General features: G+C 35.4%; 3 protein-coding genes and 1 pseudogene across 3 annotated transcripts; all 4 read right to left on the bottom strand.

The window, feature by feature from the left end:
* Window positions 1-18562: 18562 nt before the first annotated feature.
* On the bottom strand, window positions 18563-33759 carry LOC128219656 (calcium-activated chloride channel regulator 1-like). The gene is made up of 17 exons (XM_052927553.1): window positions 33436-33759; window positions 28137-28283; window positions 27479-27605; window positions 26693-26810; window positions 26056-26227; window positions 25744-25882; window positions 25289-25401; window positions 24945-25071; window positions 24424-24533; window positions 23027-23320; window positions 22525-22734; window positions 21896-22121; window positions 21461-21604; window positions 20963-21169; window positions 20567-20815; window positions 20216-20425; window positions 18563-19732 (listed from the first exon to the last, which is right to left on the bottom strand). The coding sequence occupies exons 1-17, from the start codon at window positions 33571-33573 to the stop codon at window positions 19623-19625; spliced, it is 2841 nt and encodes a 946-aa protein (XP_052783513.1). The 5' UTR covers window positions 33574-33759; the 3' UTR covers window positions 18563-19622.
* Window positions 33760-37411: 3652 nt separating this feature from the next.
* Window positions 37412-40429, bottom strand: LOC128219184 (uncharacterized). Its single transcript, XM_052926998.1, has 4 exons — window positions 40266-40429; window positions 39268-39718; window positions 38084-38407; window positions 37412-37957 (listed from the first exon to the last, which is right to left on the bottom strand). Exons 1-4 carry the CDS (start codon window positions 40427-40429, stop codon window positions 37412-37414), a joined length of 1485 nt encoding a protein of 494 aa, XP_052782958.1.
* Window positions 40430-40915: 486 nt separating this feature from the next.
* LOC128219655 (calcium-activated chloride channel regulator 1-like) lies at window positions 40916-56630 on the bottom strand. Its single transcript, XM_052927552.1, has 17 exons — window positions 56175-56630; window positions 50994-51140; window positions 50422-50548; window positions 49592-49709; window positions 48559-48730; window positions 48247-48385; window positions 47758-47870; window positions 47386-47512; window positions 46700-46809; window positions 45477-45776; window positions 44883-45092; window positions 44259-44484; window positions 43807-43950; window positions 43339-43545; window positions 42962-43210; window positions 42611-42820; window positions 40916-42136 (listed from the first exon to the last, which is right to left on the bottom strand). The coding sequence occupies exons 1-17, from the start codon at window positions 56310-56312 to the stop codon at window positions 42024-42026; spliced, it is 2850 nt and encodes a 949-aa protein (XP_052783512.1). The 5' UTR covers window positions 56313-56630; the 3' UTR covers window positions 40916-42023.
* A 1026-nt stretch (window positions 56631-57656) lies between these two features.
* LOC128219185 (uncharacterized) lies at window positions 57657-60282 on the bottom strand (annotated as a pseudogene).
* Between the last annotated feature and the right edge of the window lie 666 nt (window positions 60283-60948).

The following is a 60948-nucleotide window of genomic DNA, read 5'->3' on the forward strand; positions in this document are numbered from 1 at the left end:
ACACAATGTTTTTACGTTGATTCTGATATGATAAAATCAGACTGATTCAATATTACAGATTGCGTGAAATCGTACAGCATGTTTGAAAACCTTAAAACTAAACACAGAAGGCGCACTTCACCTTTCTTGACGGATGCGCTGGAACTAAACCACACGATTCCGAGGTTCCGGCACAAATCTCCTCTTCATTCTCGATTATGTATTTTCCAGTCTCATGCAAGCGTACTATCCTCTTTGTATGTCCTGAAAAAAATGAACAAAAGGAAATACCCGTTTTAGCAGTGGCAACAAACAACACGAGTCTCAAATCGACTGACATTTAGCGTTTCATTCTTATATTATAGGTTAATTATGAAACTCAGTGTTTCTAAAATGGGACATACGCTGGAAAAGGGAACACCCTGAGAATAACCAACTTTCTAAAGACCGCAATATATTCATATACTCTTGCAAAAACGTTTAATCATTGATTCATTATATTGAACGTGTTTTAACATGTAGACGACATACATCATTCATACTACCAGATGTATCCAAGACAAAGACTATTTTGCTCTTTGATTCCTGTAAAATGTTGTATACTGGTGTAGTGTCAGTGTCGTTGGGGAGATTGCGACTGTGAACTACAATTAAACCACAGAATTATATGATCATTGCCCATGACTTTTCTACAGAGAAACGATGGAGTTCAAGAAGCATTAGCAACAATACTTTAGGACGACAATCGTATTATCGTTGATATACTCTTATATGACAGGCTCGACATTGATTGCCCAATTGTAACCGACGTTTTAAATATCGATCATGCAATATCTCAATCTTTAAAGCCGCAAAAAAACTCCTACCTAAAATATTGAAAATCAAATAGAATAGACAAGAAATCTAATGCGAGTTAGCGTGATTTATGGCATTTGTAATTTGGAGTAGGACATACACGTTCGTAAAAAATACCCCCTTCTCTCTGAAATTCAATCAGGACATGGAGATTACCTCCCATGAAATCAGAATGTTCCCTCATGACAGCTCAAACGCTCTTGTAATTACAATACAGGTTCTGTTTGTTCGTTGCAAATTTGTTGTGTCTTTGCAATGCAGGTGTGCCGACAGCGTCGTCACAAAACAGGTCAAGCTGTAAAAGAAGTGAATACCCTAAAACCAAACAAAACCCAAATAATAATCATATTGAAGTACTCGCTTTACATGTTATCCGACGAAAACAAGAACGAATGTTATGTTTGAAGGTCATGTTTTGAAAGGATATTTTCTTGCAATTATTCGCTTCTGAATAGTTCTAAAGCATACTTGGTCCACAAATTGGTTATCCATGATGGACGCCCCTGCTTCCGGTTGTGTAAGATCAGGACAGAATCGACATTAGGGATGGATACGATGTGTTATGTCATCTGTATCACACCATGGGCTAGGTTTACAGTCTATGCCGAACCCCATACGGCCTTTGACGTTCCCATTACAGCTAAAATGGCAATTTGTTAGTGTCAAAGCGCACCATGATATGAGTTTTATAAAGCAGAGATTTGCTATCCACCTTGTAAAAATGAGGGGGGGGGAATTTTATGTGGGCAACTTTGTCCTACATTTCCGATTACTGATAATCATTTCCTGATATGAATGTTTTGATAGTCAAAACACTAAATCATGAAGTTAATTTTTAAAGGGACTGTACACCAGATTGGCACCAAAAAGGTGGTTTTTGAAACGAATCTCAGGACAATTCTCTAATAGAATGTGTTACGCTTTGATATCATAATTGTAAAAAAGTATCAAAATGTAAAAAGATTCTGTCGGAGACCGGGTTCGAACACGTGTCGCCAAAATTGCATTCGTGCGTTGTATCCCCTGAGCTATGGAGGATTACTCTAATTGAGTGGTATATTTAAGCTATATACCTAACTTGGTAATATCACGTGATAACATCGACTAGCCAATCACGCATAAGGAATGAATTCTACTAGGTAGACATACCAAGTAAACTTTTTTTAATGGAAAAATACGAAATAACTGCTAAACTTAAATAATTTGTGAACTATGTGGTACTTCAGTTAGTAAGTTTCAATGCATTGTACACATTATTACCAAGTTTATGTCAGTTTTCGATAATTTTCTTTTTTTCTTGCAAATTGGTCATCTGGTGCACAGTTGCTTTAAGTCATAATGTAATTGGAAATCATTACCTGATGTAATTTGATAATCACAGTTATTCTGAAGTTTAATCATAAGTCATTCCACAATGACTTCCTTGTCAGTTTCAGTTTTTAGATCGATAAAATACTCTGGTTACCTTGTGGGTTTCCATTTCCCTTGAGCTTGGTAAAAATAACCTTTGGCTTCCTCATCGGTACCGTATTCCGAAAACACGCCCCACCGTAGCTGTGCCCATTCGTGAACGAGAACGTTCTCTAGAAAAAGTATGTTGAACATGCTTTAGCTAAAGATTCAATTGAATCTTTCGCTTATTAGAAAAGTTGCACGAATAAGGCTTAAAAACAGCCAACCAATTAAAAAATAAAATAATATTGGAACTCATATTTCCACTGGTAAATTTAAACGGATATACATGACTTATCGCTGTTGTGATCTGATTTACAGATTTGCATCCAAAAGTGTTTATGCGCAATGGAGCTTAAAATGATTAAATTGTTGATGGAAAAGTTTTACAGGACATTTGTAACGTATAATTGCCGCCATGGCAGATTGATTGCCCTGTCCTTCCTTCGTGTTTTTCGATCGCTTGTTTGTTTTTGTCATTTTACACGCGAAGGTACATACTCCTGTTTCTGCTATCTGTAAACGTTGTCGATCTCGACGCGGAAAGGCGACAATGCGAACGGCGTAAATGCAAAATAAATTTAATGTGAAGGCATATTAACGTCCTGGTAGACAAAGGCAAATGTATTCCGCTAACATGATTTTGAACGAAGGAGTCTTATCGATTAAAAGTCACTTGGAACATTTCAGCTCCATCTCCACTCCCAATCCCCGTCAATGTGTCTTACCATGTTTTCCAAAATCAGTCCTGGATGTGTTCTTGACGAATGACAAGGGGAGATAAGTGTACGTTCCTCCTAGTCCACAAATATCATTGCCAAATGTCCTCGGGGTTATCAGTTGTCCGTCTTCAATCTACAAGGAAACTAATTTAAAAATGCTGCAGATGTTATGCAAAACAAGATTCTTTTAAGTATGGTGATGGCAGTGACACCTAAGTCTGGTTATCTTATTTCAATGTGTAATTGATAATATTGTAGTTTGCCGAAGGTCATCGAGGTTATCATCTGCATGTCTCCAGGTGATGAAAAGGCAAGCCTTGTAGCCGGAAGGCGATATTGATAACACCAGTGATATTCATCATCATCATCATCATCATCATCATCATCATCATCATCATAATAATAATAATAATAATAATAATAATAATAATAATAATAATAATAATAATAATATTAATAATAATAATAATAATAATAATAATAATATTAATAATCATTGTTATAGTAACCGTCTTATATTTTATAAAGAAGTGTTGATAACACGAACCTACAAACTGCACTTGTTACACGTTCCTATTTTGCATGACAAAGGCTTGATTTGAAAAATAAATTAAAAAATTATAGATAGTTCTTGAAGGGCTTGTGCTTACCTTGAAATATCCACGCTCGGACTGTTGAACTGGCTGGGCGTCTCCCTGTGGTGAGCAGGATTTCGGAACGACGATGTTGATCTCACCGAAATACACACGCTCTCCGGTAGCTCTGAACAGCAGTCGCGATGCATCAGTGAAGATTTCCTAAAAAAAGGTACAAAACTCTACAATAGTTATTTCTCATTTTCTTAAATATTCGGATTTGAAAAGTTTGCTACGAACCAATATCATCTACAGTTTTTATAAATATCGATAGATGTAACCGTAAAACGAATATGTCCGATAAGGGAGAAGTTTTTTCGGTTTGCTATACAGACGAGGTTTGTTAACAAGCGAATCCTGTACGTATATGGTTGATAATATGAATTATTCATCATATTCACGTGACACTTATTGTCAGTTTTTTCATTTGCATAATCGGACCCAGTATTTACCGAGTAAATGGATAAATTGATTTCAACAGTTGATTAAAATTAATTTCACTTCCATGTAACAAAAAAAAAAAGTTTAAAAATGATTTTTTTCGTCTGTCGTCATTTCCTAGATACAAATCAATGCAACCATTAAACGATTGTATACAATAAAATATAAGAAACTGCATTTTGCAACGAGTTATCAAAGCACCCCGTAGAAGTTTGCAAATCCGCTTGATTTATATTCTTGTTAATGGGCAAAATTTCATAATATTTTGCATAATGTTAGTATATGTGTTTTATATATTGTGTTTTATATATAAGTATTTTGAAAACTTTATTAAAAGTATGAAAATATTAAGTTAAAAACGGTATCTCCAGTTGCCACCAATTGACTTTGATGCTCCAATTTGTGTTTGGAATATCAAATTGGATAATTTTCTGTTTGGTTAAAGTTTGGAGACAATTAGCAAATAAATCAATCTAATCATTTCATCAGTTAATTTGTTCTGTTATTTATTTAATACTATTGCGTGATCATGTGATACTAAAGCGAAAAGGTATTACGTTGGGAAATGTCCTACAGAACAGATTTCCACAAGAACATATTTTTGGAGCTCGTAGCAGTTCAAGAGATAATAAATTGGAGAATTCAGAAGTTCAAGGAAGCAATTTTTACTTTACATAAAAAATGTCATGATAATATATCGCAAACAGGGGTTTTTAATCTTCAATGTAGTTCGCTAACGAACAGCAAACTTTCAGATCAGCCCTAGTAACTTAAATAATTGTGGGTGCTGGCATCTATCTATCATCAGGGTGATTTACGCGGTATTTTGCGATCTATTTCTAAGCATTATTATATTTTAGGCTAGTGCATACGTCAGAACATGATGATTTCCAAGTGCTCCGTGAGTCTCTACATGGGTTTCTATAGTAACTGTTTTCTCCATAACTAAGAAAGAAGTCGACTAAAACAATCAGCCATAAAATGTCATGAATAAATAATTCATTGTGAAATACTTAAATTTTGGCGAATGATAGTTTGTAAATATCATTTGTTTTCGTATAATTATTGAAATCATATTTGTAAACTGAAAAGGCATACCATAATTTTAGCTGCTGTCGTTGAAGTAAGTTCGATAAGAAACCGAAGCAATACCAATAAATGAAGGCATGTTTTGTCATTTCAAAATGTCTAGTTTTTGTCATATTTTTTATCAGCTTTGTTAATTAATCTGATTAAAGTTGTCATTAAATGAGTTTGGCTTTTAATACCATATTTGAGATTTTATGGAAGGCTGCTTGGTCTCAATTTAAAGTTCAAACGGAAAAATCGATTTTTCAGCTCGAGAAACAGTTACAGTAGTTGCAGTAAGCGTGAAATCTGGATTTTTTTTCAGTTTTGCATAACCCTGCTCATTGTATTTTTTGTTCAATGAATAAAATATGCTACGAATATCTGACTGTGTAACCTTCATCTCGTAAGGGTTACAAAATTCGAAGCTCTCATTTTCTGGGCCGATTTTGATCCCTAATTGAACCAATCAAATCATTTCAAAAATAGACCGTGGTCAATTTATTTAGGTTGCTGCATTTTTATATCTACAAAATGCTTAAAATTTGTGTTAATATGAAGTATGGCATGCCTTTTGACATACTGCTTAACGATATAAATGTTGTGCAAAATATCAAGAAAATAGAAGATTATAAAAAAATGTTATTTATAATGTTTAGACTACACAGAGACACTTTTAAATCTGATACCCCCATAGAACCCCCTTAATTTACAAAGCTCCACCAAGAACTACCTTGGTTAAGTGAAACCTTCTACTTCGTAAACTAAACCAAACGCCGTGCAGTGTTACTTCCCTTTCAGTACAGTAATCCTTGCCACAATGCAAATCACTTGACCATAGTTAAATAGCACATGATACATAGTTAATGATTGTAATTTATCTTTGATTTTGATTTTTTTTCGTATTTCAACCTCAATTTACTTTGAATAACTGAAATGTTATGAATATACCGCAAGAAAGAGAATTTCAAAATATATATTGTAAAGCTGAATTCCAGCTTAACTCGCTCATGGTGACGGAGATCTAGTCTGCTCGTCAGGGAAGATTACTACGTAGGAGGTTGATACTGAGCATTGTATTATTGACAATAGATACAGTCAATATCTAGATTCATTGGAAAATGGTAATATTTTGACAGACCAGACCGGAGTTTTATTGGGGTTACTTGATACATATACGGGATACGACGACATCTAAGGCCTTCCTTATTCAATGAATTTTATTGAAAGAAGTATTTGTTGTATTTCACAGTTGTCATAATGCTCTAAATGTTTAATAGGCAAAAGCAGACGCACTTCATATATTTGATGAAAACAGATGTAACGTTTTTCAGACGTTCATTTAATTATCTAATACAATATATTATAGGTACATGTAAAGCAATGTAAATAGTATTTAAGAATTAGTATATAGACATCAATAAACAAAGTGTATGCATGGAAAATTACAAACACGATCAGCATTGTAACATATCAACTATTTTTATTTACAAAATGTAACATGCTGTACCTCCATGCGTTTACCATTGATATTGTCAATGAAATAAGATTTAATGCTTTATTTTGATGTTTATCCAACGTTCAAGGCTATAACTGGCTGTAGATATGAACGAGTGTACTTTACATATATATGAATGTACACACAATTGTACACCAAATCATTTCAGAAGATTCTTCTGATACGTATTCAAGTCAAATTACAGCCGTTATGCTATTCTTAAATATGAACTCTTACTCCCAATTACGATTTACCACAATTAATACAAATGTTTTAAAATATCTAGAAGGCTGAATAAATGTCAAAAACAATTGTTCTTATAAAGGATACCGAGTTGAATTTGAATGAACGGTACATTAACAACGGCATTTCTACCCTATGAAATGAAAGTTGATCACTGTTCATCTTTTAGCACTCATCAATTATTTAATATTTTCGCATTTACAGCTATTAAATACACGGATACAATCGTGTTATCAGTAATTAATATTTTCCATAAATGCATTTTTAAGAAAGTAGTTTATCACTCAACACTGTATGCTTGTCATTCATGTGTATGTATTGATTTTAAATAAGAAAAGTCACCACAATGCAGAAATTCATGCTGACTGAATAGTGACAATCATTTCATTCCTTAGTTCATGAAACCATTTCTAATCGTGTGACACTTTTAAGTAAAATACAAAGGATCTTTGGGCCAGATCAGATAAAACATTCCTTTGTAACTTTCAAAAGCTCATAAAACAGATTACAATTTCAAAAATACTTTTTAATTTGTATTTTTGTCCTTCAAACCCACTGTGGAAAAATTATGCTTCCTTATATAATGCATTGGTGATCATCTCAAATTCATTTTATGACAACTTAAATGAATTATAAAATTTCGTACACCATAAACCAGTTTTTCATAAAATGGTATCATGTTCATGAACAGAAAATCCTTCATGTTTAACAGTTCACAGAGTATTTAAACTTTGGGCTATAGTGAATCATCATTAAGGCATGGTATATCACACAGCATTACACTATTCTTTCATTGGTGATATTTTTCGTTTCTTTTCGGGACACGATAAACATAGCTTATTATATGTTTGATTATTATGTTCGGCTATTCTTAGCAATGACATGACCCCCCACATCCTGACGCACACTCTTTCTCTTGTTTGGCTTAAGATAACAGTTAGATGATGTATTTTAAGACTATGTTTAGTTGGCATAGTCTGTATTTAAACGAAGATAGATCAATCTTTGTTTGAGTACGTCTTTTTACATATAGATTTGTAATACACCGAAACGATCGCATGTTCCCTAAAATAATGAAATTTTATAGTTTTTAACTCTTGAAATTAACCTCACTATCATGGCGTTTTGATAGCCTACAAACAAGAAAATCAGATAACAAAAGGTCGGTCAAAACTCATAACCTAATGATAACTTCAGAACATAAGTACCAAAGTAACTTATAACACTTTTTGACTGTTTTGAACAACATTAAACAAAAATACAATTTGTTTGAATTTCGACTGGTTTGGGCTAAATACTACTGTATAATCAAACTGTATTCTTTGAAATCCAATTCCACTACGAAATGTTGACTTAGTCAAAATGCAAATATTTTGCCTCTAAAATAGACGAAATGCATACACTTAAATATTAATTTGTGCCAATGGTTTTTATTCAATAAACGTCAAGGTAGTCAGTTTTATTTACTTTCTTGTGATGATCTAATATTTAAACTGACCGTTAAACATATAGAAAAAGAGTGCATTTTTTGTTTGTTTTAACCACATGTTTCACATAATGATTGCAGGTGCAATATATTTACCTGTTTTCTAAAGATTAAGACACAATAATGGACTTTAGTCGTACTCCAATAAGCTTAAACCTGCTAAAACCTTTTTCCATCAACTTTGTGTTTAGTTCAGTGGCATGAGCATGCATAATTAAGTAATAGTTTGTGTTAAAAAACCTGATGTTGATAAACTATTATTACTAACGCATTACTTTAATATCTATATTTAATATTTCTTTTATTCGCTAAGTGATAACATGCTGCAGCTGCTCCGGATAACTTACTTTCGTGTTTCCCCAAAAATAATTGTAATTAGGAGCCAAGTATGTGTTTAGTTTAATCTTATTTATTTTACGACGATTGTAAATCAAGTTATTACAACGTTGCATTAATCACTCTCATTGGCACGATTATGTGTTTAAAATTCTGAATTACTGAAGTATCAGCTGATTTAAGTTCGGTACCAATCTTGTTGTTAATTGTATACGCATATGCGTCTCAAAGAACGAAAAAATAGCCAACCGTGAACAACGAATAGTTGAGTCCCACAAAGATATGGTAGAAAAAAATCCGTGCTTAGTTAAAGTGACACTGTTATTAAAAATCAATACATACACTTGTAAAACAGACATAAATTGTGAGTGATACACCTTTAACTACTTACTAAATAATGCATTTATGGTAAATATTAATTTGTGATAACAAGATTTTAACCGTTTTTCAATAGCTGAAAACGCAAAAATATCAAATGATAGGTGAGTGTTAAAAGATTAACTGTGATCTACTATCGTTTCATAAAGTAGAAATATCGTGTTTTCTACATCTTTCTTTCAAACTTGTTATCATTCAAAAGTACCATTGTCTTCGACATTTATTCATCCTTTTGATATATTTAAACAACTGTATTAATTGTGGTAAATCTTATTTGGGAGTAAGAGTGCATCTTTATGTACCGGTTGCCGAGAAATTTTCATAAAAGTTAAATATACTGTTGAGATAAATACACCGTATATGTCACTAGTCGTTACATAACACACTATTTCATTCAACGACTTCAGGAAGTTTATCCCTGTACATATTGAATAAAATGGGTGTATCATGACGAGTGTCAGATTATGTTTATGGATACAATGGGTGAGTATATGATGACGAGTGTCAGATTATGTTTATAGTGAAACTTACTTGCGCAAGTTTCATAGCATGCCCCATAGCAACATAAGATTTGTCTTGTAGAGCTATGGCTTATAAATTTTCAGTTTCAACCACCTGTTCATTAACTTCAATATGCTAAATAGCGAAACCGCTATAGTAGCATAGTTTCTACTCAAAACATTTAACAAATAAAGATAATAAACAAATGAGCATGCTCAGTTCATTTCTATATTAACGTGTTTCTTTTTAATATTGATAAAATAAGAACAGAGACAACACAGTGATATTCGTCTTCAACATTAATGAATTTGCAACACAAACAATGATTTATTGTTTGTTTTTAGCTGTGTTTAATCTGTCGTAAAAAAACAGGTAATAGTCTCGATAAGTCCGAACAAGAAAGTTTATTGAAACACAGTTGAGTGAGAATGGCATCTGTTCCATCCCTTATCTGTTTACTAAATACGAATTTGACATATTTCATTCACGACCAGCATACTTCCTGAAGTTTTACAACACAACGTCGAAAGAGTGTAAACTGCCATGGCAATATGATGGGAGTGACTCAAATACGATGTCATGACGATTTCTTTTTTAAAATGAGACAAGCGACTACTACGTTTCTGTATTTTCTGCTATTTCGGCGACAATGGCATCAATGGATAATCACAATGGCATCACGTATAAAAAATATAACTACTCGACAGTGTATTTACAATATAATGTCTAAGATACCATTTTAAGTACGAAGTGTATGTGACGACTAATTTGACAACTTAAACTTTTTCTCGCAGGCTAAGCAAGTTACACCAGTTACGGTAGATTACCAAAACTTAACAACAACTTACTGGCTCATTTAGATCAGGCCGACGATGTTGAATAGTCGCGAAAATGTGTAATAACTTGATTTATTAAGGTTTTATTTTGAATGTTTTTAATTTTTAGAAAAAGAAGAGAAAGCACCTAAATGTAAAAAGGTTAACGTTTATTTGTCAAATGCAACACATGTGACGTTTGGATATTCATTCATTTATCGTGATGGCATAGTTAGCTAGTTCGTAAGACCAAATCGGACCGCCATTTCGGAACACCATAATTTTTGGTTTTTATATCACTGGCTGCAAAAAACTACTCAGTAGAATTTAAGCGTTTTTGTAGGTTGTTTTTACTTGTATAAGCGTCACTGGTCACTTCATCGGCGAAACAGGAATGTGTATACATCATCAATCGCACTGTTAATTTGAAATCCGGGAGCAACCTTGGACTTTGTTATTAACGAATATAAAAAAAACATCTGAGAGCTATTACAGCACTTTTTCGTTCCTATTAACAAGCAAAGAAACGCGTTAGCCCATGTTTGACCTTAACAAATGAATTCAAGTTGATATACATGAGCTTAAATATTGACAGAATGTTGTTATTGTTATTGATATATTTTCGCACAAGACGGTTCCATAGGTTCTGGTGATTACAAAAGCCAAAAGCTTAAACAAGTCGATATAAAATGCATTAAGTCTACCCCTTATTTCGCAGAAATGTTTTGTATTGTAGCTCGCAAATTAAAGATATTGTCGACTGTAAAAGAATGGCGTCTGTGACTCGTCAATGACACTATGTTCATCACAGCGGCAGTTACGGGCTTGCTCAGTATATTTACAAATATTTGCTGATTTTATATAGCAATGCTATAGCTCTAAGGTTAATTGGGTATTCCGTTGGGCCTTTTATATGAATAGGCACGATAATGCTCTCACTACAAGATGGCGTAAATGTATCATTAACAAATGCTCCAATGAATGATGATTGAATAGTATTTTGGACCTTAACCACACCCCTAGAGATCTCTTTGCTTTTTGATCTGCTTTACATACTGGTACTGCTAGTTTGGCGTTTGCTGTAGGCGAGACACTGTTTTTGGATTAAATACAGTCAAAACCAAGCCCTCGCGATTCGGTTTGGTACATCCGACTCGTACGTCGAATTCACGGTCCTTCCCCTTTCACGGAAGTGGGCTAGCACATGATCCTTGTCCTTTATGTATACGAATCGTACACAAATTTTGATGGACTCCTCTTTGAGAATTAATTCCGAAATTGCATCAAAAGATTCAAACTGTTCTTAAAAATATTTTTAACTTTTAACTTAAAAAGTGGTCATCTTTGTCTCATTTTGATAATATTGAATGTAATGAGTTTTAAGTGTTCTTATTTGCTTGATGTTCAATCTTTTCTTGCCTCTGCTAGGTTTAAACAGTCGATTGCTCGACAAAGCTGATTGTACAAGTGTTTTTTTTTTCTTTCTGAAATCTGTTTTGTCTTGTTTTAATCTTTAAACAAAAGAGTGTCCGTATTTTTCCTTTTCTTCCAACTAATCCGATTCCTTCGTTTAGTCCATTGTTTAAAAAAGAAACCAACGTCGATATCTTCATAAATGCATTGAATACGTCCACGACGTGAACATGTCAGTTAGTTCACTTTCCGGAAATTACACGGAACTTAAATTAATTGCAGAAAAAAAACTTTATACCTATTGAAGAACTATGTTGTTCATAGAGATCTTAAACAGTTGACCGATTATTGTCATACATCACTTTTACATCAGGAGAATAATAGGCGGAACAGAGAAAGTTAAGAATGTAGAGGAGACAGAGGAAGGAAGAGGGAGGGTAAGCGAATGGTTAAGCCATGAGAGCCTTTAGAGTGAGGGTGAGAGAGAAGAGAAAATTATGGTGTAACCAATTAATTTAATTTTTCACACAATCTCACTTTGTATCATTTAATTGCGAGAAAATAATAAATCATTTAAAAATACTAACATTGGCTTGCACATCTTCAAAACTATTCTTCAATTGATTCAACACTCTTCGGTGATCGTTCGAATACGGTGACCCTTACATTTGTTATTAACAATATTGTGTTGCATGTAAAGTCCGTGTTGTTTTGTGACGTAATCTCACACATTTGGTATATGTTAAGTTTTTAACGTGTTCCTCTCTACAGGGTGATCGTTAACCTTGTGTCTCCCAACAGGGCCTTCGTTTACCTTTTGTCTAACAACAGGGTATTCTTTAACCTTGTGTCTCTCAACAAGGTCATCGTTAACCTTGTGACTCTCAACAGGTCATCGTAAACACCTTGCCTCTCAACAAAATCTTCGTTAACCTTGTGCCTCTCAACAGGGTCATTGTTAACCTTTTGTCTCACAACAGGTCTTCCTTAACCTTGTGCCACTCAAAAATGGTCTTCGTTAATATTTTACCTTTCAACACGATCTGCGTTAACCGTGTGCCTCACAACAAGGTCTCCTTTAACATTGTGCCTCTCAACAGGGTCATCGTTTACCTAAAGCCTAACAACGGTGTCATCATTGACCGTGTGTCTCTCCACAGGGTCATCGTTAACCTTGTGTCTCTCAACATGGTCCTCGTTAACATTGTGCCTCACAACAGGGTCATCATTAACCGTGTGTCTATCATTAGGGTCATCGTTAACCTTTTGTCTCTCAAGAGGGTCTTCGTTAACCCTTAGCTCTCAACAGTGTCCTCGTTAACCTTGGCCTTTCAAAAGGGTATGCGTTAACCATGTGCCTCTCAACAGTGTCCTCGTTAACCATGTGCCTCTCAACAGGGTCTTCGTTAACCTTGGGCGTTTCAAAAGGGTATGCATTAACCTTGTACCTCTCAACAGGGATCCTCGTTAACCATGTGCCTCTCAACAGTGTCCTCGTTAACCTTGGGCCTCTCAACAGTGTCCTCGTTAACTTAGTGTCCCTCAACAGGGTTTGCGTTAACCATGTGCCTCTCAACAGGGTCATCGTGAACCTTGTGCCTTTCAAAAGGGTCATCGTTAACCATGTGCATCTCAACAGGGTCATCGTTAACCTTGTGCCTCTCAACAGGGTCTGCGTTAACCATGTGCCTCTCAACAGGTTCCTCGTTAACCTTGGGCCTCTCAACAGTGTCCTCGTTAACCTTGGGCCTTTCAAAACGGTATGCGTTAACCATGTGCCTCTCAACAGGGTCCTCAATAACCTTGGGCCTTTCAAAAGGGAAAGCGTTAACCATGTGACTCTCAACAGTGTCCTCGTTAACCTTGGGCCTTTCAAAAGGGTATGCGTTAACCATGCGCCTCTCAACAGGGTCCTCGTTAACCTTGTGCCTCTCAACAGGGTCCTCGTTAACCATGTGCCTCTCAACAGTGTCCTCGTTAACCTTGGGCCTTTCAAAAGGGTATGCGTTAACCATCTGCCTCTCAACAGTGTCCTCGTTAACCTTGGGCCTTTCAAAAGGGTATGCGTTAACCATGTGCCTCTCAACAGGGTCCTCGTTAACCTTGGGCCTTTCAAAAGGGTATGCGTTAACCATGTGCCTCTCAACAGGGTCCTCGTTAACCATGTGCCCCTCAACAGGGTCCTCGTTAACCTTGGGCCTTTCAAAGGGTATGCATTAACCATGTGCCTCTCAACAGTGTCCTCGTTAACCTTGGGCCTTTCAAAAGGGTATGCATTAACCATGTGCCTCTCAACAGGGTCCTCGTTAACCATGTGCCTCTCAATAGTGTCCTCGTTAACCTTGGGCCTTTCAAAAGGGTATGCGTTAACCATATGCCTCTCAACAGGGTCCTCGTTAACCATGTGCTCTCAACAGTGTCCTCGTTAACCTTGGGTCTTTAAAAAGGGTATGCGTTAACCATGTGCCTCTCAGCAGTGTCCTCGTTAACCTTGGGCCTTTCAAAAGGGTATGCGTTAAGCATGTTCTCTCAACAGTGTCCTCGTTAATCTTGGGCCTTTCAAAAGGGTATGCGTTAACCATATGCCTCTCAACAGGGTCCTCTTTAACCATGTGCCCCTCAACAGTGTCCTCGTTAACCTTGGGCCTTTCAAAAGGGTATGCGTTAACCATGTGCCTCTCAACAGTGTCCTCGTTAACCTTGGGCCTTTCAAAGGGGTATGCGTTAACCATGTGCCTCCCAACAGGGTCCTCGTTAACCTTGGGCCTTTCAAAAGGGTATGCGTTAACCATGTGCCTCTCAACAGGGTCCTCGTTAACCATGTGCCCCTCAACAGGGTCCTCGTTAACCTTGGGCCTTTCAAAGGGTATGCGTTAACCATGTGCCTCTCAACAGGGTCCTCGTTAACCTTGGGCCTTTCAAAAGGGTATGCATTAACCATGTGCCTCTCAACAGGGTCCTCGTTAACCATATGCCTCTCAACAGTGTCCTCGTTAACCTTGGGCCTTTCAAAAGGGTATGCGTTAACCATATGCCTCTCAACAGGGTCCTCGTTAACCATGTGCTCTCAACAGTGTTCTCGTTAACCTTGGGCCTTTAAAAAGGGTATGCGTTAACCATGTGCCTCTCAGCAGTGTCCTCGTTAACCTTGGGCCTTTCAAAAGGGTATGCGTTAACCATGTTCTCTCAACAGTGTCCTCGTTAATCTTGGGCCTTTCAAAAGGGTATGCGTTAACCATGTGCCTCTCAACAGGGTCCTCGTTAACCATGTGCCTCTCAACAGTGTCCTCGTTAACCTTGGGCCTTTCAAAAGGGTATGCGTTAACCATGTGCCTCTCAACAGTGTCCTCGTTAACCTTGGGCCTTTCAAAAGGGTATGCGCTAACCATGTGCCTCCCAACAGGGTCCTCGTTAACCTTGGGCCTTTCAAAATGGTATGCGTTAACCATGTGCTTCTCAACAGGGTCCTCGTTAACCATGTGCCTCTCAACAGGGTCCTCGTTAACCTTGGGCCTTTCAAAGGGTATGCGTTAACCATGTGACTCTCAACAGGGTCATCGTTAACCATGTGCCTCTGAACAGTGTCCTCGTTAACCTTGGCCTTTCAAAAGGGTATGCGTTAACCATGTGCCTCTCAACAGGGTCATCGGTAACCATGTGCCCCTCAAGAGGGTCCTCGTTAACCTTGGGCCATTCAACAAAGTCATCAATGACCTTTTGTCTCTCAACAGTGTCTGCGTTAACCATGTGCCTCTCAACAAAGTCATCGTTAACCTTGTGCCTCTCAAGAGGGTCATCGTTAATCTTGTGCCTCTCAACAGGGTTTGCGTTAACCATGTGCCTCTCAACGTGGTCATCGTTAACCTTGTGCCTTTCAAAAGGGTCATCGTTAACCATGTGCCTCTCAACATGGTCATCATTAACCTTGTGCCTCTCAACAGTGTCTGCGTTAACCATAATGCATCTCAACAGGGTCATCGTTAGCCTTGTGCCTTTCAAAAGGGTCTGCGTTATCCATGTGCCTCTCAATAGGGTCATCATTAACCTTGTGCCTCTCAACAGGGTCAGCGTTGACCATATGCCTCTGTACAGGGTCATCGTTAACCTTGAGCCTTTCAACAAGGTCATCGTGAACATTGTGCCTTTCAACAGGGTTTGCGTTAACCATGTGTCTCTCAACAGGGTCATCGTTAACCTTGGGCCTCTCAACGAGGTCATCATTAACCTTGTGCCTCTCAACATGGTCATCGTTAATCTTTTGCCTCTTAACATGGTCATCGTTAACCTTGTGCCTCTCAACAGGGTCACCGTTAACCTTGTGTCTTAACATCTTTTTTGTTAATCTTGTGCCTCTCAACATGGTCATCGTTAACCTTGTGCCTCTTAACAGGGTCATCGTTAATCTTGTGCCTCCTAACAGGGTCTTTGTTAATCTTGTGCCTCACAACAGGGTCATCGTTAATCTTGTGCCTCTTAACATGGTCATCGTTAACCTTGTGCCTCTTAACAGGGTCATTGTTAACCTTGTGCCTCTTTATATGGTCATCGTTAACCTTGTGCCTCTTAACATGGTCATCGTGAATCTTGTGCCTCTTAACATGGTCATCGTTCATCTTGTGCCTCTTTACATGGTCTTCGTTAACCTTGTGCCTCTCAACAGGGTCATCGTTAACCCTGCGCCTCTTAACAGGGTCATCTTAATCTTGTGCCTCTCAACAGTGTCATCGTTAAACTTGTGCCTCTCTACTGGGTCTTTGTTAATCTTTTTCCTCTCAACAGGGTCATCGTTAACATTCTGCCTCTTAACAGAGTCTTTTTTAACATTGTGCCTCTTAACATGGTCATCGTTAATATTGTGCCTTTCAACAGGGTCATCGTTAACATTTTGCCTCTCAACAGGGTCTTTGTTAACCTTGTGCCTCTTAAGAAGGTTATCGTTAACCTTGTGCCTCTCAACAGGGTCTTTGTTAACCTTTTGCCTCTCAACAGGGTCATCGTTAACCTTGTGCCTCTTTACAGGGTCATCGTTAACCTTTTGCCTCTTAACAGGGTCATCGTTAACCTTGTGCCTCTGGGTCATCGTTAATCTTGTGCCTCTTAACAGGGTCATCGCTAATTTTGTGCCTCTTAACCATGTCTTTGCTAACCATGTGCCTTTTAACAGGGTCATCGTTAATCTTGTGCCTCTTAACAGGGTCTTTGTTAATCTTGGGCCTCTTAACAGGGTCATCGTTAACCTTGTGCCTCTTAACAGGGTCATTGTGAACCTTGTGTCTCTTAACTGGGTCATCGTTAACCTTGTGCTTCTTAACATGGTCATCGTTAACATTGTGCATCTTAACAGGGTCATCGTTAACCTTTTGCCTTTTAACAGGGTCATCGTTGACCTTGTGCCTCTTAACAGGGTCATCGTTAACCTTGTGCCTCTTAACAGGGTCATCGTTAACCTTGTGCCTCTCAATATGGTTATCGTTAACCTTGTGCCTCCCAACAATGTCATCGTTAACATTGTGCCTCTTGACAGGGTCATCGTTAACCTTGTGCTTCTCAACAGGGTCGTCGATAACATTGTGCGTCTCAACAGGGTCATCGTTAACCTTGTGTCTCTCAACAGAATCATCGATAACCTTGTGCCACTCAACAGAATCATCGTTAACCTTGTGCTTCTCAACAGGGTCATCGTAAGCATTTTGCCTCTCAACAACAAATCTCGATTTTTGAGGTTAATTTTTCTTCAATTCTGCAAAAATCTGCGGCAGTCCATTGTCACTATTGTTCAATGTTTAAAATATACAATGAATATTTTCCAGTAACCCGTGTAACCGTAATATTGTCAGGGTTACAAAACTCGAAGCTCTCATATTCTGGGCCGATTTTGGACGCTAATTCAATCAATCAAATCATTTAAAAAATAACGTGTGGTAAACTTATTTTGGTTTAAAGCAATTAGTTGCTGGATTTTTATATATACACAATGCTTAAAAATGTGTTAATATGAAGCATGACATGTCGTCTAAAAACCTGCTTAACCATAATGTTATGGTAAAGATCAAATATATAGAAGATTATAAAACATAAATGTTTAGACTACAGAGATTCTTTTAAATCTGGTACCAAATAGAACCCCCTTAGTTTACATAGCTCCACCCAGAACTGCTCTGGTTCAGTCTGACCTTCTACTTCGGATACTGAACAAAATGCCGTGCCTTGTAACTTCCCTTGCAGTACAGTAACCACTGTAACTGCAAATCACATGATCATGTATAAATATCACGTGATACATAAATAAAGATTGAAGTTGTTCATCTTTGATTTTGATTGATTTTTCTCGTATTCCAACCTTTATTCACCTTTAATAATTGAAATGTTATAAAATATCCCCAAAAAGAGAATTTGAAAGGATAACTTGTAAAGCTGAATTCCAGCTTTACTCGCTCATGGTGACGGAGATCTAGTCTGCTTGTCAGAGGAGATTACTACGTAGGAGGTTGATACTTGAGCATTGTAGTATTGAAAATAGTTAAGTCAATACTTCGATTCATTGGAAAATGGTAATGTTTTGACAGACCAGACCGGGTTTTTGGGGGGTTACTTAAATCAAATACGGGATATAACGCCTAAAGCCTTCCTTACTCAATAAATGGTATTGAAAAAGGTTGTATTTTACAGTTGTCTAACTGTTCTCAATAGTTAATAGGCAAAATAAAGAGGCACTACATATATTTAATGAATAATAGATGTAACGCTTTTTAGACCTACGTTTAATAATCCAATACAAAAAAATGGTTTACGTAAAGCAATGTAAAAAACTGGTATATAGACAGCAAAGTGAAAGCATGAAAAATCATATACACAATCAGCACTGTAACATATCAATCATTTTCATTTACAAAATGTAACATTCTGTATCAAATGCATTTGTGATATTGTCAATGAAATAAGATTAAAGACTTTTTTAATGCTTATCCAACGTTCGTTTACATCAATGAGTGTGCTTTACAAATGAATGAATGCACACATAACTGTACAACAGATCAATTTATTTTTTTGAGACGTATTCAAGTCAAATAAGGTTTGTCACAATTAATACAAATGTTTTAATATCTAAAAAGGATGAATAAATGTCGAAAATAATTGTTCTATTGAAGGATACATACAAATGTATGACAAACATCAGTTTTGAGTGATACATCTTTAACTACTTACTTGATAATACATTTAAGGATTTTTTTTACTGATAACAAGATTGTATTCTTGTTTGAATAGCTGAAAACGCAAATATATCAAATGATTGGTGAGTGCTAAAAGATTAACAGTGATTAACCATCGTCTCATATGGTAGAAATACCGTTGTTTCTGCACCTTTTCTTTCAAATTTAACTTGGTATCCTTCATAAGCACCATTTCTTTCGACATTTGTTCATCCTTTTTGGAATATTAAAACAATAGTATAATCAATAATAAAACAACGTACGCCCTCTACCGTCTTAGACCTTAATTTTGATATGCTAGTAGAAAAATGATAATTAACCCAAGATTACCTTTATTCTTCCGATTAAGATTTTATTCGACCACACTATTTTGAATGACTACGTATATCCCTTCATACGTATTGGCTTTTAATGTAACGCCAAAACAAATCCCTAAGAAACGAACAAGAACGAGCAGTACGCGCATGGTCAAGCGATGTTTAGCCCTAATTGAATGAACATCTTAAGGTGTCAACGTACAAATTGACAGTAACCTTTCGTAAACTGAAACCACAATGGTAATACTAAGTTTTCGACTATCCAAATGATTCTAATGAACCACCAGTTGACCATGACTTCTGTATCCCTTGTAGATTGGTGTTTGTTTTTTCTGGTCATTTGCCGGAGAGCTTTCTAGAAGCATCGGAATGTCACACGTATCTGAAAACAAGATAATATTCCATTACAATGCGTTCAAATAAACACAGTGCTTTAACGGCTAAAATCAATATATCAATATATAACTATGATAAAAACAAGATGATGGTAAAACAAAATATTCAAAATACACACAACCTTTACTTTGTACAATTTAATTCCATTTAATTTGGTATACCGTATAATTGGTCTTTAGAAATTCAATTGCAACACTATATGTTTTGACGAACATTCTGTCAAAGCGCAAAACATACGATTTTTAAATTGACATTAGGTATACATTTTCTTAAAACAAATACATTTTTCCGAGCTAAACTTTGGGTTAAGAAACCAAACGGATAAGAATTTTCTTGAACCTCTTTATATTTTACGTTTATGATGTATGTGACTGTGTCATTTTTACGTTACTGTTATTAAGTGTCTGTAAAATTTGAGCCTCTAAACAGGGTCTTTGTAAGCAAATTTGTAGATAGCTTGTGCGCAAACCTTCTTTTTGTGGATCTTCCGTGGATTGTGATTTCTCCTTCAGTTTACGCCGTCGTAAAATGATAACGACGATAACTGCAATAACGATGATAACAGGCACTGTTGTTCCAATCACAGCTCCAATAATTACCTCCACGTTGGTTTTCTTCTCCACAATACGGTGTGGACTGTATGTATGATTTGTTCGTCCGTTAAAGGACATCTTAGATCCTGTTACAGGGAAAAAGGCATTGAATATAACTATTGCACTTTCGAAACATAAATATCTTCTAATGTTAGTTTAGGTCAGTTTCTATAAGTTTCGTACATGAAATATGACTTAATTGTTCTAAACATTACAGACATGCTTACCATTTGCTATAACTATTGACACAATATTAGACATAGCGCCCTCATTTCCAACCTCATCTATTGCTCTGATGACCAAAAACGCCGTCTCAATAAAATCTTCTTCAGCTGTTACAGAAATATCGACAGTCTCATCTTCACCTGTTTCTCTAGGTTCAAGGTTTTGTTGACCAATGTCCAGATCGTGCGCATTTTCGAAATTATTCAACAAAGTGTCGAAGTCGGTTGCGTATCGGAGTTGATACTTTGTTGCTTCAATGGAAACAAATTTAACTCTTTATCTAAATGAATTGAAATTTGAATACTTGTTTTAAATTTCTCTAAATATTCGAAAAGAATATGTCAAGTATAAAATAATAACTGTGCCGTTTTCATCATCTAACAAGGAGATACATTTACCTTGACCAGTGTAACTGTCGTCACCCGTTGCTGTCCAGCGTATAGTAAAATGTCGGGTGTTTCCATTCGTTTCCACATCTTCTATTCGGAGATCAGTAATTCGACCAGGGGGTGAAGTATCCCCGATCGTTGTTGGAGATAATTCGGCATCCTCAACCAGAGAAAACCTTTCAAAACTTTCCTCGATAACAATTTTTTCAAAAGCCTCTGTAGGAAAAATGTACTGGTTAAAACATCAGGAAATTCGCAATAAATTAACGATTGGATATTAACATTTAAACAATACAATAACAGATAGCGATAAAATAAAAGAAATCCATAAAAGAGTGAGATTAATACATGCATAAAGAAAACAATTATCTGTAATACAATACAAATTGTAATAGAAGTCCAAGCATACATTCAAACATATGGCAATTTTATAAATGAAACTCATAACGCCACAACGATGATGGTTCGTTTTACCGGCTACAAACATGAAGCGAGTTTTTTAGTTACCTGGGTTAAGAGTTGCCGCGCCGACAATTCCAGTCACAATAATAATTGAATTTGCCTTCACAATGACTCGGGTTTCACTTCGGCCTGCTTTGGAACATCTAAATTTTCCTGTGTAAGTTCCATCACCAGCTGAAATGTCTTTACCTAAATAAGTTAGTAGCTATATGAAAGCATCTCTCAAATGAATTGTTGAACTTTATAAAATATTGCTAACAATAAAATACCATGAAAGCATGTGGTTTTGAAGGTTGGCATAATTTTTGTAGTATGACTGCCAGATGTAGTGTGTACTTCGCCATTAAAAATGTTTAAAAGATGTTAGCCCTATTAAGTAGTCTTGTAGTAGACACGGAAAATGATATTGGACCCATATAAGTATATTCTTGAAGTCGCATTTTGTAAGTTTTAAAAAGGTAAAAGGCTTAGAATTGTAACCTTTTCCATTGTCCCGTAAAAATACAAAACAATTTCCAGACTTGGCGCTGACGTTGGCATTTAAAACAGGAGCATTTCCCTTCAACACGTCAGTATAAACAACGTCGTCGTGGAAACGGGTCGTTACGGTAACTTGATGGTTATCCTTTGATTTTGATTTAACATCGTACTCCCAGTTTATAGCTGTATTAGGCTTTGTTTTAACGACAACAGAGTATGTACCGTTCTGAAAACAGTACAGACGCATACATTGAGACAGACACCTAACCGTGGTTACTCAAGATGATTTAGAAATGTAACAAGAAACTAGACTTTTGCCACGTTATGTCATTTAGACATTTCGTACGAGTCCTTTTTCATATCCTAATTTGTTTTTTTTTCAAAATATGCATGGGCATAACTTCAAAAAAAAAACCTGAAACTCCGAAGTAAGACAAGAACCTTAAATATGTGGCCGCATGTTGTAGAAGCTAAAATGCATATAAATAATTGTAAAATCAATTAACGCATCATATGTGTTATTGTAGATACTAACAACATAGTCCACGATTGAAAAGAACAACAAATCAACATAATTACTGTGTAGCTTAACTAGGTCAATAAATGTAGTATCATATCGCTCAACTTACAATTAACTTTCCAGCCAACCTTGCCATAATCGGTGTCTCACTAATATCTGAACTTTTTTCCAGGAAGTCTCCTTCTCCTTTTATTTCAAAGTCATATTTTAGACTTGGGTGGCTGGGAAATATGGCAACTGTTGTGTTTAACCCCATTCCAGTATCTATTGTGAAGTTGAATTTCAACACGCTGCTGTTCTTAACCGTGCTTGATTTCAACTAAAATAAAACAAAACAAAACAAATAGTTACACGATTCCGTATCATCGTTGATAAATTCACCATACAATGTCATTTGTTATGTTCGTAAAGTTTATGTTTAAACTTATCCTACGCCAACCACGTCTTCGTCCAATGAATATTTTGAATAGAATAATCAAAGGCAGTAGCAAGTTATGTATCCGATTCACATTGATCGTACATATGCAGGATTATACTATTCACATGATCATACTAGAAACGTGGTCTTTCGCAACTTCTATATTTACCTATTTTAAAAACATGAATCATACCTCCTCCGATTTACATCCGCCACCAGTTATACTCTTTGCCAATGATTTGGACAAGACGGACACAAACGTAGTATCTCCTCCTATCTCCAGAAAGAGACTTTTCCCGCCAGTTGTTTTCGCAACGTCAGCGAGTCGTTCAGAAGACTGGTTTGAGATAGAGATTGTGTGAATCCGTATACCAAGATCTTTTGCCCGTTTTGCCTGCTCTGTTATTGCCTCACCGGAGTCTTCGCCATCAGACATGAGAATAATCTCCGAATGTTTTGTTGATTTACGGAACGTTTTTCTAATTTCCTGAAGTTAACAAATTATGTATAACTTATGTGCAATATTGACTTGCATTTGCTTAAAAAAACTAAATTGGCTTGCAATATTAGTTTTCTTCTCATAATGTTATTTTATCCCCCGACAAAAGAAGCTTAAGGGGGTATATTGGAGTCACTCTGTGTCTGGTCGGTCAGTTGGTTAGCTGGTCGATTGGTCTATCCGTTGCATTTGTTTTCTTCTCCGGAGCATAACTTGAAAATTAGTAGAGGGAGTTTAATTAAACCATAAACGGTGTTAAAGTATAATGTGAAGAAGTGCAGTGTAAAAATGTTATTAGTTATAGTCCTTTGTTGTCCTTTGTTGCTTGTTCCTGTCTGGAACATAACTTGAACCCAATAGATAGAATTTGATAAAACTTCAAACTGGAAAAGCACAATCATAGTGAGTACAGTGCACAAGAATCATTTCCTTATTTCAGTAAATCACAGAAGTATTTCCTTGTCGAAGCATAGTTTGAAAACTAAAGGATGGAATTTAATTTAATTTTAAACAATGGTAATATACAATGAGAGAAAGTTCAGTGTACATCAACTATAAATCAATTTTAGCTAACTACAGAGTTATTTCCTTTTGTTAATTTCTCTTTTAAGAAGCGTTTCTTCTAAATTACTTTGGGTTTGAATTAAATAAAACACATTGGTTAAACTTGATAGGTAGAATACAGTGTACGGTAACCTTGAAGGTATGACCTCTTTTCAAAGTAATAGTTTGCCATTCTGGTGTCAGGCGGAATTAGGGCATATTCGTCACTCCGGTGACAGCTGTGGTTTCCTTTTTTGTTCTAGAAACAGCATTTTATCGATGTTATTATTATAAGTAAAACCTGTATTTCATTTTTAGCTCTCTTTACAAAAGACCGTATATACCAGTGTACTGATAATAACATCTATTTTCCCCCAAATCCGCAGATATGAAGGGAAAAGCATCGAAATGAATAAACACAAAGTAAAATACTCCACGAATAATAACAAGCTTACAAATATGTCGGAGAACCTCTCTCTCCTTATACAAGTTATAATGATTTTAAACATTTTAAAAGACAATTAAACAATAAAAGGAGTAGTTCCTACATCTATAGCAAGTTCGAGTCCACAGCCAATACATGTACCGCCAACGGGATTCGTTGGGAGAGCATCTACTAGTTCATCCCTCGTGGCTTTACTGTCGACCTTAGTAATTGCTGTGAAAAGAGCAGTTAACGATTTTTAGCAATACATTTGATTTTTTGCATATTTTGTGTTTGTTTAGCAATAAAAATAGTTGGTTGGCAACGCAAATTACGATTTTTATGTTGTTCGCATACTAAGGTTGTTATTCATGCAGACCATAATTGTTCGAAGTACTTTTTGAAATGAATGAACATCAATAATTAAATGAATTCATTTGAGTACGAAATACATCCATATTATGGAGGTTTTATATTATTATGTTATTTATTAATCTGTCGAGCGGAATATCTTAATACAAAATGTTTTCACCCTTATTTTGATCCTTATTTGATAAAACCAGACTGATTAATTTTATCAGATTGCGTGAACTCGTACAATATGTTCAAAACCCTGAACAATTAAACACAGAAGACACACTTCACCTTTCTTGACAGATGCGCTGGAACTAAACCACACGATCCCGAGGTGGCTACCGGGACAAATCTCCTCTTCATTCTCGATTATGTATTTTCCGGTTTCGTGCAAACGTACCATCCTCGTTGGGCTGCCCTGTATGATAAGTAATAACCGTTCTAGCTGTGGTAACATTTAACGCGAGTCTCATTTTCGACTGTCATATAGCGTTTCATTCTTATAAGTGAATTATTTAAGGCACACCCCGAGAATAACCAACTTAGTCCCCCATTACTCATATACTCTTGCAAAAACATTTACATGCATCATATGCAACGTGATTCAACAAAAATAATTCATTTAGACGTCATACTCCATCCATACTGCCAGATGTATCCAGGACAAACACTATTTTGCTCTTTGATTCCTGTAAAATGTTGAATACTGGTGTAGTGTCGGTGTCTTCGGGGAGAGGTCGACTGTGAACTACAATTGAAACACAACACTGTATAATTATTGCCATTGTATTTCCTAGGACGACAATGGTCATATCGTTGATGTACTCTGATATCACAACCTTGACATAAATTGCCCAATTGTAGCTAACGTTTAAATCATCGATCATTGAATTCCCCAATGTTCAAAGCCCAAACAAACTTCTTTTCACTTCTACTTAAAACAACGAAATACAAATATAATTGACAAGAACTCCAGAGCTTGATTCATGGATTATGTTATTTGGACTCTGACATTTAAGTTCGTTGAAACGAACTCCCCGAAGACCCCCCCCCCCTCCACCACGAAATTTAATCAATACATGGCAATTACCTCCCATAAAATCAGAATGTTCCCTCATGACAGCCCAAACGCTCTTGTAATTACAATACAGGTTCTGTTTGTTCGTTGCAAATTTGTTGTGTCTTTGCACTGCAGGTGTGCCGACAGCGTCGTCACAAAACAGTTCAAGCTGTAAAAGAAGTGAATACCCTAAAACCAGACAAAACCCAAATACTAATTATATTGAAATACAAACTGTACACGTTATACCACGAAAACAAGAACGAATATTATGTTTGAAGCTCTTGTTTTGAAAGGATCTTTTCTTGCAATTATTCGCTTCTGAATAGTTCTAAAGCATACTTGGTCCACAAATTGGTTATCCATGATGGACGCCCCTGCTTCCGGTTGTGTAAGATCAGGACAGAATCGACATTTGGGATGGATACGATGTGTTATGTCATCTGTATCACACCATTGGCTAGGTTTACAATCTATCCCGAACCCCACACGGCCTTTGACGTTCCCATTGCAGCTAAAATGGCAATTTGTTAGTGTCAATGCGCACCATGATATGTGTTTTATAAAGCAGAGATTTGCTATCCACCTTGTCAAAATGAGGGGGGGGGGGGGTTATGCGGAAATTTTCGTCCTACATTTCGTCATTGAGTCATATGTCAAAGGAAACGAGACAAGATAATATATATATATATTGAAGTTTTAACTAGATAAACTGAAATTAAGAACTGATTTTTTTTTATCAATGTTCATATATAATCTGTAAACAATGCATTTAATAATTGAAAATAATTTCCTGATATGAAAATTTTGATAGTCAAAAAACTAAACAATGAAGTTAATTTTAAAGTCATAATGTGATTAAAAATCATTACTTCATATAATTTGATAATCACAATTATTCTGAAGTTTAATCATAAGTAATTCCACAATAACTTCCTTGTCAGTTTCAGTTTTTAGATCGATAAAATATTTCAGTTACCTTGTGGGTTTCCATTTTCCTTGAGCTTGGTAGAAATAACCTTTGGCTTCCTCATCGGTACCGTATTCCGAAAACACGCCCCACCGTAGCTGTGCCCATTCGTGAACGAGAACGTTCTCTAGATGAAGTATTTTGAACATACTTTAGCTAAAGATTTATTAAAATTTTTTACCCATGTTAAGAATACAGCCAACCAGTCAATATACATGTATTTTTCTTCACTCCGTAAAAAAATAATTTCATAGATTTAAAAAAAAAAATATGGTAACTCGTATTTCCACTGGTAAATTTAAAAGGAAATACATGACTTATCGCTGTTGTGATCTGATTTACCGATTTGTCCAAAACTTTAAACCCTGCTTTAGCAGACAATTAAGTATATTGCATCCAAAAATGTTTATGCGCAATGGAGCTTAAAATGATTAAATTGTTTATGGAAGAGTTTTACAGGACATTTGTAACGTATTATTGCCGCCATGGCGGATTGATTGCCCTGTCCTTCATTCGTGTTTTTCGATCGCTTGTTTGTTTTTGTGATCTTTACACGCGAAGGTACATCCTCCTTTTTTGCTATCTGTAAACGATGTCGATCTGGACGCGATAATGCGACAACGCAAAGGGCGTAAATGCAAAATCAATTCAATGTTAAGGCATATTAACATTCTGGTAGACACAGGAGAATGTATTCCGCTAACATGATTTTGAACGAAGGAGTCTTATCGATTAAAAGTCACTTGGAACATTTCCGTTCCATCTCCACTCCCAATCCCCGTCAATGTGTCTTACCGTGTTTTCCAAAATCAGTCCTGGATGTGTTCTTGACGAATGACAAGGGGAGATAAGTGTACGTTCCTCCTTGCCCACATACGTCATTGCCAAATGTCCTCGGGGTAATCAGTTGTCCGTCTTCAATCTACAAGGAAACTAATTTGAAACTGATGCAGATGTTATGCAAAGCAAGATTCTTTCAAGTATGGTGATCGCAGTGAAATCCAAGCCTTGTTATCTTATTTCAATGTGTAATTGATAATATTGTCGTTTGCCGAAGGTCATCGAGGTTATCATCTGCATGTCTCAAGGTGATGAAAAGGCAAGCCTTGTAGCCAGAAGGCGATATTGATAACACCAGTGATTCTTGATTACTTCATCATCATCATCATCATCATCATCATCATCATCATCATCATCATACTCATCGTCATCATCATCATCATCATCATCATCATCATCATCATCATCATCATCATCATGATTATATGAATTAATTCATTGATCCTCATTGCTATTGTTAAAGTAACCGTCTTTATTTTGATGAAGAAGTGTTGATAAAATGAACCTACAAACTATACTTGTGACGCGTTCCTATTTTGCATGACAAAGGCTTGATCTGAAAACAAAACCAAAAAACATTGCTATACATAGTTCTTGAAGGGCTTGTTTTTACCTTGAAGTATCCACGCTCGGACTGTTGGACTGGCTGGGCGTCTCCCTGTGGTGACCAGGATTTCGGAACGACGATGTTGATCTCACCGAAATACACACGCTCTCCGGTAGCCCTGAACAGCAGTCGCGATGCATCAGTGAAGATTTCCTAAAAGAAAGAACAAAACTCTAGAATAGTTTTTTTTCTCATTTTCTTAAATATTCGGTTTTGAAAAGTTTGCTACGAACCAATTTCGTCTATAATTTTTATAAATATAGATACATGTAACCGTAAAACGTATATGTACGATAAGTGAGAAGTTTTTTTTCGGTTTGCTATACAGTAGAGGTTTGTTAACAAGCAAATCCAGTATGTATATGGTTGATAACTTGAATTATTCATCATATTCATGTGACACTAATTGTCAGTTTTTCATTTGCATAATCGGGCCTAGTATTTACCGAATAAATGGATGACTTGATTTCAATAGTTGATTTTTTTTTTTGATTTTTTTATTTTCATTTTCATGTAACAAAAAAGTAAGTTTAAAAGGTTTTTTTTCGTTTATCGTCATTTCCTAGTTACAAATCAATGCAACCATTAAACGATTGTGTACAATAAAATATTAGAAACTGCATTTTGCAACGAGTTTTCAAAGCACCCCGTATAAGTTTGCAAATCCTCTTGATTCATATTCTTGCTAATGGGCAAATTTCATCATATTTCGCATAATATTAGTTATGTGTTTTATATAGCGTGTTTTATATATAAGTATTTGGAAAACCTTATTAAAAGAATGAAAAATATTAAGTTAAAAACAGTATCTCCAGTGGCCACCAATTGACTTTGATGCTTTAATATGTGTTTGGAATATCAAATTGGATAATTTTCTGTTTTGTTACAGATTGGAGACAATTAGCAAATAAATCAATCTAATCATTTCATAAATTCATTTGTTCTGTTATTTATTTAATACTATTGCGGGATCATGTGATACTAGAGCGAAAAGGTCTTACGTTGGGGAATGTCCTACAGAACATATTTCCACAAGAACATATGTTTGGAGCCCGTAGCATTTCAAGAGATAATAAATTGCAGAATTCAGAAGTTCAAGGAAGCAATTGTTACTTTACATAAAAAATGTCATGATAATATATCGCAAACATGGGTTTTTAATTTCCAATGTAGTTCGCTAACGAACAGCAAACTTCCAGATCAGCCCCAGTAACTTAAATTATTGGGGGGGGGGGGGGGGGGTGCTGGCATCTATCTATCATCAGGGTGATTTACGCGGTATTTTGCGATCTATTTCTAAGCATTATTATATTTTAGGTCAGTGCATGCGTCAAAACTTGTTGATTTTCAAGTGCTCCGTGAGACTCTACATGGGTTTCTATAGTAACTGTTTTCTCCATAACTAAGAAAGAAGTCGACTAAAACAATCAGCCATAAAATGTCATGAATAAATAATTCAGTGTGAAATACTTAAATTTTGGCGAATGATTGTTTGTAAAATCATTTGTTTTCGTAAAATTTTTGAAATCATATTTGTAAACTGAAAAGGCATACCATAAATTTAGCTGCTGTCGTTGAAGTATGTTCGATAAGAAACCGAAGCAATACCAATACATGAAGGCATGTTTTGTCATTTCAAAATGTCTAGTTTTTGTCATATTTTTTATCAGCTTTGTTAATTAATCTGAATTAAGTTGTCATTAAAATGAGTTTGGCTTTTAATACCACATTTGAGATTTTGTGGAAGGCTGCTTGGTCTAAATTTAAAGTTCAAACAGAAAAATCGTTTTATTCAGCTCGAGAAACGGTTATAGTAGTTGAAGTGAGCGTAAAATCTCGATTGTTTTCAGTTTTGCATAACCCTGCTGCAGCTCAATGTAATTTGTTTTCAATGAATAAAATATGCTACGAATATTTGACTGTGTAACCTTCATCTCGTAAGGGTTACAAAATTCGAAGCTCTCATTTTCTGGGCCGATTTTGTGCGCTAATTGAACCAATCAAATCATTTAAAAGATAGACCGTGGTCAATTTATTTTGGTTGCTGCATTTTTATATCTACAGAATGCTTAAAAATTGTGTTAATATGAAGTATGGCATGCCTTTTGGCAAACTGCTTAACGATATAAATGTTGTGTAAAATATAAAAAAAATATAGAAGATAATAAAATAATTAATGTTATTTATGATGTTTAGACTACACTTTTAAATCTAATACCCCCATATAACCCCCTTAATTTACAAAGCTCCACCAAGAACTACCTTGGTTAAGTGAAACCTTCTACTTCGTAAACTGAACCAAACGCCGTGCAGTGTTACTTCCCTTGCAGTACAGTAATCCCTGCCACAATGCAAATCACATGACCATGGATAAATATCACGTGATACATAGTTAATGATTGTAATTTATCTTTGATTTTGATTTTATTTTCGTATTTCAACCTCAAAATTCACCTTTAATAACTAAAAATGTTATGAATATCCCCCAAGAAAGAGAATTTAAAATATATATTGTAAAGCTGAATTCCAGCTTAACTCGCTCATGGTGACGGAGATGTAGTCTGCTCGTCAGGGAAGATTACCATGTAGGAGGTTGATACTGAGCATTTTATTATTGACAATAGATACAGTCAATATCTAGATTCATTGGAAAATGGTAATATTTTGACAGACCAGACCGGAGTTTTATTGGGGTTATTTGATACATATACGAGATACGACGACATCTAAGGCCTTCCTTATTCAATGAATTTTATTGAAAGAAGTATTTGTTGTATTTCACAGTGTCATAATGCTCTAAATGTTTAATAGGCAAAAGCAGACGCACTTCATATATTTGATGAAAACAGATGTCACGTTTTTCAGACGTACATTTAATTATCTAATACAATATACTATGGGTACATGTAAAGCAATGTAAATAGTATGTAATAATTAGTATATAGACATCAATTAACAAAGTGTATTCATGAAAAATTACAAACACGATCAGCATTGTAACATATCAACTATTTTTATTTACAAAATGTAACATGCTGTACCTCCATGCGTTTACCATTGATATTGTCAATGGAATAAGATTTAATGCTTTAGTTTGATGTTTATCCAACGTTCAAGGTTATAACTGGCTGTTGATATTAACGAGTGTGCTTTACAAAGATATGAATGTACACACAATTGTACACCAAATCAATTCAGAAGATTCTTTTGATACTTATTCAAGTCAAATTACAGCCGTTATGCTATTCTTAAATATGAACTCTTACTCCCAATTACGATTTACCATAATTAATACAAATGTTTTCAAATACCTAGAAGGCTGAATAAATGTCGAAAACAATGGTTCTTATGAAGGATACCGAGTTGAATTTGAAAGAAAGGTGCATAAACAACGGCATTTCTACCCTATGAAATGAAAGTTGATCACTGTTCATCTTTAAGCACTCACCAATCATTTAATATTTTCGCATTTTCAGATATTTAAAACACGGATACAATCGTTAAATGCATTTTTAAGAAAGTAATTTAAAGATTTATCACTCAACACTGTATGTTTGTCATTCACGTGTATGTATTGATTTTGAGTTTCGCTTTAAAATAAGAAAAGTCACCACAAAGCAGCAATTCATGCTGACTGAATAGTGGCAATCATTTCATTTCTTAGCTCATGAAACCATTTCTAATCGTGTGACACTTTTAAGTAAAATACAAAGGATCTTTGGGCCAAATCAGATAAAACATTCCTTTGTAACCTTCAAAAGCTCTTGAAACAGATTACAATTTCAAAAATACTTTTGAATTTGTATTTTTGTCCTTCAAACCCAATTTGGTAAAACTATGTTACCTTATATGATGCATTGGTGATCATCTCAAAATTCATTTTATGACAACTTAAATGAATTATAAAATTTCGTACACAATAAACCAGTTTTTCATAAAATAGTATCATGTTCATGAACAGAAAATCCTTCATGTTTAACAGTTCACAGAGTATTTAAACTTTGGGCTATAATGTTTCATCATTAAGGAATGGTATATCACACAGCATTACACTGTTCTTTCATTGGTTATATTTTTCGTTTCTTTTCGGGACACGATAAACAAAGCTTATTATATATTTGATTATTATGTTTGGCTATTCTTAGCAATAACATGACCACCCAGACCCTGTCACACACTCATTCCCTTGTTTGGCTCAAGATGACAGTTAGATGATGTATTTTAAGACTATGTTTAGTTGGCATAGTATGTATTTAAATGAAAATAGATCAATCTTTGTTTGAGTACGTCTTTTTATATATAAATGTGTAATACACCGAAACGAGAGCATGTTCCCTATAATCATGAAATTTTATAGTTTTTAACTCATGAAATTAACCTCACTATCATAGCGTTTTGATAGCCTACAAACAAGACAATCAGATACCAAAAGGTCGGTCAAAACTCATAACCTAAAGATAACTTAAGAACATGTGTAAAGTAACTTATAACACTTTTTGACTGTTTAGTACATGACCTTGGAAAACATTAAACAAAAATACAATTTGTTTGAATTTCGACTGGTTTTGGCTAAATACTACTGTATAATCAAACTGTATTCTTTGAAATCCAATTCCACTACGAAATGTTGACTTAGTCAAAATGCAAATATTTTGCCTCTTAAATAGACGAAATGCATACACTTAAATATTAATTTGTGCCAATGGTTTTTATTCAATAAACGTCAAGGTAGTCAGTTTTATTAACTTCCTTGTGATGATCTAATATTTAAACTCACCGTTAAACATATAGAAAAAGAGTGCATTTTTTGTTTGGTTTAACTACATGTTTCACATGATGATTGCAGGTGCAATATATTTACCTGTTTTCTAAAGATTAAGACACAATTATGGACTTTAGTCGTATTCCAATAAGTTTAAACCTGCTAAAACCTCGCAAATGGCAACGCATTTTCCCCTCAACTTTGTATATAGTTTCAATACCGGCGCATGCTCATTCGATATAATTATGAAGCAAAATAACGAAACTATGACACTAAGGTAATTCCAATTTACGACTAAACCCGACAAATATATTTATTGAAACGCCCTCAGGTGGCTTAAGACTTCGCAGTACCTGTAGCAAACGGCTATACTTATACAATTGAAGAAATACAAACTATGCAATTAAACATTACTACCTAGTATTAATGCAATATGTTTATTTATAAAACAAACTACGAAATAATAAAAAGAGTACGTCCTTTACCTTCTTAGACCTTAATTTTGATATGCTAGTAGAAAAGTGATCATTAATCCCAGATTACCTTTATTCTTCCGATTAAGCTTTGATCTTCGGTCACACTATCTTGAATGGCCACGTATATCCCTTCATATTTATTGTTTTTAAATGTAACGCCAAAACAAACCCCTAAGAAAGGAACAAGAACGAGCAGCACGCGCATGATCAAGCGATGTTAAGTCCTAAATGAATGTAAAGCACAATCACATTTATCTGCAGCGCTTGGATATGGGACACAAAAGCTATTGACATAATACACTATTCGCGTCTTAAATAGAATGCAAAATCTGTGTTAAATTTCAAAACCGTAAAATGAACAATAATATTTTACGTCCTGCGAGTATTTTAAACAATTTAAAACTGACAGCCGACTGGTATCCCCACAACACCTTATGTAACTTTATACTGCATGTAAAACTTGCAGAGCAGTACTGAAGCACTAAATTTAATGCGACTTTAACTGGAGCGAGTAATTATAACCCGTATAATATGATACCATTGTTAATGTACGTACTGAATAACAACAGTTCAACGACGCGAATTTTTACTTCTCCCAAGCTGAAGAGGGGCTGTAACCTATTTACATTAATCGGTGTGGGTGGAAGGGGGGCGGTGGCATGAGCATGCATAATTAAGTAATAGTTTGTGTTAAAACCTGATGTTGATAAACTATAATTACTAACGCATTACTTTAATATCTATATTTAATATTTCTTTTATTCGCTAAGTGATAACATGCTGCAGATGCTTCGGGTAACTAACTTTCGTGTTTCCCCAAAAATAATTGTAATTAGGAGCAAGTATGTGTTTAGTTTAATCATATTTATTTTACAACGATTGTAAATCAAGTTATTACAACGTTGCATTAATCACTCTCGTTGGCACGATTATGTGTTTAAAATTCTGAATTTCTGAAGTATCAGCTGATTAAAGTTCGGTACCAACCTTGTTGTTAATTGTATACGCATATGAGTCTCAAAGAACGACAAAATAGCCAACCGTGAACAACGAATACTTAAATCACACAAAGATAAGGTAGACAAAAATCCGTGCTTAGTTAAAGTGACACTGTTATTCAAAATCAATACATACACATGTAAAACAGACATAAATTGTGAGTGATACACCTTTAACTACTTACTAAATAATGCATTTATGGTAAATATTAATTTCTGATAATTAGATTGTAACCGTGTTTCAATAGCTGAAAACGCAAAAATATCAAATGATAGGTGAGTGTTAAAAGATTAACTGTGATCTACTATCGTTTCATAAAGTAGAAATATCGTGTTTTCTACATCTTTCTTTCAAACTTGTTATCATTCAAAAGTACCATTGTCTTCGACATTTATTCACCCTGTTGGTATATTTAAACAACTGTATTAATTGTGGTAAATCTTATTTGGGAGTAAAAGTACATCTTTATGTACAGGTTGCATAGAAATTTCCATAAAAGTTAAATATACTGTTGAGATAAATACACCGTATATGTCACTAGTTACATAACACACTATTTCATTCAACGACTTCAGGAAGTTTATCCCTGTACATATTGAATAAAATGGGTGTATCGTGACGAGTGTCTATTATGTTTATGGATACAATGGGTGTAGTATATGATGATATGAGATCTACTTGCTTTTTGATCTGCTCTACATACTGGTACTGCTAGTCCGGCGTTTTGCTGTAAGCGAGACACTGTTTTTGGATTAAATACAGTCGAAACCAAGCCCTCGCGATTCGGTTTGGTCAATCCTGTCCGACTTGTACGTCGAATTCACGGTCCTTCCCCTTTCCCGGAAGTGGGCTAGCACATGATCCTTGTCCTTTATATATACGAATCGTACACAAATTTTGACGGACGCATCTTTAAGAGATAATTCCGAAATTGCCTCAAAATATTCAAACTGTTCTTAAAAATGTTTTTAACTTAAAAAGTGGTCAAATTTGTCTCATTTTGATAATATTGAATGCAATGAGTTTTAAGTTTTCTTTTTTGCTTGATTTTCAATCTTTTCTTGCCTCTGCTAGGTTTAAGCAGTCGATTGCTCGACAAAGCTGATTGTACAAGTTTTTTTTTCTGAAATCTGTTTTGTCTTGTTTTAATCTTTAAACAAACGAGTGTCCGTATTTTTCCTTTTTTTCCAACTAATCCGATTGCTTTGTTTAGTCCATTGTTTTTTTTAAAGCGTCGATATCTTCTTAAATGCACTGAATACGTCCACGACGTGAACATGTCAGTTAGTTCACTTTGCGGAAATTACACGGGACTTAAATTAACTGCAGAAAAAAACTGTATACCTATTGAAGAACTATGTTGTTCATAGAGATCTTAAACAGTTGACCGATTATTGTCATGCATCACTTTTACATCAGGAGAATAATAGGCGGAACGGAGAAAGTTAAGAATGTAGAGGAGACAGAGGAAGGAAGAGGGAGGGTAAGCAAAAGGTTAAGTCAAGAGAGCCTTTAGAGTGAGGGTGAGAGAGAAGAGAAAATGTAAAAGTGAGATAAGGGTGAATGGAGGTGATGATGATGAAGACTATATATAACATGCAAAAACTGATAATAACCCTAATGTTATCTTCATTCTGTCGATTAAACCTTTATCTTCGGTCACATTTTCATGGACAGCGACGTATCTCTTCATATGTATACCCTTTTATTGCAATAACATTGCAATTCTCTACGAAAGAAGCCAAAATACCACAACATGATTATTCTTGCTTTTAATACTTAAAATATATGCAAACCCGTCTCTTAACTTGACGTTGTAATGCGAAGATGGCATGCCGTTCAGTGCAATACATTTGTCCACTTTGATTCATCAACGTCACAAAGAAAACTAAAATGTTCACAAATATTATTTTATCTCTTCATTATATGCCTAGCGATATTCTTTGCTTTCTACACTAGTGAATATACAGCACGACGTAACAAAAAATACATATAACGCTACTGTCATTTTTCGACCTAGTATCACGAGTGTGTGTTGAGTCACGTCTGTATCCTCTTTGGACGTATGCTGTTTGGCTTCATGTCGGATTGTCGCCGGCTTCTGGAAACAGTACATATAACATAGCAATATCAACATTCAAATAAAAATAACGCTACAACGATTAAAGTCGATATATCTGTTCTGTTCTGTTCTAATATATAACTATTAACATTAAAATTATGGTGTAACCAATTAATTTAATTTTTTAGATAATCTCACTTTGTATCATTAAATTGCGAGAAATTAATAAATCATTTATAAATACTAACATTGGCTTCCACATCTTCAAAAATATTCTTCAAATGATTCAACACTCTTCGGTGACCGAAGAAAAGGATATAAGTTCGTGTTATACTCCCTTCAACTTCAGTTTTGCTGATCGTTCGAATACGGTGACCCTTACATTTGTTATTAACAATATTGTGTTGCATGTGAAGTCCGTGTTGTTTTGTGACGTTATCTCACATATTTGGTATATGTTAAGTCTTTAACGTGTGCCTCTTTACAGGGTGATCGTTAACCTTGTGTCTCCCAACAAGGTCTTCGTTATCCTTTTGTCTAACAACAGGGTATTCGTTAACCTTGTGTCTCTCAACAGGGTCATCGTTAACCTTGTGACCCTCAACAGATCATCGTAAACACCTTGCCTCTCAATAAAGTCTTCGTTAACCTTGTGCCTCTCAACAGGGTCATTGTTAACCTGTTGTCTCACAACAGGGTCTTCGTTAACCTTGTGCCACTCAAAAATGGTCTTCGTTAATATTTTACCTCTCTACACGATCTGCGTTAACCGTGTGCCTCACAACAGGGTCTCCTTTAACATTGTGCCTCTCAACAGGGTCATCGTTTACCTAAAGACTAACAACGGTGTCATCATTAACCATGTGTCTCTCAACAGGGTCCTCGTTAACCTTGTGCCTCACAATAGGATGATCATTAACCGTGTGTCTATCAACAGGGTCATCGTTAACCTTGTGTCTCTCAATAGGGCCTTCGTTAACCTTTAGCTCTCAACAGGGTCCTCGTTAACCTTGTGTCTCTCATCAGGGTCTTCGTCAACTCTGTATATCTCAACATGATCGACGTTAACCTTGTGACTTTCAAAAGGGTCATTGTTGACCTTGTGTTTCTCAACAGGGTCTTCGTTAACCATGTGCCTCTCAACAGTGTCCTCGTTAACCTTGGGCCTTTCAAAAGGGTCTGCGTTAACCATGTGCCTCTCAACAGGGTCCTCGTTAACCTTGGGCCTTTCAAAAGGGTATGCGTTAATCATGTGCCTCTCAACAGGGTCCTCGTTAACCATGTGCCTCTCAACAGTGTCCTCGTTAACCTTGGGCCTTTCAAAAGGGTCTGCGTTAACCATGTGCCTCCCAACAGGGTCCTGGTTAACCTTGGGCCTTTCAACGAGGTCATCAATAACCTTGTGTCTCTCAACAGGGTTTGCGTTAACCATGTGTCTCTCAAAAGGGTCATCGTTAACCTTGGGCCTTTCAACGAGGTCATCATTAACCTTGTGCCTCTCAACTTGGTCATCGTTAAATTTTTGCCTCTTAACATGGTCATAGTTAACCTTGTGCCTCTCAACAGGGTCATCGTTAACCTTGTGCCTCTTATCAGGGTCATCGTTAATATTGTGCCTCTTAACATGGTCATCGTTAATCTTGTGCTTCTTTACAGGGTCTTTGTTAATCTTGTGCCCCACAACAGGGTCATCGTTAACCTTATGCCTCTTAACATGGTCGTCGTTAACCTTGTGCCTCTTAAAAGGGTCATCGTTATCCTTGTGCCTCTTAACATGGTAATCGTTAATCTTGTGCCTCTTTACATAGTCATCGTTAACCTTGTGCTTCTTTACATGGTCATCGTGAATCTTGTGCCTCTTAACGTGGTCATCGTTAACCTTGTGCCTCTTAACATGGTCATCGTTAATCTTGTGCCTCTTAGCATGGTCTTCGTCAACCTTGTGCTTCTCAAAAGGGCCATCGTTAACCCTGTGCCTCTTAACAGGGTCATCTTAATCTTGTGCCTCTCAACAGTGTCATCGTTAACCTTGTGCCTCTCAACAGGGTCTTTGTTAACCTTGTGTCTGTCAACAGGGTCATCGTTAACCTTGTGTCTAACAAAAGTGTATTTGTTAACCTTATGCCTCTTAACTTGGTCTTTGTTAACATTGTGTCCCTTAACATGGCCATCGTTTGCCTTGTGCCTCTCGACAGGGTTATCGTTAACCTTGTGCCTCTCAACAGGATCTTGTTAAACCTTGTGTCATACAACAAGGTCATCGTTAACCTTGTGTCTCACAACAGGGTAATCATTAACCGTGTGTCTATCAACAGGGTCATCGTTAACCTTGTGCCTCTCAATAGGGTCTTTGTTAACCTTGTTCCTCTCAACAGGGTCATCGTTAACATTCTGCCTCTTAACAGAGTCTTTGTTAACCATGTGCCTCTTAAGATGGTCATCGTTAATACTGTGCCTTTCAAAAGGGTCATCGTTAACATTGTGCCTCTCAACAGGGTCTTTGTTAACCTTGTGCCTCTTAAGAAGGTTATCGTTAACCTTGTGCCTCTCAACAGGGTCTTTGTTAACCTTGTGCCTCTCAACAGGGTCATCGTTAATCTTGTGCCTCTCAACAGGGTCATCGTTAACCTTGTGCCTCTTAACAGGGTCATCGTTAACCTTTTGTCTCTTAACGGGGTCATTGTTAACCTTGTGCCTCTTAAAAGGGTCATCGTTAATCTTGTTTCTCTTAACAGGTTCATCGCTAATCTTGTGCCTCTTAACAGTGTCTTTGCTAACCATGTGCCTCTTAACAGGGTCATCGTTAATCTTGTGCCTCTTAACAGGGTCTTTGTTTACCTTGTGCCTCTTAACAGGGTGATCGTTAACCCTGTGCCTCTTAACAGGGTCAGCGTTAACCTTGTGCCTCTTAATAGGGTCATCGTGAACCTTGTGTCTCTTAACTGGGTCATCGTTAACCTTTTGCCTCTTAACATGGTCATCGTTAACATTGTGCCTCTTAACGTGGTCATCGTTAACCGTGTGTCTTTTAACATGGTCATCGTTAACTTTGTGCCACTTAACATTGTCATCGTTGACCTTGTGTCTCTTAACAGCGTCATCGTTAACCTTGTGCCTCTCAAAAGGGTCATCTTTAACCTTGTGCCTCTCAACAGGGTCATCGTTAACATTGTGCTTCTCAACAGGGTCATCGATAACATTGTGCGTCTCAACAGGGTCATCGTTAACCTTGAGTCTCACAACAGAATCATCGATAACCTTGTGCCTCTTGTTATCGTTAATCTTGTGCCTATTAAGAAGGTTATCGTTAACCTTGTGCCTCTCAACAGGGTCAACGTTAACCTTGTGCCTCTCAACAGAATCATTGTTAACCTTGTGCCTCTCAACAGGGTCATCGTTAACCTTGTGCCTCTCAACAGGGTCATCGTAAGCATTTTGCCTCTCAACAACAAATCTCGATTTTTGAGGTTAATTTTTCTTCAATTCTGCAAAAATCTGCGGCAGTCCATTGTCACTATTGTTCAATGTATAAAATATACAATGAATATTTTCCAGTAACCCGTGTAACCGTAATATTGTCAGGGTTACAAAACTCGAAGCTCTCATTTTCTGGGCCGATTTTGGACGCTAATTCAATCAATCAAATCATTTAAAAAATAACGTGTGGTAAACTTATTTTGGTTTAAAGCAATTAGTTGCTGAATTTTTATATATACACAATGCTTAAAAATGTGTTAATATGAAGCATGACATGTCGTCTAACAACCTGCTTAACCATAATGTTATGGTAAAGATCAAATATATAGAAGATTATAAAACATAAATGTTTAGACTACAGAGATTCTTTTAAATCTGGTACCAAATAGAACCCCCTTAGTTTACATAGCTCCACCCAGAACTGCTCTGGTTCAGTCTGACCTTCTACTTCGGATACTGAACAAAATGCCGTGCCTTGTAACTTCCCTTGCAGTACAGTAACCACTGTAACTGCAAATCGCATGATCATGTATAAATATCACGTGATACATAAATAAAGATTGTAGTTGTTCTTCTTTGATTTTGATTGATTTTTCTCGTATTCCAACCTTTATTAACCTTGAATAATTGAAATGTTATAAAATATCCCCAAAAAGAGAATTTGAAAGGATAGCTTGTAAAGCTGAATTCCAGCTTTACTCGCTCATGGTGACGGAGATCTAGTCTGCTTGTCAGAGGATATTACTACGTAGGAGGTTGATACTTGAGCATTGTAGTATTGAAAATAGTTACAGTCAATACTTCGATTCATTGGAAAATGGTAATGTTTTGACAGACCAGCCCGGGGTTTTGGGGGGTTACTTAAATCAAATACGGGATATAACGCCTAAAGCCTTCCTTACTCAATAAATGGTATTTAAAAAGGTTGTATTTCAGAGTTGTCTAACTGTTCTCAATATTTAATAGGCAAAATAAAGAGGCACTACATATATTTAATGAATAATAGATGTAACGCTTTTTAGACCTACGTTTAATAATCCAATACAAAAAAAATGGTTTACGTAAAGCAATGTAAAAGACTGGTATATAGTCAGCAAAGTGAAAGCATGAAAAATCATATACACAATCAGCACTGTAACATATCAATCATTTTCATTTACAAAATGTAACATTCTGTATCAAATGCATTTGTGATATTGTCAATGAAATAAGATTAAAGACATTTTTTAATGCTTATCCAACGTTCGTTTACATCAATGAATGTGCTTTACAAATGAATGAATGCACACATAACTGTACAACAGATCAATTTATTTTTTTGAGACGTATTCAAGTCAAATAAGGTTTATCACAATTAATACAAATGTTTTGATATCTAAAAAGGATGAATAAATGTCGAAAATAATTGTTCTATTGAAGGATACATACAAATGTATGACAAACATCAGTTTTAAGTGATAAATCTTTAACTACTTACTTGATAATACATTTATGGATTTTTTTTTTTACTGATAACAAGATTGTATTCTTGTTTAAATAGCTGAAAACGCAAATATATCAAATGATTGGTGAGTGCTAAAAGATTAACAGTGATTAACCATCGTCTCATATGGTAGAAATACCGTTGTTTCTGCACCTTTTCTTTCAAATTTAACTTGGTATCCTTCATAAGCACCATTTCTTTCGACATTTGTTCATCCTTTTTGGAATATTAATACAATAGTATAATCAATAATAAAACAACGTACGCCCTCTACCGTCTTAGACCTTAATTTTGATATGCTAATAGAAAAATGATAATTACCCCAAGATTACCTTTATTCTTCCGATTAAGATTTGATTCGATCACACTATTTTGAATGGCTACGTATATCCCTTCATACGTATTGGCTTTTAATGAAACGCCAAAACACATCCCTAAGAAACAAACAAGAACGAGCAGTACGCGCATGGTCAAGCGATGTTTAGTCCTAATTGAATGAACATCTTAAGGTGTCAACGTACAAATTTACAGTAACCTTTCGTAAATTGAAACCACAATGGTAATACTAAGTTATCGACTATCCAAACATATACACCACAATGGTAATACTAAGTTTTCGACTATCCAAATGATTCTAATGAACCACCAATTGACCATGACTTCTGTATCCCTTGTAGATGATTGGTGTTTGTTTTTTCTGGTCATTTGCCGGAGTGCTTTCTGGAAGCATCGGAATGTCACACGTATCTGAAAACAAGATAATATTCCATTACAATGCGTTCAAATAAACACAGTGCTTTAACGGCTAAAATCAATATATAACTATGATAAAAACAAGATGATGGTAAAATAAAATATTCAAAATACACACAACCTTTACTTTGTACAATTTAATTGCATTTAATTCGGTATACTTATAACTGGTCTTTAGAAATTCAATTGCAACACAATATGTTTAGACGAACATTCTGTCAAAGCGCAAAACATACGATTTTTAAATTGACATTAGGTATACGTTTTCTTAAAACAAATACATTTTTCCGAGCTAAACTTTGGGTTAAGAAACAAAACGGATAAGAATTTTCTTGAACCTCTTTATATTTTACGTTTATGATGTATGTGACCGAGTCATTTTTACGTTACTGTTATTAAGTGACTGTAAAATTTGAGCCTCTAAACAGGGTCTTTGTAAACAAATTTGTAAATAGTTTGTGCGCATACCTTCTTTTTGTGGATCTTCCGTGGATTGTGATTTCTCCTTCAGTTTACGCCGTCGTAAAATGATAACGACGATTACTGCAATAACGATGATAACAGGCACTGTTGTTCCAATCACAGCTCCAATAATTACCCCCACGTTGGTTTTCTTATCCACAATACGGTTTGGACTGTATGTATGATTCGTTCGTCCGTTAAAGGACATCTTAGATCCTGTTACAGGGAAAAAGGCATTGAATATAACTATTGCACTTTCGAAACATAAATCTCTTCTAATATTAGTTTAGGTCAGTTTCTATAAGTTTCGTACATGAAATACGACTTAATTGTTCTGAACTTTACAGACATGCTTACCATTTGCTATAACTATTGACACAATATTAGACATAGCTCCCTCATTTCCAACCTCATCTACTGCTCTGATGACCAAAAAAGCTGTCTCGATAAATTCCTCTTCAGCTGTTACAGAAATATCGACAGTCTCATCTTCGCCTGTGTCTCTAGGTTCAAGGTTTTGTTGACCAATGTCCAGATCTTGCGCATTTTCGAAATTATTTAACAAAGTGTCGAAGTCGGTTGCGTATCGGAGTTGATACTTTGTTGCTAAAATGGAAATAAATTTAACTGTTTATCTAAATGAATTGAACTTTAAATACTTGTTTTAAATTTCTCTAAATATTCAAAGAAAATATGTCAAGTATAAAATCAAAGATACAAGAAGATACATTTACCTTGACCAGTGTAACTGTCGTCACCCGTTGCTGTCCAGCGTATAGTAAAATGTCGGGTGTTTCCATTCGTTTCCACATCTTCTATTCGGAGATCAGTAATTCGACCAGGGGGTGAAGTATCCCCGATCGTTGTTGGAGATAATTCGGCATCCTCAACAAGAGAAAACCTTTCAAAACTTTCCTCGATAACATTTTTTTCAAAAGCGTCTGTATAAAAAGTGTACTGGTTAAAACATCATTCAATTCCATTTAAATTAACGATTGGATATTAACATGAAAACAATATAAAAACAGATAGCGATAAAATAAAAGAAATCCATAAAAGAGTGAGATAAAACATGCATAAAGAAAACAATTATCTGTAATACAATACACATTGTAATAGAAGTCCAAGCATACATTCGAACAATTTTATAATTGAAACACGACGTTTTACCGGCTACAAACATGAAGCGATTTTTTAGTTACCTGGGTTAAGAGTTGCCGCGCCGACAATGCCAGTTACAATAATAATTGAATTTGCCTTCACAATGACTCGGGTTTCACTTCGGCCTGCTTTGGAACATCTAAATTTTCCTGTGTAAGTGCCATCACCTGCTGAAATGTCTTTACCTAAATAAGTGAGTAGCCATATGAAAGTATCACTCAAATGAAATGTTGAACCTGATGAAATATTGATTACAATAAAATACCACGTAAGCATTTGGTTTTGAAGGTTGGCATAAGTCTCGTAGTATGACTGCCAGATATACTTTGTGCTTCGCCATTTAAAAATTGTTAAAAAAATCTTGGCTCCATTAAGTAGTCTAGGCATTATTTCGTTTATTTTAGACAAGAAAAATGGTATTGGGCCCATATAAGTACATTAATGTAGTCGCATTTTGTAAATTTTAAACAGGTAAAATGCTTAGAATTGTAACCTTTTCCATTGTCCAGTAAAAATACAAAACAATTTCCAGACTTGGCGCTGACTTTGGCACTCAAAACAGGAGCGTTCCCCTTCAACACGTCAGTATAAACAACGTCATCGAGGAAACGGGTCGTCACGGTAACTTGATTGCTATCCTTTGGTTTAGATTTCACATCATACTCCCAGTTTATAGCTGTATCAGGCTTTGTATTAACAACAACAGAATATGTACCGTTCTGAAAAAAATCACAAACGCATATATTGAGATACTAACGATGGTTACTCGAGATGATTAACAAATGTAACTAGAAACTAGACTTTAGCCCTGTTATGTCATCTAGACATTTTGTAGCAGACCTTGGTCTTAACCTAAATCATTTTCACAAAACATACATGGACATAACTTCAACCCCCCCCCCAGAAATTCCGAAGTAAAACAAGAACCTTAAACATATGCCCATCTGTTGTAGACGCAAAAAATGCAGATATATTATGTTCACTCTAAAACCATTTGACGCGCATCGCATGTGTTATTGAAGATACTAAGATAGTCCAAGATTAAAAGAACAACACAACAGCATTACTTTGTAGCAAACCTAGGTCAATAAATGTAGTATCGTAACGCCCAACTTACTGTTAACTCTCCAGCCAACCGTGCCATGAGCGGTGTCTCACTTAAATCTGAACTTGTCTCGTGGAAGCCACCCGCACCTTTTATTTCAAAGTCATATTTTAGGTTTGGGTGGCTGGGAAATATGGCAACAGTTGTGTTTAATCCCATTCCAGTATCTATTGTGAAATTGAATTTCAACACGCTGCTGTCCTTAACCGTTCCTGATCTCATCTACAAGATTAAGCTTTATAATTTAAAAAAACAAACACACACAAAATAATACAAACACAATTCCGTATCATCTTTGATAAATGCACCAGACAATGTTATTTGTTATTTCCGTAATGTATATGTTTTAACCTTAATCTGAACATCAGTAAATAGTGCTACATTTCAATGTACGGGTACGTGTACGTGTGGATACCTTTTTGAATATTTCGTCAACCACGACTTCGTTCAATGCATATTTAAAATTGAATATACAAAGGCAGGAGCATGTGTATGTATCCGATTACCATAAACCGTACATATACAGAATTATACCATTCACATATACTGGTAACGTGGTCTTTCGCAATTGTGTATTGACCTATGTTAAAAAAGATTTTATCCTACCTCCTCCGATTTACATCCGCCCCCAGTTATACTCTTTGCCAATGCTTTTGACAAGACAGACACAAACGTATTAGCTCCTCCTATCTCCAGAAAAAGGCTTTTCCCGCCAGTAATTCTCGCAACGTCGGCGAGTCGTACAGAAGCCTGGTTTGAGATAGCGACTGTATGAATCCGTATACCCAGATTTTTTGCTCGGTTTGCCTGCTCTGTTATTGTTAAGTTGCTCTCTGTCTCTTTACCATCAGACATGAGCATAATCTCCGAATGTCTTGTTGATTTGGGGAAGGTATTTATAATTTCCTGAATTAAAGCAAATTATGGATAAGTTACTGGCAAAATATATTTAGGAAACTAAAGTATCATTGGCTTGCCATTTTAGTTGCCTTTACAATAAATATAAGTGTATCTGCCACAAACGTTGGGGTACGCTTGTTGAGGTATATTGGAGTCACAATCGGTCGGTCGTTAGGTTGGTCATTCCGTTGCATTCCGTTGCAAATTTTCTTGTTCAGAGCATAACTTAAAAACAAATGGAAGGAATTTAATTAAACCATAAACAATAGTTAAGCACAATAAGTGGAAATGAAGTGTACAACTATAAACCTATTTCAGCTAATTACAAAGTTATTACCCTTTGTTGTTTTTTTTCTTGTCAGAAGCGTTACATCTGAATTACTCAATGTATTTGAATTAAACAACAATCATTGATTAAGCATTCTAAGTGGAAATGCAATGTACAATAACTTCGGAGTTATGGCCTTTTTAAATAAAATAGTTTGCCGTTCCTATGTCTAGTTGGAATTCGGGAATATTCGTAACTCATGTTAAAGCTCTAGTTCCCTCCCTTGTTCTTGAAACAGCATTTAATTAATGTATTAATTATAAGGAAAGCCTTCATTTTTATCACTTTTAACTATTAAAAGGACCCTACGTACTGCGTATGTGATTCATCACGTCCAAAGTCTCCTTCTGAGGGATTCATTAATAGTAACTATACAAATGTGCTGATAAAGGCTATGACGGTTATATGTGATATCTATGTACGCCAGCAGATATTTAGGGCAAGCAGCGAGGATGTTTATCTAGATTAAACTCAACGTAAAACATTCCATGAATAATAACAAACTTACAAATCTGTCAGAGAACCTCCCTTTCCTTATAAAAGTATTAATGATTTTAACAATTTTAAAAGACAACTGAACAATGAAATGAGTAGCTCCTACATCTATAGCAAGTTTGAGTCCACATCCGATACATGTACCGCCATCGGGATTCGTTGGGAGAGCGTTAACTAGAGCATCCCTCGTGGCTTTACTGTCGACCTTAGTAATTGCTGTAAAATAGGCCAGTAAATGAATTACATTTGATTTTAAATATTGTGGGGTTTTATGCCTATTATGTGTTTGTTAAGCAATCAAAGTAGTTATTTGGCAATGTAAATCGTAGATAGTCATTTATTCATGTGTTTTCATAATTGTGCTTGGGGGGTTCGGAGACAAGTACACATACTGAAACTTTGGCTGATTTAAAAAAAAATCAAAAAATCATGTGCATTCAGCCGCGTACTCGCGTATAGGCAGCTACGCGCCTGCAAAATATGATTATAATGTATTCCGCACAATAAGATCTTTATTCATGTAGACCGTCATTGTTTGAAGTACTTTTTATATAGTAGAACATGAAGTGTACTAAAACTCAATGCATTCAATATAGTACAAAAGACATTCATATTATGGAGGTTTTATAGTATTGTGCAATTTAAATCTATCGAGCAGAATATCTACATACACATTTTATTTACGTTGCTTCATATATGATAAAATCAGACTAATTCAATATTATCAGATTGCGTAAAATCGTACAGCATGTTTAATAACCTTGACAACTAAACACAGAAGGCGCACTTCACCTTTCTTGACAGATGCGCTTGAACTAAACCACACGATTCCGAGGTAGCTATCATCACATATCTCCTCTTCATTCTCGATTATGTATTTGCCGGTTTCATGCAATCGTACAATCCTCGATGGTGAGTCCTGAATAAAAATAAGCAAAAAGAAATACACGTTTTAGCAGTGACCACAAACAACACGAGTCTCAAATCGACTGTCATTTACCGTTTCATTCTTATAAGTAATTATGAAACTCTGGAAAAGGGAACACCCTAAGAACCACCTTTCTAAAGTCCCCAATATACTCTTATAGTCTTGCAAAAACGTTTAATCATTGATTCATTATATTCAACGTGTTTTAACAAAGATGAATCCTGTAGAAGACATACATCTTTCATACTACCAGATGTATCCAGGACAAACACAATTTTGCTCTTTGATTCCTGTAAAATGTTGAATACTGGTGTAGTGTCAGTGTCGTTGGGGAGAGGTCGACTGTGAACTACAATTAAACCACAGAATACTATGATCATTGACCTTGTCTTTTCTGCAGAGAAACGATGGAGTTCAAGAAGCATTAGCAACAATACTTTAGGACGACAATCGTATTATCGTTGATATACTCTTATATTTCAGGTTTGACATTCATTGCCCAATTGTAACCGACCCTTTAAATATCGATATGTAATATCTCAATCTTTAAAGCCGCAAAAAACTCCTTTTTACTCCTACCTTAAATATTGAAAATCAAATAAAATAGACAAGAAATCCAATGCGAGTGAGCGTGATTTATGGCATATGTAATTTGGAGTAGGACATACACGTTCGTAAAAAAATGCCCCTCCCCCTCTGAAATTCAATCAGTGCATGGCGATTACCTCCCAGAAAATCAGAATGTTCCCTCATGACAGCCCAAACGCTCTTGTAATTACAATACAGGTTCTGTTTGTTCGTTGCAAATTTGTTGTGTCTTTGCGCTGCAGGTGTGCCGACAGCGTCGTCACAAAACAGGTCAAGCTGTAAAAGAAGTGAATACCCTAAAACCAAACAAAACCCAAATACTAATCATATTCAAGTACTCACTGTACACGTTATCCGACGAAAACAAGAACGAATGTTATGTTTGAAGGTCATGTTTTGAAAGGATCTTTTCTTGCAAATATTCACTTCAGAATAGTTCTAAAGCATACTTGGTCCACAAATTGATTATCCATGATGGACGCCCCTGCTTCCGGTTGTGTAAGATCAGGACAGAATCGACATTCGGGATGGATGCGACGTGTTATGTCATCTGTATCACACCATGGGCTAGGTTTACAGTCTGTACCGAGCCCCACACGGCCTTTGACGTTCCCATTGCAGCTGAAATGTCAATTTGTTAGTGTCAAAGCGCACCATGATATGAGTTTTATAAAATCCCTATGCAGAGATTTGCTATCCACCTTGTCAAAATGAGAGCAGCGGGGGAGGGGGGGGTATTTTTATTAGTAGTGAACTAAAATTACAGTACTGAATTTCTTTAACAGTGACCATATAGAATTTGTTAACAATGCCTTCAATAAATTGAAATCATTTCTGATATGAAAGTTTTGATAGTCAAACATTAAATCGTAAAGTTAATTTTTGAAGGGACTGTACACCAGATTGACACTAAAAAAGTGTTTTTCTGTAACGAATCTCAGGGCAATTCTTTAACAGAATGTGTTACGCTTTAATATCATAATTGTAAAAAAGTACCAAAATGTAAAAAAATAAAATATCCCGGGGACCGGGTTCGAACCCGTGTCACCAAAATTGCAGTCTGGCGTTGTATACACTGAGCTATGGAGGATTACTCTAAATGAGTGGTATATTTAAGCTATATACCGAACTTGTTAATATCACGTGATAACATCGACTAGCCAATCACGCATAAGGAATGAATTTTACTAGGTAGACATACCCAGTAAACTTTTTTAATGGAAAAATACGAAATAACTGCTAAACGTGGTACTTCAGTTAGTAAGTGTCAATTTTTACAAAGTTTATGTCAGTTTCGACAATTTTCTTTTTTCTTGCAAATTGGTCATCTGGTGCACAGTTGCTTTAAGTCATAATGCAATTGAAAATCATTACCTGATGTAATTTGATAATCACAGTTGTTCTGAAGTTTAATCATAAGTCAATCCACAATGACTTCATTTGCAGTTTCAGTTTTTTAGATAGATAAAATATTCCAATTACCTTGTGGGTTTCCATTTCCCTTGAGCTTGGTAGAAATAACCTTTGGCTTCCTCATCGGTACCGTATTCCGAAAACACGCCCCACCGTAGCTGTGCCCATTCGTGAACGAGAACGTTCTCTAGAAAAGGTATTTTGAATATGCTTTAGCTAAAGATTCAATTGGATCTTTCGGTTATTAGAAAAGTTGCACGAATAAGGCTTAAAAACAATTTTCCCCATGTTAAGAATACAGCCAACCAGTCAATACACATGTTGTTCTCTTCACTCCGTAAAAACAATTACATAAATTTAAAAAAAATTATGGGAACTCGTACTTCCGCTGGTAAATTTAAAAGGAAATACATGACTTATCGCTGTTGTGATCTGATTTACAGATTTGTTCAAAACTTTAAACGCAGTTTTTGCAGACAATTTAGTATATTGCATCCAAATGTGTTTATGCGCAATGGAGCTAAAATGATTAAATTGTTGATGGACGAATTTAACAGGACATTTGTAACCTATAATTGCCGCCATGGCGGATTGATTAAACATACTCTGTCCTTCCTTCGTGTTTTTCGAACTCTTGTTTGTTTTTGTCATCTTTACACGCGAAGGTACATACTCCTGTTTCTGCTATCTGTAAACGTTGTCGATCTTGACGTGGAAATGCGACAACGCGAACGGCGTAAATGCAAAATAAATCTTATGTTAAGGTATATTAACGTCCGGTAGACACAGGAAAATGTATTCCGCTAACATGATTTTGAACGAAGGCGTCTTATCGATTAAAAGTCACTTGGAACTTTTCAGCTCCATCTCCACACCCAATCCCCGTCAATGTGTCTTACCGTGTTTTCCAAAATCAGTCCTGGATGTGTTCTTGACGAATGACAAGGGGAGATAAGTGTACGTTCCTCCTAGTCCACAAATATCATTGCCAAATGTCCTCGGGGTTATCAGTTGTCCGTCTTCAATCTACAAGAAAACTAATTTAAAACTGCTGCAGATGTTATGCAAAGCAAGATTCTTTCAAGTATGTTGATCGCAGTGACACCTAAGTCTGGTTATCTTATTTCAATGTGTAATTGATAATATTGTAGTTTGCCGAAAGTCATCGAGGTTATCATCTGCATGTCTCAAGGTGATGAAAGGCAAGCCTTGTAGCCGGAAGGCGATATTGATAACACCAGTGATATTCTTAATCATCATCATCATCATCATCATCATCATCATCATCATCATCATCATCATAATAATCATCATTGTTATAGTAACCGTCTTATATTTTATAAAGAAGTTTTGATAACACGAACCTACAAACTGCACTTTTGACACGTTCCTTCTTTGCATGACAAAGGCTTGATTTGAAAAAAAAACAAAAAAACAAACTATAGATAGTTCTTGAAGGGCTTTTTCTTACCTTGAAGTATCCACGCTCGGACTGTTGGACTGGCTGGGCGTCTCCCTGTGGTGACCAGGATTTCGGAACGACGATGTTGATCTCGCCGAAATACACACGCTCTCCGGTAGCTCTGAACAGCAGTCGCGATGCATCAGTGAAGATTTCCTAAAAGAAAGTACAAAACTCTACAATAGTTATTTCTCATTTTCTTAAATATTCCGGATTGAATTGTTTGTTACGAACCAATGTCGTCTATAGGTTTTATAAATATCGATAGATGCAACCGTAAAACGAATATGTCCGATAAGGGAGAAATTTTTTCGGTTTGCTATACAGACGAGGTTTGTTAACAAACGAATCCTGTACGTATATGGTTGATAACGTGAATTATTCAACATATCCACGTGACACTTATTGTCAGTTTTTCATTTGCATAATCGGGCCCAGTATTTACCGAGTAAATGGATGAATTGATTTCAACAGTTGATTAAAATTAATTTCACTTCCATGTAAAAAAAAAAAAGTTTAAAAATGATTTTTTTCGTCTGTCGTCATTTCCTAGATACAAATCAATGCAACCATTAAACGATTGTATACAATAAAATATAAGAAACTGCATTTTGCAACGAGTTATCAAAGCACCCCGTATAAGTTTGCAAATCCGCTTGATTTATATTCTTGTTAATGGGCAAAATTTCATAATATTTTGCATAATGTTAGTATATGTGTTTTATATATTGTTTTATATATAAGTATTTTGAAAACTTTATTAAAAGTATGAAAAATATTAAGTTACGGTAAACGGTATCTCCAGTTGCCACCAATTGACTTTGATGCTCCAATTTGTGTTTGGAATATCAAATTGGATAATTTTCTGTTTGGTTAAAGTTTGGAGACAATTAGCAAATAGATCAATCTAATCATTTCATCAATTAATTTGTTCTGTTATTTATTTAATAATATTGCGTGATCATGTGATACTAGAGCGAAAAGGTATTACGTTGGGACATGTCCTACATAACAGATTTCCACAAGAACATATTTTTGGAGCCCGTAGCAGTTCAAGAGATTGGAGAATTCAGAAGTTCAAGGAAGCAATTTTTACTTTACATAAAAAATGTCATGATAATATATCGCAAACAGGGGTTTTTAATCTTCAATGTAGTTCGCTAACGAACAGCAAACTTTCAGATCAGCCCCAGTAACTTAAATAATTGGGGGTGCTGGCATCTATCTATCATCAGGGTGATTTACGCGGTATTTTGCGATCTATTTATTTTAGGCCAGTGCATACGTCAGAACATGATGATTTCCAAGAACTCCGTGAGTCTCTACATGGGTTTCTATAGTAACTGTTTTCTCCATAACTAAGAAAGAAGTCGACTAAAACAATCAGCCATAAAATGTCATGAATAAATAATTCATTGTGAAATACTTAAATTTTGGCGAATGATAGTTTGTAAATATCATTTGTTTTCGTATAATAACTGAAATCATATTTGTAAATTGACAAGGCATACCATAATTTTAGCTGCTGTCGTTGAAGTTAGTTCGATAAGAAGCCGAAGCAATACCAATAAATGAAGGCATCTTTTGTCATTTCAAAATGTCTAGTTTTTGTCATATTTTTGATCAGCTTTGTTAATTAATCTGATTAAAGTTGTCATTAAATGAGTTTGGCTTTTAATACCATATTTGAGATTTTGTGGAATGCTGCTTGGTCTTAATTTAAAGTTTAAACTGAAAAATCGATTTTTCAGATCAAGACACAGTTACAGTAGGTGCTGTAAGCGTGAAATCTGGATTTTTTTTTCAGTTTTGCATAACCCTGCTGAAGCTCGTTGTATTTTTTGTTCAATGAATAAAATATTTGACAGTGTAACCTTCATCTCATAAGGGTTGCAAAATTCGAAGCTCTCATTTTCTGGGCCGATTGTGGGCGCTAATTGAACCAATCAAATCATTTCAAAAATAGACCGTGGTCAATTTATTTTGGTTGCTGCATTTTTATATCTACAAAATGCTTAAAATTTGTGTTAATATGAAGTATGGCATGCCTTTTGACATACTGCTTAACGATATAAATGTTGTGCAAAATATGAAGAATATAGAAGATTATAAAAAAATGTTATTTATAATGTTTAGACTACACAGATACACTTTTAAATCTGATACCCCCATAGAACCCCCTTAATTTACAAAGCTCCACCAAGAACTACCTTGGTTAAGTGAAACCTTCTACTTCGTAAACTGAACAAAACGCCGTGCAGTGTTACTTCCCTTGCAGTACAGTAATCCATTGCCACAATGCAAATCACATGACCATGGATAAATATCACATGATACATAGTTAATGATTGTAATTTATCTTTGATTTTGATTTTATTTTCGTATTTCAATCTCAATTTACCTTGAATAACTGAAATGTTATGAAATATCCCCCAAGAAAGAGAATTTAAAAATATATATTGTAAAGCTGAATTCTAGCTTAACTCGCTCATGGTGACGGAGATCTAGTCTGCTCGTCAGGGAAGATTACTACGTAGGAGGTTGATACTGAGCATTGTATTTTTGAAAATAGTAAATATTTAGATTCATTGGAAAAGGGTAATATTTTGACAGACCTGACCGGAGTTTTATTGTGGTTACTTGATACATATACGGGATTCGACGACATCTAAGGCCTTCCTTATTCAATGAATTTTATTGAAAGAAGTATTTGTTGTATTTCACAGTTGTCATAATGTTCTAAATGTTTAATAGGTAAAAACAGACGCACTTCATATATTTGATGAAAACAGATGCCACGTTTTTCAGACGTACATTTAATTATCTAATACAATATACTATGGGTATGTGTAAAGCAATGTTAATTGTATGTAAGAATTAGTATATAGACATCAATTAACAAAGTTTATGCATGAAAAATTACAAACACGATCAGCATTGAAACATATCAACTATTTTTATTTACAAAATGTAACATGCTGTATCTCCATGCGTTTATCATTGATATTGTCAATGGAATAAGATTTAATGCTTTTGATGTTTATCCAACGTTCAAGGTTATAACTGGCTGTTGATATTAACGAGTGTGCTTTACAAATATATGAATGTACACACAATTGTACACCAAATCAATTCAGAAGATTCTTTTGATACGTATTCAAGTCAAATTACAGCCGTTATTCTAAAATATGAACTCTTACTCCCAATTACGATTTACCACAATTAATACAACTGTTTTCAAATACCTAAAATGCTGAATAAATGTCGAAAACGATGGTTCTTATTAAGGATAGCGAGTTGAATTTGAAAGAAAGGTGCATAAACAACGGCATTTCTACCCTATGAAATGAAAGTTGATCACTGTTCATCTTTAAGCACTCACCAATCATTTAATATTTTCGCATTTTCAGATATTTAATACACGGATACAATCGTTAAATGCTTTTTTAAGAAAGTAATTTAAAGATTTATCACTCAACACTGTTTGTTTGTCATTCATGTGTATGTATTGATTTTGAGTTTCGCTTTTAAATAAGAAAAGTCACCACAAAGCAGCAATTCATGGTGACTGAATAGTGGCAATCATTTCATTTCTTAGCTCATGAAACCATTTCTAATCGTGTGACTCTTACAATGTAAAATACAAAGGATCTTTGGGCCAGATCAGATAAAACATTCCTTTGTAACTTTCAAAAGCTCTTAAAACAGATTACAATTTCAAAAATACTTTTTAATTTGTATTTTTGTCCTTCAAACCCACTGTGGTAAAATTATGCTTCCTTATATAATGCATTGGTGATCATCTCAAATTCATTTTATGACATGTTCATGAACAGAAAATCCTTCATGTTTAACAGTTCACAGAGTATTTAAACTTTGGGCTATAGTGAATCATCATTAAGGCATGGTATATCACACAGCATTACACTATTCTTTCATTGGTGATATTTTTCGTTTCTTTTCGGGACACGATAAACAAAGCTTATTATATGTAGTATTATTATGTTCGACTATTCTTAGCAATGACATGACCCCCACATCCTGACGCACACTCATTCCCTTGTTTGGCGTAAGATGACTGTTAGATGATGTATTTTAAGACTTTGTTTGGTTGGCATAGTCTGTATTTAAATGAAAATAGATCAATCTTTGTTTGAGTACGTCTTTTTACATATAGATGTGTAATACACCGAAACGATAGCATGTTCCCTAAAATCATGAAATTTTATAGTTTTTAACTCTCGAAATTAACCTCACTATCATGGCGTTTTGCAAGCCTACAAACAAGACAATCAGATAACAAAAGGTCGGTCAAAACTCATAACCTAACGATAACTGAAGAACATAAGTACCAAAGTAACTTATAACACTATTTGACTGTTTAGTACATGACCTTGAAAAACATTAAACAAAAATACAATTTGTTTGAATTTCGACTGGTTTGGGCTAAATACTACTGTATAATCAAACTGTATTCTTTGAAATCCAACTCCACTACGAAATGTTGACTTAGTCAAAATGCAAACATTTAGCCTCTAAAATAGACGAAATGCAAACACTTAAAATATATTTATTTGAGCCGATGGTTTTTATTCAACAAACGTCAAGGTAGTCAGTTTTGTTAACTTCCTTGTGATGATCTAATATTTAAACTCACCGTCAAACATATAGAAAACGAGTGCATTTTTTGTTTGATTTAACCACAGGTTTATGTTTCACATGATGATTGCAGGTGCAATATATTTACCTGTTTTAAAAAGATTAAGACACAATTATGGATTTTAGTCGTATTTCAATAAGCTTAAACCTGCTACAACCTCACAAATGGCAACGCTTTTTTCATCAACTTTGTGCTTAGTTTCAATACCGGCCCAAGCTCATTTCATACAATTATGAAGCAAAATAACGAAACAATGACACTAAGGTAATTCCAATTTACGACTAAACTCTACAAATATATTTAATGAAACGCCCTCAGGTGGATTAAGACTTCGCAGTACCTTGAGCAACCGCCTGCATTAATACAATTGAAGACATTCAAACTATGCAATAAAACATTACTACCTAGCATTAATGCAATAGTTTTATTTATAAACAAACTAAGAAATAATTAAAAAGAGTACGTTCCCTACCTTCTCAGACCTTAATTTTGATAAGCTATCTGAAAAGAGATCATTGAACCAAGATTACCTTTATTCTTCCGATTAAGTTTTGATCCTCGGTCACACTATCTTGAATGGCCACGTATATCCCTTCATATTTATTCTCTTTTAATGTAACGCCAAAACAAACCCCTAAGAAAGGAACAAGAACTAGCAGCACGCGCATGATCAAGCGATGTTTAGTCCTTAATGAATGTAAAGCACAATCACATTTATCTGCAGCGCTAAGATATGGGACACAAAAACTCTTGACATAATACACTGTTCGCGTCTTAAATAAAGTGCAAAATCAGTGTTAAATTTCAATACCGTAAAATGAACAATAATAATTTACGTTCTGCGAGTATTAAACTATTTTAAACAGACAGCCCACTGGTATCACCACACTACATTATGTAGCTTTATGTATAACTTGCAGGGCAGTACTGAATTACTAAATTCAATGCGACTTTAACTGGAGCGAGTAATTTCAACACGTAAAATATGATCCCATTGTTAATGTACGTACTGAATAACAGTGCAACGACGCGATTTTGTACTTCTCCCAAGCTGAACAGGGGAGGTAACAAATTTGCATTAATCGGTAGGGGGGACTTTCGAACGTTGACAAATTTGCTGCTGTTGTTGTTTATATTTGAGCATAAAGAATTAAGTAATAGTTTTTGTTAAATATCCAGATATTAATAAAGCTCTTATTACTAACGAATTATTAAAATATATGTTTTTAATATTTCGGTTATTCCCTAAGTGATAACATGCTGCAGCAGATCCGGGAAATAACTTTCGTGTTTCCTCCGAACGATTGTAAAACAAGTTATTACAACATTAGATAAATCACTCTCGTTGGCACGATTATGTGTTTAAAATTTTGAATGTCAAAGTATAAGCTGATTAAAATTCGGTACCAACCTTGTTGTTAAATGTACACGCATATTTGTCTCAACGAACGACAAAATAGCCAAACGTGAAAGACAAATAGTTGAATCGGACATAGATATGGTATCAAAAAAATTCCGTTCTAATTTAAGTAAAGTTTGCGGAGAAATTTCCTCAAAGGTTAAATAAACTGTTGTGATTTTATACATCGTATCAGTCATGAGTCGTTACATAACACACAATTTCATTCAACGACTTCAGGAAGTTTATCCCTGAACGCATTCAATTAAATGGGTGTATTATATGATGCAAGCTTTTTTTTTGTTTTGGGAATATGACCTACACCCGTGTAATTGGGAATTTTCGCGTCAATATTGGCAAAATTGGGATTTTTTTCATGAATAATTCTAAAAGGTATCACATATATAAAATACTTCAGTGAATAACACTTAAACACTCTTCAACATATTTATTTGCAACATAATATGCACAGACTACAATATGTTTATAATAAAAAAAACATAAAACTATGTTCCAATCCTAATCATAGGATGTAAACATATTAAACTATGAATCTGATGACTCAGTTGTAACCACTCTACAGAGACAAATCCCTCTCTTTCAATCAACCACTCTACAGAGACAAATCCCTCTCTTTCAATCCTTTAAAATAGTCTTTTGTTTCATTAACAAGTTCTGGGGTCAGAGATTTGTGTACTTGATTATGCATGCAAATTCTCATCATTGCATCCAATTTTATGTTTGAAAGTCTGGAATCCGTGCATAAGTTCTTCATGAGACTGAACACTCTCTCCGCAGCTGCTGTGCTAGGTGAAATAATCCGCCCCAGGCCAACGAAGTAAAACATCACTGGATAAACATTCTTCAGATGGTCATCAGTTGCCATATGCTGGTACAGATCTGGCTGAGGACCTTGTTGCCTGACATATATAAACACAAAGAATTAAGTTTAGAATTAAATGAATTGCTCTGTCTTTAAAATATAAATTTCATATAATATATTTGACTTGAATTTTATTTTGTAATTTACTTTACAGAACTTAGCCATTATTAATTAACTGAACATGACAAGTTTTACTTATATGATAATCTTTATTTTGTATTTCATTGTCAATGTACACTTACAAAACGTTTTATGTCATGTAACCAAAATGCATGAACTGATGAAAGAACTGCAATATAATACAAACAGAAAAGTTTAACATTTTTCACTAAAACATCTCTTTTTTTCTAAACGAAATACTCAGGGACACACTCCTTGATATTAAAGGTATCATTCATTTATAATTACCTAGCCAATGACATGTATAAAATAAGCTTACATCTTTGTGAATTTCAAAGACTGTGTCACAACTGTGACAACATTTAACAAATAACTATTAACACAACTGTCAACCAGCATGCAATCATGCACATGGTAACATACTTGATAAGCAACATTTGACGCTTAAAGTGTTTGTACTCCTCCATAATGATATCCTCTGTGAAAACCGGGTTCACTTCCACTCTGTGTCCACCAAACACATCTATCCTTGGTCTACCATAATGGCTTGCAAGCGCTACCATAGCTTCCTTTTCAAACAAAATTTTATTTATTTTTAATCATGTAAAAGTGAGTTATTTGTATTTATTGTAGAACTGTTATGATATAATAGATGTATACGCATCTTATAGAAATTTTAATTAAACAATTTTCATATTATAGTTCTATTTAATACCTTCTTATGGTCATGAAGTTCTGCAATATCATTCGGGACTGCATCAAGACTAAAGGCAGCAAATGCTGCAAGCACAGGTGAGCACCGAAAAGCATCATTCAGCTCTGCCATGAGGTAAAGAGTGATGGGCACAGCTACCTATTCTATGATTTGCTCTGGATCATATGCCCCTTCCTCTCTGAAATAGAAGCAGAGAGTGGTATTCACATGTAACATTATTTTAATTACTTTAAATTACTGAATATTAAATGATATTATCTATTTATAAAATTGTTAGTTTATAAATTGGATTAACTACTATCATACAACCCTGACCTTAGTCGCCTTCTCAGGTTGGTTCTCTCATCGATGTCTTCAAACAAGATCTGAGTCTTAGAAAAATGCAGATCGACATCAGGAGTATGCAAGGAGGCTCGGAACCGTTGTGTCATCAAGTCTACTTCAACAACCAGATTCTATGAAATTAATAAAAGAATACTGTAAATTAAATGGTACATTTATTTAGCCAGATAATATGTTCATTTACATACCTGTAGTTTATCATTGACCTGTGTAAAGTTGACCTTAGCTGCTGCTCCCTGTAGATAGTCACTAGCCTATCATTGGTCGAAGCAAGTCAGACAGGACCAGAATGCCCGCTACAGTGCCCTTGTTGAGTAGCATGTTCTGTATCCCCTCTACTTCCGGATCATGTTTCTGGTCTATCATGAGATCCAAAGAATCCAAAAGCTTGAGGGTGAAAAATAACACTATGAAAAAAATCCTTTATACCTATTAAAAGTAGTTTGAATGTTCTGATATAAGGCATAAGTAACATTGTCTTGTACTATTTATACGTCTAATCATCGTTAATTTATCATTTGAAACTGACCTGAACAAATCGATAGATCAGTCGAATACATGCATGGCCATGGGATAGCCATCTAGTAGCTGCAGCTCTAATCAGCTTCAGGTTTTTCATGCCATAGGCAGCCTGAACATCCTTAAACATCTCATACTTCTTGGGACTGTAGTGGAACATTTTCCACAAGCTCAGCAGCAATGAGTCTTTATTTTCCAAAATTAGAAAAAGCACCATCATGTGCGTAACACATAGTGCTAGCTTGTGGTTCCTGCAATTGATGTACAGCTGGTATGGCATGTGGTGCCTAAACCGTCTCTGCAGCCCTGTGAATTAATGTGTCAACTTCTTCAATGGTTAAATAGTTAATCTAAAAACTATTACAACAGCAGGTTTTGATAAGATATTTCATTTACTTTACTATAGTATTGTAACAGATATGCAATGTACACAACCAGCTCTTGAAAGTGCCTGTTATTTACTTGCTCATTCAATTTGTTAGAACTTAAGATATAACAGACATTACCCTTGTTCTCTCCAGACATTGTGTTACAGACATCAAAGTAGGCTTTCTTGATGTCAACATCCTTCTCATTCAGAAAACCTTTCAATGTCGATGCACTGCTCTCTCGGTACTTCACCAAATCTGGGGGCTGCATCTCAAGCATGAAATCCAACATTGGCTCAAAACTATTTAGAGCCCAATGATTGGTTACAATGAAGTACCCAAGTTTTACTAACCACTTCATATAATTTCTGTTTTTTTTTCGACCTCAACTTCTTTTTTAGCATTTACATTTTCAGTAAGCATTTCTGCAACTGTTGTTTTGCCTTTGTGCCCATGGAGTTAACACTGACATATTTGGTCATGCTATTTGTATGGCATTTCCCGGATACATGAGCTTCGAGATTTCTCGTAGGATGATCTCCTAATTGCGTCCCACTTATAAAAACATTGTCAGAATGTTGAGCGAACAGTTCGTATATTTTGCAACAATACCCTGCCTTTGCTGCACTGTAGAAGAGCCAGTTGTATTTTGATTCGTACTTGGCCGAAGAAAATAAACGCTGATCAGGAACAGGGACAGTCTGTGAATCAGATTTTTCAGAGTGAGAGTCCGATTCTGAGGACACAGGCCTTGTATCAACAAGATCAACATTTAATTCACTGCACCACTTGCAAGATCAACATTTGATTCACTGCTACCACTTGCAAAATCAACATTTGATTCACTGCTACCACTTGCCTGACATGGACCCGAAGCATTTTCTGTTTTGTTTATGTTTTCAAGCGCCGATTACTTGAAGAAAATATTGATCGTCTTTGTTTTGTTATCTTTTTTTAT

Source organism: Mya arenaria, chromosome 15, assembly GCF_026914265.1.
Source record: "Mya arenaria isolate MELC-2E11 chromosome 15, ASM2691426v1".
NCBI lineage: Eukaryota > Metazoa > Mollusca > Bivalvia > Myida > Myidae > Mya > Mya arenaria.

What these genes read in the sequence shown, in the direction of transcription:
- LOC128219656 (XM_052927553.1), bottom strand. Translation starts at nt 33,573, where the DNA reads ATGCGCGTGCTGCTCGTTCTTGTTCCTTTCTTAGGGGTTTGTTTTGGC. An exon ending in GGAAAATGGAAACCCACAAG is followed by an intron (nt 26,228 to 26,692) that starts GTAACTGAAATA and finishes TTGCCATTTTAG; the next exon opens with CTGCAATGGGAACGTCAAAG. An exon ending in CATCTGGCAGTATGGATGGA is followed by an intron (nt 25,072 to 25,288) that starts GTATGACGTCTA and finishes CTTATCATACAG; the next exon opens with GGCAGCCCAACGAGGATGGT.
- LOC128219184 (XM_052926998.1), bottom strand. Translation starts at nt 40,429, where the DNA reads ATGCGATTTGCAGTTACAGTGGTTACTGTACTGCAAGGGAAGTTACAA. An exon ending in ACCCTGTTAAGAGGCACAAG is followed by an intron (nt 38,408 to 39,267) that starts GTAAACAAAGAC and finishes GACCCTGTTAAG; the next exon opens with AGGCACAGGGTTAACGATGG. An exon ending in ACAAGATTAACAAAGACCCT is followed by an intron (nt 37,958 to 38,083) that starts GTAAAGAAGCAC and finishes GACCATGTTAAG; the next exon opens with AGGCAAAAATTTAACGATGA.
- LOC128219655 (XM_052927552.1), bottom strand. Translation starts at nt 56,312, where the DNA reads ATGCGCGTGCTGCTAGTTCTTGTTCCTTTCTTAGGGGTTTGTTTTGGC. An exon ending in CCGAGCGTGGATACTTCAAG is followed by an intron (nt 50,549 to 50,993) that starts GTAAGAAAAAGC and finishes GTTTTCTTGTAG; the next exon opens with ATTGAAGACGGACAACTGAT. An exon ending in AAGCGCATCTGTCAAGAAAG is followed by an intron (nt 46,810 to 47,385) that starts GTGAAGTGCGCC and finishes CCTATTTTACAG; the next exon opens with CAATTACTAAGGTCGACAGT.